Genomic DNA, 62313 nt, shown 5'->3' on the forward strand with positions numbered 1-62313 from the left:
TTGCTTTAATAACTTCGATAATTTCTTTCTCTCTTTTTCTCTTTAGGTAGTCGAGTTTTATTTTAAACCCTGTAGAAAAACTTATTAGGTGCATTCTATTTTCAATTCATTTATAATTATAAGGTAAGTTTTCGGTTTGGGGGACCTAAGTTACTCCACTTCATCCTTTAAATTATAAAACAGACTCCGCACGTTAATGAGCATGTAACCTCCACCATGAGCACATAAATTCCGAGAAATAGTCGATTCATGAATGCCTAATTATTGGGTACATCGAGATATCGATGTGATATCACTAGGGATGTTTTCAGATGGCTTAAGGAGTTCATAATAGATGACACCCTTCTGATCCTACCGGATGCACAACATAACCTTTGAAGAATGAATATTTTTTTTCGCAGTCACCTGGCTGGCTCCAACATTTTCGATGCTTATATGTATATATATATAATTTGCGCGTACACCGAGCTCCTCCGCCTATTTGTGGTGTGCGTCTTGATGTTGTTCCACAAATGGAGGGACCTACAGTTTCAAGCCGACTCCGAACGGCACATATTTTTATGAGGAGCTTTTTCATGGCAGAAATACACCCGGAGGTTTGCCATTGCTTACCCAGCCGCGACCGCTATTAGAAAAATGTTTTTGTTAATTTTGGTGTTTTACCGAGATTCGAATCAACGTCCTCTCTGTGAATTCCGAATGGTAATCACGCACCAACCCATTCGGCTGAAATGTTACCCCTTTGCCCTGAGACCCAAATTAGCCGGATGCGATTGTACGTTCTTAACAAGTTTAGACGTGCTTGGGCTATATCATATTGACTTCGGAAATATTATCGATAAAGTCTGCTACTCAACATTAATCTCACCACTAATAAGTCTCGGGTTTCGCTCTATCTTCTTTAATTGATAAAGTCGGATCTTTTATGTCGTAAAAGTATAGTTGTTGTCGATAATGTATTTTCCTATCCTTTTATTGCCTCTTCAGGTGTCCCTCAGGGCAGCATTTATAGACCATTTTGTGTTTTTGTAATTTTTATTAATGACTTATGCAGTAAGTTAAATAAAAAGCTAATAAATTTAAATATCGTTTTTCATTTTTTTTTATTGTAAAAAAAATCCTGAAAATTCTCGACATTTTCGAGCTCTAGACCACCGGAACCCCTTAATCACTACCTCATATTTTATAAAGAACTGGCGTCTAAATACTCTTAACGAAATTACTGATTTGGGAGTAATCTTTGACTCCACTTTTCAGTTTCTTGGTCATTTGAATTTTGTCATCGACAAATTATTTTCTACACTTGCCTTCATTAGGCGTTTTGCTTTCGATCTTACGAATCCACACACTTGGACGTCACTATTTGCTTCAATCGTATGCCCTGATTTGGATTATGCCGGCTTTATTTGGAGCCCATATCATCAATGCCACATCAATGACTTGATGATGAAAAGAAATTTCCGCATTTCGCACTCAGATCTTTGAACATTACTGATCCGATTCCTTCATATCAGGTCAGTCCATAAGTTCGTGCGTTTTTTAAAGGTGGTTTTAAAATTAATAAAAAAAGATGTTTGAACTATTTATTTATCAATAATATATTTTCCTTCATTATATACAATGTCTTCCCAACGTTTAGGCAAATTTTTAATTCCCTGCTCAAAAAATTGTTTGTCCTTGGAGCCTTTTTATAGCTTCTTTTGAGGAGTTACCCATATGGGATTGAAGTCCACGGAAAAAGTGATAATCACAAGGTGCAATATGCGGAAAGTACGGTGGATGAGGCATTAACTCCCATTCGAGCTCGTTCAGCTTGCCTAATGTTTGCCTTTGCGGTATGAGGTCTTGCGTTGTCGTGGTGAAACAAAATTTTGCGTCTATTCACTAAAGACGGTCGATTTTTGTTAAGTGCCTCATTCATGTTTAATAGCTGATGGGAATAATAATAAGCAGTTATCGTCTGGTTTGGTTCCAGAAGTTCATAATGAACAATACCGGTCTTCTCCCACATCAATGACTTGAACGCCTTCAAAAGAAATTTCCGCATTTCGCACTCAGATCTTTGAACATTACTGATCCGATTCCATCATATCAGGTCAGTCCATAGTTCGTGCGTTTTTTAAAGGTGGTTTTAAAATTAATAAATTAAAAAAAAAGACAGAAGAATCTTCTTGGGGTGAAGGTCATTTCTAACGGGTCGGTTCTGGTGTTTCATCTTTACCAATGGCCAACTAATGGCGTTTGCGAAAAGGATTATTATAAAGGGCCTATTTTTCATCACCAGTAACGATACGGTTCAAAAAAGTTTCATTTTCAAGCCGTTGCAGCAGTTGAGAACACACATTCACTCTCTGCTGAAGATTGGCGACGGAAAGTCAATGCGGAACCCATTTCCCAGCTTTGAAACCTTTCTCAGCTGAACCAGGTGCCTGTGAATTGTTCTATGCGATGAATTTAACTTCTGAGCTATCATATCGACTGCCAAATTTGGCTCAACTTCCACAAGTTCGAGCAAGGCGTCGGAGTTAAAGACTTCATGACGACCAGCGCGCGGGGCATCCTCCACGTCGCAGTTACCACTTCGGAATTTTGAAAACTACTTTTGCGCAGTCCTTACACCCAGGGTATCCTCTCCGTGAACAGTGTTTATTTCTACAGCAGCAGTTGTTGCATTTTTACCACTTTTATAAAAAAAATACAAAATATGCCTCTTATACGCGTTCGAAGATTCCATTTTATTTTTTAACAACACGTACTGCTATCCGCGATTAAAATCACTTGTTGAATGCATAATATATCAAAGAAAATATAAATAGTTCCGTTATATTCCGCGAGTAATTTTTTGTATGCAAAAATCTTACAAAAGTGAAATTATGGGTAAAATACGCACGAACATATGGACTGACCGATATAATGCAAGCTGCGCATCACTAAATTGAAAGTAGAAAAAGTATACTCTCACTCTGCTTTGTTTTCGATATTATAAATGGGACGCGCCGTTACTGTTAAAGCGCATTCACATGCCTTAAAAAAATCTTCGGAGTAGTGATTTATTCTTTCTAGAGCGGGTTACAACTGTTTATGCCTCAAAAGCACTTTCGATTAGAACATTGAATGAGTTTAACCATATTTCAAGTTGTTTGGCTTTTGATTTCTCCTTATCTTATATTAATATAAATTTAAATTATCACCCAACGAATTTTTTAAGTAGTAACGAAACATGTAAATATATACAATTCTTAAAAACAGTGTTAATTCTATGTAGTCTGTAAGAAACCTTGTATTTCTAGATTTACTAAATGATACTGAGATATTTTGAAATGCTAAGGGGAGGGCGCTTTCCTAGTTGGACACATGAAATAATATATCGTTTTTTATTCTACATGAGAGGGGACGAAAATAAGTAAGCAAAATTTTTGACGTGCACGGATCGGGAAAATTCACAGTGTTACGACGCACAAAACGACTTCACAATAACTATATTATTGTAACTATTTAAGTTGCGTTTGCTGTCAAAAATAATGCCTAAGCCTCTAGTTCTCTCTAGTCATTAACAGTTTGCAAGATATTACCTGATATAAATACCATACGGCGTATTGCGATTATTTTTAGTTCTCGCGTAAGTCTTTTTGAAGCATTTCTTTATCCTCAAAGCAAGATGCGATTTTGTGCACCATAAATGAAGAACAATTAATATCTCGTTGAAGTTTATTAACGTCGGACTGATCTTTAATTATTGCAAACAATATCGTCCGTCAAGTCGCCTTGAGAAAAACAGTTACTTATGTCAATAATGAGAAGAGAAAATAACAGTGGACCTAAAACGCTCTCTTGACGGACCCCTAACGAAGTGAAAGAGAGCTCAAAAGATGTACTAACTTTTCTGACCACATAAGGTCTATTATGTCCAATCCAAAGAATACGAATGAAATCCTAAACTGGAAAGTTTACTAATAAGAATTTCATGTGACACAGTGTCAAACACTTTACGAAAATCTGTATAAATGCAATCCACCTGGTAACCAGCAGGGAAGACAGCAATACAGTATTCAGTGAATAGAGATAGATTCGAAAATGTGTACCTATTGGAAACAAATCCAGGTTGGTTAAGATTGATAAATGATTTTTGAATGAAAGAAAACACGCGAATAGTTTGGAGACAGTCGCTAGTTTTGAGAGGGGTCTATAATTTTGTACATCATTTTTTTACCATTCTTGCAAATTGAGGTAATGAAACTTGTTTTCCAATCATCTATAAGCTTGAGTAAGCTAGAAGCTTGTTGAAAATACGTTTAGGGAGCCGAATAAGACTGGACAGTTTTTCAATAACTCAGCAGAGAAACCATCCACATCGGTCTGTACGGAAAGATTAAGGGATAATATTCTCTTAGCAATATCTACAGAATATATCATTAAAACACTTTCAATTTTTTTGTATGCGAATTCTGTTTGGTTTATTTTTAATAAAATATTGAAATCTTTAATTATTTCTTTAGAACCAAAGACTTGCCTGCGACGAGGATTTGCTATGCCACGCTTTCGCTCAATTGCCTGGATTCGTATAGTTTATTTTCGTGCAATATACATATGTGCCTATGTGTATATGTATGTATATATGTATATATGTAGGTATATGCAGTAACATCCATACGTACAACCGCAACGTCGTGACCACACTCATTTCTAGTGGCGAAGAAAACAATTTATTTTTACTGTCATGTTTTTTCTGGAAATACTTGCATTCAAAAGTTTATATTTACTCATTATAATTAAGTGTTTTCAAGTTGCACTTGAAAGTTCATATCTCTGATGACTGTATACAAGTCATACAAACCACACACACACACATACTAACATAGTAGCAAGCGCCTAGAAATGTGCCTGCAACCGGGTGCGGTTATACCTATGGAATATATGTATGTGTTTACATGCATGTATGGGTGTCTGTATTCACATATTTGCTAGCCATTCCATCAATTTCAAATCAAATAGGAGACAAAATGAAAATAAAATAATATTGTAAAAAACTATGTTTTTAATAGAAGAAAAATAACTTGAAACTACTTTTCTTGTTTTCTTGGTTAGTTTTGGTTGTCTTTGTCGTCGCTTATGCGGACTATTGTATATTTACTATTTATCTACTGTACATATATACATATATGGTTGTTGTAGTTGTTGTTATGGGTTTTATATGGCAGTAAGCATGGCAACTGACTTTTGGCAGCGCCTCAAAGTAACTGGGTGGCAAGCCTATTGTTGGAAGTGCTACTGGGTGTTCCCGTTTTATTACGACTGTGGAGCGCTGCGTTCGCGTGCAAACTAGAAGTGTGTGTGTGTGTGACTATTACATATATACACACAGGGAGTTGTGTGCAAGTCATCCTCACACACACACACAACTTCACCGAAGCAACTGCCCATTTTTCAATGCGACACTTGCGTTTCTTACTACTCGAACGAGGATTTTAGCGCGCTTTTATAACACCGCATACATACATATACATATGTACATATGCGCATGTGTGTCGATACAAATGTACATATGTACTATCTGTTTAAACATTTATATACCAATCCATTAATACTGAAACACATTCATATCGATTACTCACCGATTTGGTGGTGACTATTATTTAATATTGATAATTATTACACACACACATACATATATACATACGTGAATACGGGATGTGAATGCATACATGCAGATGCTATTTGTAAGCATTGATGTGCGTATATATACACATACATACATACACACATACATAGGAGGGTATAAATAAGGATATTACATCAAAAGCCTAAAATTCATTAATTATTCTCACTGTAATTTTCCCAATCATTCGAGAGCGAACGCACTCAGGTTTAAATTTAAACGCCTGTCAAAAATCTTACCTACTAGAAGGCTTCTCTCTTTACGTTTTTTGTACGGGAAAGAGTGTGCTATGTCCCACGAACAATTTCTGAACTGAAAGAGAAGATTCGATGCACGAATGTTGCAATTGAAAAAAGAACACATTCCATTCCACGCATAACGCATAACGCATAATATCTGCAGTCCTATACAAAAAAGCTCTGTAGCAAACATTTTTGTTTTTCAAATTATAAAATAAGCCACCATAATGGAACACCCAATACTTACTTTACTTCACCATTGTTGATTTATCGACGGGAGTAAGCCTTTGAATTAGTAGGTAGTACTATAATCATCACTCTTGTCTAAAGTGGGCAGGGTCAAAGGGAATAAGAAGGGAAGTAAACGTTTTACGTATTAGCTTTATTAATTAAGAGGCTATCTTCGTCAAGAGATTGCACATCACTTCAACATTTCATTGAGAAATTAAAAAAGCAAGATTGGACATCAACCGTTACGATACCAATTTAAAAAAAAAAAGCAAAAAAGATGATCCACAGAATTATCGCGCTATAACCCTGCTAAGCTCAGTTCAAAAGCTTTTCACTAAGATTTTGTTGTCGCAATTCTGTCCTTAATTACAAGAACAAGAGGAGCAATCGCGAAAAAACTTAGTTATTTATATTTCTATATTTATTTATTAATTAATTTATAAAAATATTATACTACATTCAAGTTTTAATAAAATATATTTACAAACGTCTTTAGTTGTTTGCTATTCTGCATTCTTTTTGTTTTACAAAATCGCACGCTTTATATGCAACTTCAGCAAGTATTTGATTGCGCATACGCAGTGTAGGCTGCGCTATGTCCTCAAAAGCGTCACGAATTCCATCTTTGAGGGCTTTTGGCGTAGACCTTCTCTTTCACGTGACCCCAAAGAAAAAAGTCACAAGGTGTTAAATCACAAGATCTCGGTGGCCAATTGTGATCACCTCTTCGGGAGACATAAGTTGTTTTATTATTATTTCCATAAAAAGAGTGGTAATTTCGAAGGTCTCTTCTTGGAATATTCAACTTTCTTTTTGCAGAAAGGCAGCACAGTCAAAATCTTCCTTTACAATGCCATATACAAAAGTTAAGGAGATAATAGATCTTTTACTTTCTAGAGATTTGAGATTTAAAAGAAATAAACGAGCAACTTCAGTACATCGTAAAGATGGCAAAGCATACTTAAGAAAATTCTTCTAAATTCTCTTAATCCTGTTGAGTGAGAATTGTTGATAAGGCCACCAAATAGTGGCATACTCAAGTTAAAGTTATTCGAGTTAACAATGTCGATAATTATAAAAAAAATTGTTCAAAGCTTATTGGACATGTTTTTGGCAGTAGGATGTTGAAATCTTAGTTCGATGCACAGTTCACCACATATGGCACAGTGCTCGAAAATTTTTCGACGATATCTAATACAGCCTTCACGAATTCCAGTCATTATTTACGCGGATGAGGAGGTTTAAAATGCCTAACGCACCATTAAAGCTGCTGGCGGTGGGATGTCATAGGATGGCGCCGCCAAAGGATGGCGTGCCTCAGCATAGCAGGAGCCATGAGAACTACCCCAACTGAAGATTCACAAAAATGGTACCCAGATGGTTCCAAAACGCTTCAAGGAGTACGAGCAAGAATAGTGGGGCCTAGAGGAAACGAGAAGCCATACTTTTATGTCAAACAACGGACAGAAGGGCTTTTTATTGGACCATTTTTCGGCTATAACAAAAATAATATAAAACAGGAAACCAAAAAATGGATCCAAACAAAAATCAGGTAAGACTGGAACGGCACAAGCGGCCTTAATCCTTCCAAAAAGTTTTTCAATTTCAATACCAACAGAGCAAAATCTGCTCTAACTCTAGATAAAAAGTGTCTCAGATTACTCTTTGGAGTACTTACAAGTCACTTTGCCTGTAATAAACACTTTGGCACAATAGGGTTATCTAGTACAAGATTATGCAGGTTCTGCTGTGAGAAGAGTCTATGGAACATTGTGAGGCATTAGGCCACAGGAGACACTGAATTCTACTAGAGGAGAAAGATCTCGGTATACTAGGTTAGGTTAGGTAGTGATGGTTGCCCAGAGAGTGCGCCCACTTGGACGAAAGAAGTTTGGTTCATCCTTTGTAGAGGGGGAAAAGAGGTGGAGGATGGGGAGGGTTAAGTGTTTATGGACTATGAACGGTGACTGGTCTGCGGTTGTGTTAACCTCTTTATGCTGCTGATAAAGTTCATCAGATTTTTGTTATCAATACCTGCTATATCAGCAGGCGCAGCAAAGAAGTGAGAACCAAGATGCTTGAATCTTAGTCTGGTAAGAGCTGGGCAGCTGAGGAGGAGGTGCTGAGATGAATTCACTTCATCCTCCATAGAGTTGACGCAAAAAGGGCTCGAAGTGATTCCGAGTCTCACGGCATGTGTCCCGAGAGGAAGCCCACGAAATTAGAGAGATGAGATTTTGTCATCCTCAGAATATCCCTCGAACGCCTCCTATCCAAACGTGGCCAGAAGGACTTCGCAACCCTACACGTTCGATTACTTACCCAGCGCTCGCTGAGTTGGTGCAAGGCCATCTTTCCAGGAGTAGAGCGCAGGTTACCAAGGGGATCCCGATCCTCTCCTTTCGCGGGCACACCGCCTCACAGGTCCCTTGTCTGGCCAGCTCGTCGGCTTCGCAGTTTCCAGCAATGTCACTGTGGCCAGGTACCCAAATTATCTTTATCTCGAAGAGTTCTGATGCAATCGAGAGAGAGACCAGGCATTCCCTGACCAGTTTTGAATGCACCATAATAGAGCCTAGAGCCCTAATTGCCGCTTGGCTATCGGAGTAAATATTTATCTTCTTAACAGTTATTACGCAAGTTAGTAGCCAGTCAGCTGCTTCTTTAATTGCGGCCACCTCTGCTTGGAACACACTGCAGTGATCCGGTAGCCTGAATTTGAGTTTGATGGGAAGCTCTTTGCAGAATACTCCCCCTCTAACCCTACCATCCAACTTCGAGCCATCCGTGAACAGGTTAACCAGGCCCTGTCCCCAAGTGTTGCCCCCGGTCCACTCCTCCCTTGATGGAATATGGGTGGAGAAAGTTCCGCTTGAACTAAGCGAAGGCACGCACTGATCCGTCGACGAGGGGATGAACTCAAAGTGTCTGAGGATGCTTGAGTGCCCATATGTGAGATTGAGCTTATAGCCCAAGCCCCTCAGTCTAATTGCGGTATGTGCAGCGGCAATTCTGCCTGCGGAGTATTTCGAAGCGCCCCACTGATTCCAATGAGTGCAGACCTTTGAACTCTCTCTAACTTTTTAACTGATGTCGTTCTCTCTAGTGAATTCCACCAGACAACGACTCCATATAACAAGATTGGCTTTATTATGGTATTATAGAGCCAAAATGCAACACTAGGCATAGGCCTCGGTATACTAAATAATTATAATTAAGTAATTAGAGGCGCACAATAGATCAATCTGATCGCAATGCATAAAGGCCTTAGCCTGACCCGTACAACCATTATCATTACCATTCCGCGAATCTATGTACTGATGATTTCCTACGTTTCCTCGCTGCTTGGTTTCTTGCCAAGAAGTTTAGGTTAGGTTAGATAGAGCTGGCTGATCTGTAAAAGATCTCACTTAGACCTCTAGGGTCCTTCGTGTTACCAGAGCTATGTATTTGGAACCGAAGATGATATTTTACCTATATATTTCTTAATGCACGTCTGCGCAAGTTTAATAAGCCGCTCCAGCTTTTGTCATCAAGAAGAAACTTTGCCGAAGGAACCATACCTCTAAAACGAATTCTGATGTCCCCCAATTTGGGTCGAACTTTTGGGTAGGGGCAAATTTTGAAAAATCCCACTTTGACCCATTTAGAGTGCTCCAATCGAGTCCAAATGTTTGACCGACCCCCACTAACTTTGGACGGCCGATCCACCCATGCCAGTGGCACACCCCCTGGAACTCCCCTGGGGGGTTCCCCATACAATCATTTCAAAATATCACCATTTTTGGCCTTTACATGAGAAAGGAAACTAAAAAGTTCGACCCAAATTGGGGGACATCAGAATTCGTTTTAGAGTTATAGTTCCTTCGGCAAAGTTTCTTATTTTGATCCCTAGAATATGATTTTCACAGAGCAATGGGCGATTTTTTTGCCTACCCAAAAATCGGCCTAGTACATAGGTATACTAATAAATATGTTTGCTAACTCATTTAGTGAATGGCCCTTTACAGCGACATCGATATACGCTGTCAAAAAAGTATCGTGACTTGATCTTTTAACCCTTTGGCGATGAGTGTCGGCATAGAGCTGCCCTAGCCGTTTTACCGTTCCGGACGCGTGCCAGCATATAGCCGCCGAAATTAGTTCGTAGCTGCAAGGCTCGCGACGTCTGTCGTTCTGAGCCATAAGATAAGCAGAGGAATGGTAAAAGAGTCACGTTTTCATTCAAAGACATCTTATCGTTCTTATAATGTAAACTTACGAAGTGAGACGACGGTAGAGTCAGAACGAATTTCAGTTCTTCGATTCAGTCTATCAGGGTCACCGCCAGAGGAACCAGCAGGCTTTTTAGATATGATAGATAGATGGCTAAGCGATCTAGAGATGATACGTTAGATAGTGACAGTTCTGACGAATATTACTTTTAATCTGATAAGACGGAAGATGACGGCATTACTGCGTCAAGTGGAAATGAAATCCGTGTTATAAGGAATCCACTCAGGCATTTCAACATTAGCAATGATAGCAGTTTGTTTATAATTATTTTTTGATTTTATGAAATTTTTTTTTGTGTTAAATAAAGCCTTAGTTTTTATAACATTCAACGTATTTATTTTCTTTACTGCGCACTCCAATACCTCCCGTCCTCAGCTACGCTCGCCCGTCAAGCGGCTTCGTTCCCAAAAGGTTAATAAGTCTGTTCAAAGGGATCGTTCAAATCAAAATAAAAAAGTCAAATGGTAAATAAGAAGCTGGGCACTAGAGAGAGTATTTCAGAAAGAAAATAAGTTTTTAGATTTTGTAGCACTGTTAGGGTCACCTTCTTTCTTGCAAACATATTTCCGCTCAAGAATTCAATAAATATCATCGAATATCACCGTTACTTTATTTATATAATATAAAATATTGATAGAATTGCTTCCATAAAATGTTACAGGTGTTCTTAGACAATGGGTATAATAATTTAATTTTCAAGGTGATGGAATGCGATTTATATTGAAGAACCAATGCCCTCAAGCTCATTTAGAACAAATTTACTTATCATTTAAAACAAGTGACTTATAAAAATGACAAATACGATTTGTTGATTATTAACTTAATAGATTTTGCAAGATCTGTTAGTGTTTGACGGTTACGCTGACTTTGGGTAGATTTCTCTGTATTTGGGAGTCTTCTTATCATAGGATTAGTGTGCGTCAATAGTCTATTTATGTGAGCGATGACTCGTCAATAGTAACGATAAAAGGTCGCGATGAATATCTGCGTTAGGTAAGTACCAAGGTGCGTCAGATATGGTCCTAAGTATTTTAGACTAGACTCGTTGTTGTATACTTAGATTACTTTTTGCAGCTGTGCCCCAAACCTCAATTTAATATTTCCAGATCGATGTAATTGTCTTTCGATAAATAAGTAACTTATTTTGCAAAGATAATTTGAACTTAGGTACTCGTACAAGCAGACAGTATAATTTTTTAAAACGATTTGTAACCACATTTCGTTTTTGCTTTATATGCCCCTGCCAATTTATTTTGAGCATTTTTATTAATATTTTTTGCTTTGGTGTGAATTTGCACGCCGTAATTGTCAACGCTAATGGATTGGGTGGTTATCCTTCGGCTTGTGTAGTTTACTTGTATTGATTTATCTGCGTTAATCTTGCTGCTTCATTTTTTTGTATCAGTTAAATGTCATATTTAACTCATTTTGTAAATTTTCTTTTGCGAGTTTTTCATCTTTATGAGATACCATTAGGACTGTGCCATCTGCAAATGTTGCAATCAGGCTATTTTTTGTTTTCGATACCGGTAGATCAGCAGTGTATAAGAGATAAAGCGTTTTTCAGTAAGAGTGCTTCAACTCTTTTTTTGAATAAAACACAAACGGTTTGACTTTTTTAACTAAATTTTTTTTTAATATCGACTTTGAACATATACATTTAAGTATGAAATTCGATTTCTTTTGCATGACCATCGCGTGCACGTTTTACGAAGTCCAATCGTTGAACCCAATTTTCGACCACTCTTTTGCATAAATCGGCCGAAATTCCAGCAATTTCGCGTTCACTGTAGACCAATGACTTCACATAACCCCAAAGAAAATAGTCTAGAGGCGTCAAATCACACGAGCGCGGCGGCCATTCGACCGGTCCATTTCTGGAAATAATGCGCTCATCGAACTTACTCTTCAACAAATCAATTGTAGCGTGTGCTGTGTGACTTGTGGCCCCGTACTGTTGAAACCACATGTCGTCTAAGTCCATACCATTCAATTGCGGCCAAAAATAATCGTTTATCATGTCGCGGTATCGATTTCCATTCACAGTAACGTGGCGATCGTTCTCGTCTACGAAAAAATTTGGGCCAACTACGCCGCCGGCATGTAAACCGCACCAAACAGTGATTTTTTCGGGCTTCATCATAAATGGACCGTAAAATGGCCGTAATGCTCTTAAAGTAGCAGCAACAGAACGATTATTTTCATAAAAAATTTGCACGATTTGCAATCGTTGCTCAAGTGTGTAGCGTTCCCTGATGAAATATATACTAATAAAGTTTACAAATGACAAGCGAAAAATAAAAAATATTGCGTCGTTGGCCCTCCCTATCGGAAAAAAGTTGAAGCGCACCTATTGAAAAATAACTTTGGTTCTAAGATACTGCATTGGGGGCACGGTTGTGCATTTTGTACACTCATTTTTTACTGGGTAGTTAAAATAGGGGTTTCATTATCACTAAGTCTTCAGTTAACTTTCCGCTCATTGCATTAATAATAATAAAAGTGCACTATGCACTGCGTTCATAGGTTGGATGCCTGAACATGCGTCATTGTATTTCACATAGAATTTCCTGTCTTGGGTATAACTCTTAAGGCGTCCCGGTGGTCTAGAGCTTGAAAATTTAGGGTATTTTCACGTATTTTTTTACAATAAAAAAATGAAAAACGATATTAAAACTTTTAGACTTTTTATTTAATCTATTTTACATACAAAAATGAAAAAAAAATGTTTTTCTTAATTTTTATAATTTTGACCCTCCCGAAAAATTGGACCTGGACGGTGTAGTCCATTTTGGCTCTTCTATTTATCTGACACACAAAAACGAAAAAAGTTATTAATCAGTATGACTGTAGCTATGTCCCGTACTAGAATACAAAAAAAAAATGTTTACAAAATGGCGCGACTTTGCATTTCACATTCTAAAAATCTGCTTTTTTTCAGTTTTTTAATCAAAAACATACGAAATAATTGAAATAATAATATGATTCTAGTACGGGCGATAGCCATTGACGTTGTGCACGATTTCAGACGATTCGGTTGAATAGTTTTTTTTTCGACGAAGTCGTTTCGGGATAAATGAGTTTAAAGTTTGAGGTACAAGAGCGCGCGGACCGCTCTCTATCTAGTTAATGGGCTGTAGAAGCTATAATATTGGGAATTTCCGTAAGAAGTTTTCACAGTATATTCTCAAGATACTATACATCGAAAAAAAAACAAAAAATCGATTTTTTGAAATTTCTAGACCACCGTGTTTTTAATTTATGGAGCAACCCACAGTGTAATTTTTTGCACACTTTTTTTATTCAAGACATCAATAATTTTGTGAACTACTATGAATCTGCTGGATTGTTGAATGATTTCATCTAAATCCAAATTGATGTTGGGGTATCAGATTCATCAAATTGTATTTTTTTGAAAATGTTTGATACCGTCGGTAGTAAACGGGTTGGCCGAGCCAGTTGTAAAAAAAAGCAATAGCATCGACGCCTTGCGCTAGTCATGTGTGCACAGATTTACGGTTCTTTTCTATCACAAAATAAATATATTTGAAATGGAGTAGGATATGGGGTGTCGTAATTTTTATGTCCGGATTGTACGTGCTTGCATTTGCGTTAGAGTTAGTCATGAGATGTTCGTGTGTAGTCTTTGAGTGTCCAAGACGAAGTCGATCGAATTTTATGACCTGTATGGAATATCACTGCATTCTCTTTATTTGTTTCCAGCTAATTTTTTTTGCTTTCAAAAACTCAAATTACCATCTCGGGGCATGCTTTTCAAATCGATTGTTATTTATAGTTGCTATGGCGACGGCTCTGGGCGATAGTCATTAGTGCCGATAGTTGATAGAAGAGACATAAAAGAGAATTTGCGGTTTGAAGTTAGTTGTGAAAAATGCGTTTGAAAAATATTTGGATTATTAGTTCGTACAAGAATTTTATTTTAATTCTACTTTGAAGGAGAGACAATAAATGTAAATGAATAAAAAATATTATGTATTTTCTTGACCCATTCCCATCACCTGTTTAACAGAGTGTATGTAGAGTGAGTAGTATTATAAAATTCTTTATTGATCACTTGTTAACAATGTATAAATATTTGCTAGATAGCGAGATTTAGATGACTACAGGTGTGTTTTGGTGCAGGTGCTTGTTACACAGCAAATTCTATGCTTTAACCCTTTCGCTACTTTCGGTTTTGTATCACAAAAAAATATTTACAAAAATAATTACAAAATATTTATGAGTATATTACATTCGGTTTAAACAAAAATAAGGCAATACACTCTCAACGGTGTTTCGATTTGCGAACTAGTAAGAACTGTAAGAGAAAAAAATAATCAGAAATTTTCATTCAATCAAAATAATATTTTTTGATGGCTCAACATATTAGGGGTACTCACAGCAAATATGTTTTGCAACAAACGACTATTTTTTACTTAAGCTAGAATTCCATATCAAAACTGGAATGCTTGGTATGGCGTTCTAACTTAATTTCTCTTTTGCACCGGCATAATCGCTGGCGAATTAGTTTTGTTTAATCCACCGGGAAAAAATACTTTGGATTAATTAAATTATTGACTGTAAAAATAACTTATTAACGTTTAATTTCAAGCTTGCCACCACGACACTTCGTTACTTGGCGCTTAGGCACTGACCTTGGGTATGCAGGCCTCATTTTCGAGTTTTTAAGCAATCTCAGTAAGGACATTTATTCATTTACTTTTATGACAACAGCAGAAAAGTTTACCAATACGCCGATACGCGAGTACGCCGACTGTTTGTTTGATGACAGGAGGTACTTCGTTTTGTCCACGTTCACCACCAGACCCATTCGCTTTGCCTCTTTATCCAGTTTGGAGAAGGCAGAACTAACAGCGCGGTTGTTAAGGCCGATGATGTCAATATCATCGGCATACGTCAACAATTGTACGCTCTTATAAAAAATTGTACCTGAGCGATTAAGTCTTGCGGCACGATCCTCTTCAACATCAGGTTAAAGAAGTCACACGACAGCGAGTCTTTATTATACTTTATTATCCGAATGCTTTCTTTACTATATTTCATACTCTGCCTACCCCACGTCTATACCTTCTAAATAAATCTTAACATCTGTAAAATTCCTGTTTTAACCTTTTCCCGTTTTCTCATCTGGGCCCCTCGCTATCTTAACATTTCATTATCAAAGTGGCATCAAGCAAAGCAGATCGCTGTATTCCTTCATGCGAACGGCGCGGTAAAATGAAAATCGTGTTATCAAACTAAGAAAAGACTGCTGATGCTAAAACAGTGATGACAAGAATTTCGGTAAGACAGAAATGTTTTAACAGTGAAATTGGCAGTCTCCACCTGACATTGTGTTCAAACAGTGCTTTTACATACATATATAATATTTCAGAAATATGTTACTTAGAATTTATTTATGTATTAACAATCTAGAAAATACTGCTTTTCTTAAAGATCAAACCACATTTTAGGAACTACATATATTTTAGTTCACATAAAACTGCATTGAAGTTGTATTTAGTAGAATGGAATTCAATAGTGGAAGAGTTTGTAAGCTCATTTTTAATGAGCTCTATATTGAACGACTAAAAACAACTCAAGTTTGACGGGCCATCCTACAGGTAAGCCCATTTGTTAATTACGTCTGGAGGCCGTCGTAAACAGTAAGCTCAATCGTCAGTTATAAGTATACAGGTATACCTGTATTTGCTGCTGTTCGTCTTAGTGCATTAATTTCTACGATAATTCGTTTTGCAAAAGAATTTGTGGGACTAGATTGTTCGGCATTAGAAACACACCAATTTCGTTTTCAAGGTCGTCGTATTCTTTAGTGAACCGGCTGCAATAAAAGGCCAAGTGCTCGGCAGTCTCCCCTTCATCCAAGCATTTTGGATAATAAAGAATACCAGCCAAGTCTAGGGGATGCCCATTTCTTGAAAGCATCCGTGTCCGGTTAAAAGCTGCCTTAGGAAAAAATCAACGTCTCCCTGTTTTCGACAGACCCGCTGGTTAATCGTGTGATCAACCTATGTGACCACCATTTTGATTGCCATTCTGCTGTCGTGGTAGAACTTTATGCTCGTTTGAATTCCTCTGTCGGCTTGCCTTGCGAGCAGTACAACCTTTCTGTTCATTTGCCCGAATGTTTAAGGGCATTTTGCACGCTATGACGCAGATTGCATCGTTTGACACCGTTCTGTAAGCATATGCGGTGTGATTTTTTCAATGCATAGCGTCATTTTTGGCAGCCAAATGCTTGCTAGCAACTCATCAGATTTTACTGCCGCTACCCTAGGCTTTAGAATAAAGTTTAAAGTAAAGTTCCCCACGCGAAAAGAATGGTATTTGAAAAAGAGAATACAACTGCACGTTACACTGATGGATTCAAGATGGATTGCGGAGTCGGCGCCGCAAAGACCTCGAAACTTCCAAGCATTTTCATTTGGAGGATTGGAATCTTTCAAGTATAAGTTCTTGGGATAAGGGAAGCTTGCGGGATAATTAAAAACTATCCACAACAACTATCGGAAGTACATATGTATTTTGTCAAGCAGCCATCTTAGCTTTAAAGTCACTTATAAACAATTCAAAAGTCGTCAAGCAATGCAAAGAAGAACTTAATGCTTTAGCGCGCACGGCAGCCATCACTCTCGTCTGAGTACATGGCCATAGGAACATAGAAGGAATTAAGAAAGCTGATGAACTAGCAAGACAGGAGCCATCCTATAACGAATCTGAAGCGATAGAAATAGACTGTCCCAAGAAGTGCGCAAAGGGAGATCTTGACGGATGGACCAACACGGATACCTGCAAAAAAGGTAAACAAACGTGGATCAAAACAAACGTGGAAACAAAAAGAAGTCGCACGGGGCCTTGGGGTTTGGTCAAATAATCCAGCATAATTTGGGCTCGGTGCGATGGCGCTTTATCATTATGCAAAATCCATTTCATGCCCACATTTGTATGTATGGTATGGTATTATGGTTCTCTTCCGTTACTGGTTTACGGGTGGTGTATAATGGAAGTATCAGGTCAGTCCATAAGTTCGTGCGTATTTTACCCATAATTTCACTTTTGTACGATTTTTGCATACAAAAAATTATTCGCGGAATATAATAGAACTATTTATATTTTCTTTGATATATTGTGCATTCAACAAGTGATTTTCATCGCGGATAGAAGCACGTGTTGTTAAAAAATAAAATGGAATCTTCGACGCGTACAAGAGGCATATTTTGAACGTTTTTTTATAAAAGTGGTAAAAATGCAGCAACTGCTACTGCAGTGTAAGGACTGCGCAAAATTAGTTTTCAAAATTCCGAAGTGGTAACTGCGACGTGGAGGATGCCCCGCGCGCTGGTCGTCATGAAGTCTTTAACTCCGACGCCTTGCTCGAACTCGTGGAAGCTGAGCCAAATTTGATAGTCGATATGATAGCTCAGAGGTTAAAGTCATCGCATGGAACAGTTCACAGTCACCTGGTTCAGTTGGGAAAGGTTTCAAAGCTGGGAAAATGGGTTCCGCATAGATTTTCCATAGCCAACCTTCAACAGAGAGTGAATATGTGTTCTCAGCTGCTGCAACGGCTTGAAAATGAAAGTTTTTTTTAACCGTATCGTTACTGGTGATGAAAAATGGGTCCTTTACAATAATCCTTTTCGCAAACGCCAATACTTAGATAAAGATGAAACACCAGAACCGACCCCTAGAGATGACCTTCACCCCAAGAAGATTCTTCTGTCTGTTTGGTGGGATAAGGCCGGTATTGTTTATTATGAACTTCTGGAACCAAACCAGACGATAACTGCTGATTATTGTTCCCATCAGCTATCAAACCTGAATGAGCCACTTAACAAAAATCGACCGTCTTTAGTGAATAGATGCAAAGTTTTGTTTCACCACGACAACGCAAGACCTCATACCGCAAGGCAAACATTAGGCAAGCTGAACGAGCTCGGATGGGAGCTAATGCCGCATCCCCCATACTCTCCGGATATTGCACCTTGTGATTATCACCTTTCCCATATGAGTAATAAAAACTACTCCTCAAAAGAAGCTATAAAAAGGTATATCGACGCGTATCTTGGCTCCAAGGACAAACAATTTTTTGAGCAGGGAATTAAAAATTTGCCTAAAAGTTGGGAAGACATTGTAAATAATGAACAAAAATATATTATTGATTAATAAATACTTTAAACATCTTTTTTATTAATATTAAAATCACCTTTAAAAACGCACGAACTTATGGACTGACCTGATAATTTAATATTTTTGTATATTTTTGGTATTCCTTTTTTAGGTGAAAGATCCAAAACGTGGAATTTAGAATCATCTAAAGAAGTTTTGTAGAACATTTTATAAGGTTAATTTTTCAAGAAACGCACCCATTTAAATTTCAGCAAAGAGACAGATTAGCTCGCGGTTCCTCTTTTTGTTATTGATTCTTCTAGTGACTTCGTCGAAATAAAATCCGGCTGCGACGTTCCTTTTACCGAAAATGGCTTTTTCGTTCCACACTTTTCAATTTATAACAATGCTCAGGGATGTATTTATATGTAAGTTGCTTTTTTTTATTTTCATTTCTATCAAACCGAAATCTCGATCATTCGGTAGAAAGGAATGTCCCGATACCAAAAATGTGTGGTCTACCGTTTCAATATTACTATTACTTGACTGAGCAATTTTCATTCATGTTAATGCTATTTTAATGTACGATTTTGGCGTGAACACGCATGACTGTAAGCTACTACGCGTTTTTGAGTAGTTATCCTCCATATGCGCTAAAATGCTTGATGTGATCTTTCTGTGCACCTCTTGATGCCGTAGTTTCATCCCATGCATACATCTTGACATTGTCATTATGGAAATTAGGGAATCCCGAGTTACAAACATGCATATTTCGCTTATAATAGGCTAACGAAACAGACAGTTTAGGGTACGGAAGTGCCTTTTGTAAATCAAATGAGAATCCATAGTATTCGCTGGAATTTTTTCTCGCTTTTTTCTGGCCCTCTGCAAGACAGTTCCTAGCTCTTTCGGTATTTTGTAAATGTACATCATGACTTTCCTTAAGATGTAATTTCTTTTCCCCATTATTGCATACTTGGATTTTTCCATTCAGTAAATATAAATTATATGTAATCCCTGTAATTTTTGACTTAGACCTCTTTCATAATTATGGGTACATATGTACTCGACGTTAGTGTAAGGGTTAAATACAAAAACGAAAACAGGCCACATACATATAAGTATATACATATTTTCCTGCTGTTCAACGAGCAAGCAATAATAACCAATTATTCGACAAGATAAGCATAACACCCAAATAAGTAGCGAATTGGTAAGACAGATGTAGTTTTGTGACTAACTCACTTCGATTTATTGTGGCGATACTAATGAGATAAACACCTGCTAAACTTGGAAATTCTTCGATTTCGATTAGATTATTGTAAACGATTAGGAATAGTATTGCTCTAGTGATGAATTGAATGGTAAGTTCATGTATTTTGCTCAGTTACAGTTGGAAACTCACAAAGTGAATGTGCAGTTTGAAAAAAATGACGGTAACCAGTTATACTCGCATAGTGGTGGTACTGCTTTCCATTGGCATCATTGCAGGTATACGAATGCAAGGCCGCAACTGCAGTGACTTATTTGTGAATTTATTTGTGTAAAAAGTAAATGTACGATTTGTACGATCACTTTCAAGGAAGGTCCGAATAAATAGGATATATTTCTTCTTAACATCCATTGTCAATTCGGAAACAGGATGCGAAAAAGCGAATTTTTATAAAAGTTTTTTGTATTTTTGCCAATATTTATTTCATACGAATACTTCTATTTAGGTGTTTTGAAGTGATCTTTTCATATTAAAAAACAAACAAAAAAAATCAAAAAAATAAAAATCGGTTGTAGCGTAATTTTTTGTTATAAGTTTTCGATATTTTTTTGAATAAAATGAAAAAATACATGCCAGTATCGCTTAGAGGACGAAATCGACAAGCTAATCAAAAACGCTCCAACTTGGAAGGAATTGATGATGATGGTTAAAAAACAAAAAGGCGCAATCAAACAAATAAACAGAAATCTTCGCTAAAACTGAAACACGCGAAACTCCAAACAACACGAATTGGCTACCCTAACACTTAACCACATACGAGGGTCGCCTTTTATATTTTGCGCCCAATAATGAAAAGACAGTAAAATAGTAATAAAAAGGCTACATTCTTTTTCAAACTTTCCCTAATATGTACCTACAAAAAAAAAATAATAATAATAATATGGAAGTCAATAAACTTCAGCATTCGCTTGAACCAATTTCGAAAGCACTTTTGCTCCACAGAAGTGGATACCTCCAAAACGAGCTGCTTAAAGACTTCAACAGCTTCTTCAGGCGTTGAAAAACGTTGATCTCGCATTTTGTCCTGTGTGCCAAATCAGTGTAAACTATAATTTCATCCTACAAGGATCGATGGCCTTGTTGAAACTCGGTGTACCAGCATTTCACAATGACTAAGTGTAGTGCTTCAACGTCAAAAATCGAAATAAGTTGATCAATGCACTCCTATCTCGATAAACCACATAGAAAATCGAAGAGTCTCCAAATTTTCATGAGTTAATTCTGAGATAAATTTTTCTACTCACTGAAAAAAGAGCAAAGAAGGTTCGTAAGAGAAAATATTATATGTAAGTTTACGCGAGAAAATATCAAACTTTTCGATAGAAATATCGAACTTAGTGTTGCAAAGGCGCAAAATATAGAAGGAAACCCTCGTAGTTGATACTTAACCACAGTGAATACTTAATCGTTCCGTAATTAATATTGGATATGGGAATAAGGTTCCGTCCTTTCTTAGCCAAAGTTACGAATTATTTAAAAAATTAAATAATACATAATATTATGTGAAGCATGTGCCATTGGAAGTTACATATGTAGGTACAGTAGCATACGGAAAAAAGTAGCTGACGAAAAATTCGAGTTATTTTGTCTTCATCCATTCATTGAGCCAGCTTGCGGTGCTCTCGTAAGAGGTGACCCGCTCTTCTATAAAGTCAGACTACATTAATCGGAAGAGATGGCAATCCAAATGTGCAATATCAGGGGAATACGGCGGGTGGGGCAAGATTCCCCAATTCAGTTCCTCTAAATATTTCAGGACCGATTTAGCCACATGTGGCCGGGCGGTGTCAAGCAGCAAAATCAACAAAATCTGTTTGTCATGTCTACCGTCCCATTTCGGCCGCTTTTCTTTGAGAGCTCGATTCAAACGCATTGGCTGCAGTCGGTAACGATCGCTAGTGATGGTTTCAGATTCATTTCTTATCACTCACGTGGAAATTGCCACTTTGAAAGCGTCGAAACCACTCTTTACAAGTTGTATTTGATGGAGTGTGATTACCGTAAATATTGATCGACATATCGAATATATGACACGTTTCAATAAAGAAGCATTACTTACCGCAAATGCTGTTTTTTCGAGACGAACGTAGACGTTTTGGACGTCCGATAAAAAAGGATCTTTACGCTTCAAACAAATGTCGACTACTGCGGTCGAGGCTTCACATATACACCTTCAAATCACCAGTATATTACTTGAGCGAACACAAAAATAGTATCAGCAGCAACACCTCTTTTACGAGGGCGGAAACTTATTCCTATACTCAATACTTCTTCGAACAATTATGTACTTATAAACTAACACAAATGCGGAAATATTTCAGCTCATAAAATGCCGCTCAAAAGACGCGCAAAAATAAAACATAAAAAAAATTTAAATTATTTCAAGTTTCACTATTTTTGGCTTGCCAGTAGTTTTTCTGTCTTGGAATTTTTTAGCCAACCTTAGAATTGTCGACTTTTCTTCTTCTTATTAGTATCGTAGCCCTTGGTGAATCATTGCTTCATTCACAACCTTGCGTCATCTGTCTCCATCTAACGCCAGCTCTTACCACAGCCACACGTTTAGCTTTTTAAGGTCAACTTTCACATCTTCGAGCCATGCTTTTCTGGGGCGTCTTCTTCTTCGGGCTCCAATAGGGTGTAATTCAACTACGTTTCGAGTTGTTCTCTCCTTGGGCATTCCAAACACATGTCCGAGCCATCTTATCTTTTGAGATTTTATAAATCTTATCACAGTTTCGTTTTGTCGACTTATTCGTACGATCCACCAAAAAAATTACAAATTTTGCCACATGTCGCCTAAAAGATCGACCATTTTTTTAATAAATATCTATAATTTTAACACCTTGCTCTATCATGTGAAATTGTACAAAAGTCAAAGATGACGTCCAGGAATTATTCACTACTGACATCAAGGCGTCACTTTTGAAATATCCTTTGTTTAATAAGATCAAAGAGGAGCATCTAAACTATGTTTTTATCTACGCCATCAGTTCAAAAGTAGACTATAAAGTAAACTTAAAAAAAAAATTAGTATTTAACTTAATATTTTCAGCAGAAATCAGTGCTATACCCGAGGCAATCAAACAGGCTACGAATAAAAACTAAAATTTTGTCATCTGCGCAGATTCTTGAGATGTCATGTATGTATATACACATTGGCGCGTACACCCTCTTTGGGTGTATGGCCGAGCTCCTCCTCCTATTTGTGGTGTGCGTCTTGATGTTGTTCCACAAATGAAGGGACATACAGTGTCAAGCCGACTCCGAACGACATATATTTTTTAAGAGGAGCTTTTCCAGGGCAGAACTACACTCGGAGGTTTGCCAATGCCTGCCGATGGTCGATCGCTATTAGAAAAAACTTTTTCTTAATTTTGATCTTTCACCGAGATTCAAACCGACGTTCTCTCTCAAAATTCCGAATGGTAGTCACGCACCAACTCATTCGGCCACGTTGGCCGCCATAGCAAATGGTAAAATCACTACCCATCACTAATCAGAATTGTACTGATAAATCACTAATCATTAATCTATCTTCTCCGGATCACAGAACCACATCACCGAAAGCAGCACTGTCGACACAATAAACCGTACAGTTTAATATTAAACAAAACTCTCCAAAGCCTCTTCTAATTGTTATAAACAGATTAGTAATAATAAAATATCTGGCGCAAACATACATAGACAGATTTCTCAACAACCACTTGTCTCGTTTCGACTATAATGAAGCTCAGACTCTTAATAGTCGAACATACAAAAGTAATACACCAACACTTATAGTAATTAATTGTCAGAAACATTTTATGTATTTGTTCTCAGCATAAGCCACTTAATTGTCCCAAATTTCGATCTTCCACTCGAACTCAATTATTTCTAAACTCCAACTCTCTGCTATTCACTCCCTCTCTCAATCCATACGACACAGAAAGTATGATAAAGTTATTAAAATCCACTTACTAAAACCAACAACACTTATTAAAACAACAACAAACCGCACAAAACCAACTCATACTCAACATAATTTAAACTCTGACGCAACAACATCTACTTGCATGTATGTGTGCATGCACTTAGTATTTATAAGCTGCGCAGGTCCAGCCAAAGCTAAAACAAAAACTATTAGTACAGAATTTCAATTTTTTCGCTAACCACAAAACGCCACAAAATGGAACGATAAAAGGGCAAGAGAGCTGTGTGGCAATTATGTAAGAGGAAAATTTGATATTGGACCACCCGCCATTTCGTCTCTAAACGTCAATTTTTGTGGTAGTGTGTTGATATTTCCCTAATTTAGTCTCAAAATTACCTAGGATAGGATAAATGGCTGCTCTTGCGAGCGAGTCCACTTAGAGAAATAATTAAAATTAGTGCGGGAATTTCGGAAAAATAACCCAGCAAATGGAAAAAGGGGCTTTGGATTAGAAGATGACGACCAAAAGTGGCTAATTACGTTTGTTTACCCGCTTCAAGCTACCAATGAAATCTACCAGGTGTGTGATACTTAAACCGGCAATATCCTCATTTGCAGTAAAAAAGTGAGAGTCCAGATGTCTGAATATATGCCAAACAAGAGCAGGCAAGAAAAGACTTCTGCAGAAAGGACTTGAAGCATTCCTAAGTCTCCCCGCATGGGCTCCTAACGGACAGTGTCCGGCTTTGTAAACTTTAAAAGTTCTCTCGAACACCCGCGAACTACCCGTGGCCAGAAGAATCTCGCAAGCTTGCACACTTACGCACTAACCATCTTTGCAGGAATATATCACAGGTTATCAAGGGAACCCAATCCTCTCGGTTTGGGTGAAACCGTCCCGAAGGTCCCCTGTATCATCAGCCCTGCAGTTTCCCTCTATGCCGCTGTGACCGGGAACTCAAATGAGCCTTATATCGAAGTGTTCGAATGCAACCGAGAGAGAAGTCAGGCATTCCCGACTAATTCCGTACGCACAAATTGGCCCCAATTGCCACTTGGCTGTCGGAGTAGACATTTACGTATTTTACACTAATTACAGAAGTAAGCAACTTTTTTTTGTCGGGACAGACTAGCAAGTACAGCACTCAGACACAATTAAATCCATTGTAATGCACTCGGATGACCTTTTTAATTTTCTTTACATCTACTCGACCTCCGAAGAAATCTGAGTAGATCTTGCGGTGCCAAAGAGCCAGTAAACAACTAATCCGCTGCTGCCTTAATTGCGGCTACCTTCACTTGGAAAAATCTACAGTGGTCTGGAAGCTTAAATATGAGCTTCATGGGAAGCTCCTCGCAGAATACTCTGCCCCACCAACTCTTCTGCCCAACTTCGAGCCATCCGTAAACATATTTGTTATGCCCCGTCTCCAAATGTTGCTTACCGCCCACTCCTCCCTTGATGGAATATGAGTGGAAAAAATACCGGTCGGACACAACGAGCTTCCCAAACTATTTGGAAAAAATATTCCCTCAGAGAAAACAAAGCTAATACTTCTATCAAAGAAGCACATCCCGTTAGAACTTAGCATGCAAACTTGCTCAAATACGTTAGACACAAAAAAGACCAAGGCGTAAGACTGGACCCAAGACTAACCTTCTGAACCCAAATAAAACACGCAGCAGAAAAGGCCGCTTAGATCCATCCCTACTTAGTAGACTGATGACAAACATAGAAAATAATTATGGCTATCCCGTTTTCCATTCTCTTATACGGAGCTGAACTGTGGGCAAATGTGCTAAAGACAAATCACCGGTGCAAGCTCCTAGCACCCACACCACGAACGGCAGCTCTAAGAGTTATGCCTGCCTATCGCACAGTATCAGGGCCAGCTGTTGAAGTGATAAGTGGTTCAATACCGATAGATTTATTAGCCTTTGAGAGGAAAACTTGTAGGTATTAAAGAACGCGAGAGTGGAAGGAAGAGCGCGGATTAAAGGATGAAACGATAAGGTTATGACAAGCAAGACCGTTAGTGAAACGAAACACGAGGCAGATGAACGGCTAGGCTAATAAAAGACGTCACTGCATGGTACAGCAGGAAATTCGGCGAAGTCAATTTTTATATTGTACAACCTAAATGCTTTCGGGGCACAGGTATTTCCAGAAATACCTATTCGAAATAGGGAAATGCGAACACTCCAAATGCATTTACGGTGACGCAGCCGATGATGTCGCTGGACACACCTTTTTCCAATGCATGCGCCGAACGCTGGAGAATGCAGTCGGTCACATAATCACTGAAAATGAAATCGACGAAATGCTAAGGAGCTAGCGAGGAAGCGTGGGAAATCGTTATTGGTTTCGCCTTGGATGTGTGCCTGCGGCCATAGACCTTGTAATGAAAAAGATGGAACACCTCTATGAAGTGATGGGAAAGCGGTTCAAGGATGGACGACGGTTTCAAATGAGGAGGGGTTTTTTAGTGTCAGGACATACCATTGCTGCGACGGTAGCTTTGATGATGCATTGGGCATTTTAAACCTCCCCATACGAAAAAAACATACAAAAACAAAAATGTAACGTTTCGGTGCAAAACGGTAGGTTGTGTAATATTCCTCTTTCGTTGTTTCTATGCCGCATTTTTATCATTTTTTGGCTACTGCACGACGTAATTTATTTAAATACGTTTACTAGAGTAAGATTAAGATACTTAAATACATTCACATATGCATTAGGGCGGGTACATTTTTTTTTTCGATATCGCTCGTAGGAAATTAGATTTGGCCATTAAATTCTAAGAAAAAAGCCCACTAGAGCACAGCTCTAAAGTCAATTTCGAGTGCCGCTAATTTTAAAATAAGTCACCTCTAATTATTTCGAAGTTAATTTGATATAAAGATATTGACGAATGTATTATTAATGTATATTTTTTTAAATAATATAAGTTTGAACTTGAGAATTTTTTTCATATCTATGTAGTTTTATTTTAAAGAACCCCATAATGACGCTACTAAGCAAATTATATGTAATTTTTTAGTATTGTAATTCAAAGAGTTTATGTTTGCCTCTATTTTTCTACTTGCGAACATAGGCCTTCACAAAATATTTATATCTTTTTCTATTAACTGCTGTTCTCTTTTCGACATTCCACGTTTGGTTAACTGCTGCAAAATCACAAACGTTAGAACACCTCTAGGTATTTTGTGGACGACCCGTCGTCTGTGTCGGTGAGGGTTCTATTCCAACACTGTTCTGCTTATGCTTTCCTTATCCTTTCTGAGGGAGTGCTCGATCCATCGCCATTTACGACCTCTTATCACCTGCTCGGTGATCTGCCACAAGTCCGCATTTCTCATAGTGCTAGGCCAGGCCAAATAACTTTACATATAATCCTAAGGCATTTGCTTGTAAAGCTTTGCAATTTCTGCGTAACGCTTCTCGACATCAGCCATATACGAATGATGATTTTTCACATGCATTAAATATTCTTATTGAAATTTTTTGTGAAATTTTTAAACCCTAAAAGTTTTCTAATTGGCTGTAATCATCCAAAAGTTGACCTAGCTTTACCCAGATGACTTTCCGCGTCTTCTTCAGCTCCTCCCTTGGTTGATACTATGATCCTAACACAGCAGAAACTTTTAAGATACTGCACCGCTTCTCCATCGGTTACAATATTATGTTGATTTTTATTATTGAGTAGCTTTGCTGCCGTTTGTTTGCTGTTTATTTTCAGGTCAACGTTTCGTGCCGAAGACCAATTTTGGTCTGCATGTCGGAGTGTCTGTGTGAAAGCAGGCGAATACCGTTCGCGTAGTCCAGGTCATGTAGTTGGCGGGTTAGCGTATTTTTAATTTTTTTTATTATTTTAACTTTTAACAGGAGTTCTAATTTTTTACTTTCTATCTTCATTAACATATTTTGCTATCAATTTTCGTATTCATTAAAAATAGTTTCTTATATATTAAAATTTGGTAGGCTTCAAATATAATTTTTTCTTAGAATTTTATAGAGCATCCGAATATGCTCGGGACAACAACGAGAAAATTCGTTCCATACAAATTGACCCATCCTAATATACATATGTACAGTCACACAGCCATGCATACATATATACAGATAAATGCATGTAGACACACCTGCCTCACTAGCAACAACAATATTAGTGAAGTTATCTATAAATTAATTCAACTCGGAAATGTGAATTGTTTTATAGCTCTCTAAATATTGTAGATACGAGTATTCACGAAAAGCAACAATGAATCTCGCATTCATGTAGCAGGTATGCCAATCCCGAAACCCGATGATCAGAGAAATTTTTCAAATATCGAAAATCCCGAAATTAGTTGATACGACTTGTGTAGTATTTAAAATTTGTTTTTCAAAGTTTAAGTTTAGGAAAGATTTGAAAAAAAGATTCATCGAACGAAAGTTCATTTGATACAAATTAAAACAAACAAAAAATGATTTTTGCCGTCCAAGTTTTTTTTTCCTTGTTCACTCCTCTCGGGAGCATATACTCCGGGAGCCAGGGGTCGATTTTGGACTGCGTTTTTATACCGCTAAATTCTTGACTATACTTGTGATTTAGCTTTCATGAATAACGAAAGTGTACGTCAGCTGGCGCACCAGCGATGGGTGTGATTGTGGGAAGGTACGAAACTTGTCGAAAAAAAATTTCTACCAACTCATTTTATACCGGCTGAAATTTTTTTCAGGTATTGTTGACATTTAGTAGAATAAAAAAAATAGCCAGCTGCGCCGTAAAGGGGCGGAAATGACCCCTGGCTCCCGGACTAATAGGGCCTCGACAAGACTCTTCCATCATACACGGTTCTGTGCTGTTGTTTTTGCACCGTCCCATGAGATGTCGGCATATCTGCTAGTTCGTACAGCATCGACCTTCTCCAAGTAATCTTTGGCCAACCGTGACATCTGCTCCCTTGCGGGTTCCAGTCCAGTGCCATTGTCGTGATGCCATCTGGTGGTTTTGTCAATGTGTGACCTATCCATCGCCACTTTCTGCGTTTGATTTGCCATAGGATGGGTTCCTCGTTCGTTAATCTCCACAATGCGTCAATACTGATAGTGTTTGACCAGAATATTCTGCAGACGCTAGGTTAGTCTAGGTTATTTTGGATGGCCGAAGTCACGTAGAGTACTTTTTGGTCCATAGCGATACCAGATCAGAGTCTTATTTTAGCGGAAATATGAATCACTCAAGATGCGTGTACTGTTCGCGAATTTTAGGAGTCGCTCAAGCGCCAATTCAGGGATAACTTCTAGTTTTTTAAAACTGAGAGTACCCTGTTAGCATTGTCTAGTTTTTGAGAGAGCCAGACAGCAGCATAGGGGATAATCCAGGGTTTCTTTTGTACCCGGCTCATTACTTTTCCTGTAAGCAGCGTTAGACTCGAACGCAACGAGTTAGATTTGCCGTGCTAAGAACCAGTATAAATTTGCAGCATTGCTAATTCGAAAGGCTACAGAAATGATTATCAGGTCCTCCAAAAAGTGTATTCATGAATGCCTAATTGTAGAGAACACTTTGCGCCACAGCAGAAATATTCTCAATAGAACGTGCAGTTTTTGCTCTGCGAGTTCTTTTTCTATCCTTAACAGAACCAGTTTCTTGAAATTTGTTCACCAACCTTTGAATTGTCAACTCATTCGGACGATTATTTCCAATAAAAAAATCACGAATTGCGATGTCGTTGAATGCGTTGTTCAATGGTGTAAAACTGTCTACTTGACAATTGTCACAGATGACATAAAAAGGTACCGTCTAGGAATTATTCACTACTGAAATCTGGACATCACTTTTGAAACACCTTTTTTTAACAGCAGGTATCGAAGTGGATAAAGGTTAGGTTAGGTTGACCTGGCTGGCTGAAAGCCATCTCATAGACCTATTGATCCTTAGTGTTACCAGATGGAGCTAGACCCTTACGTTTCTTTGTAGTAGACATCTTGTAATGCGTCTGCTCTTTTGCAAATCAAAGTAAATTTTGGAGCTCTATCCCCGAGAGGTACTCTAACTTCTGACATTGTAAAGCTCCTAAGCATTTTAATCTGGTTCTACCTGCAGCTAATGCAGGGCAGGAGCATACAAGGTGTTCTAGCGTTTCCCTCTTTTCTAGTTCATTGCAAAATCTTCAGTTATCTTTGTTTGTAATTCCCATCTTGTATGCGTGTGCCGCGAACAAATTGTGGCCTGTCAGCATACCTACAATAGTTCTGATTTCTTTTCTAGACAGAGCTAGTACGAATCGGACGTATTTATCTGCACTCTGTGTTCATACACATGATTTTCGCGGATTTGCAAGTGGGTAGATTATTTCACCTCCTATCTATCCGTATTTTCATGTCCGCAGCGATGCCTTTGTATACCGTATTTTAAGATTTCAGTATGCATTGTTCTTGTTCAAATGGTATGTAAACAGCGCTTTTGGAAATCACATCTACAATTTCGTTTCCAGCAATGCCCTTATGTCCGGGTAACCAATAGATATGCAACCGTCTATCTGCGGGTAATCTCTCTATGGCTTTCCTGCTTCTTAGAACATTTTTAGATGCAATTTCATATGATTGCTGCATATTGCATATTATGGCTTTTATCGCAGCTTGGCTGTCAACGTATATATTTATTTTGGAGTTGCTTGATGTCTTTGCGAATGCTATTTCCGCAGCCTTACCTACAGCAAAGGCTTCTGCTTGAATGATACTGCAGTGGTCAGGGAGCTTAAATGGTTGCCTGATGCCTAGCTCTGCGCAGTAGATCCCTGCCCCTACTACTGGATAAAAAGTGTCCTTATTTTTATTTAAGGACGCATAGTAATTTTAAAACTTCAAATGTTTTTCTAGCAAAGAGCGATATGAAAAACTCGACGGGTTAGAAAACTAGCTTTTAATAAATTGGCTATTCTTACAAAAATATTTTAAAAGCAAATATAGGGGTTTTCAGTAAGAGCGCTTCAACTTTTGAACTTTTTTGAATAAAACACAAACGGTTTGACTTTTTTAACTAATTTTTTTTTTATTATCGAGTTTGAACATATACATTTAAGTATGAAATTCGATTTCTTTTGCATGACCACCGCGTGCACGTTTTACGAAATCCAACGTTTTACGAAGCCCCGCCCGCCAGCAGGAACTTGAAAAAGACCAACTGGCATATATATAAACGGGAACTTAAGGAAAGACTTCCAAACTCCCAAAATATTACTATTGAAGACAGAGAATCATTGAACGAACACGTACAAATCCTTACGGAGGTCTGTAGAACTGCGCTAAACAAGGCTTGCCCCTTAATTAAGTATAAGGGGAAGAAAAAGCCGCCCTGGTGGTCAGAAGACCTGTCTACACTAAGAAACGACAGCAGAAGACAGTTTAATAGAGCGAAAGCGACACGAGAGAGTAAAGACTGGGACTGCTACTACACTAAGCTAAAAATTTACAAAAAAGAAGTTAGGAAAACGAAAAGGTCTGGTTGGAGAACGTTCTGTGGAGAAATCGAAGGAACCACAGAGGCCTCCAGACTGCGTAAAATCCTTTCAAAAAAACACTATACCACCGGATACCTCCAAAAACCGGACAGGAGTTGGACTACTTCGAGTGACGAAACTCTGAAGTTGCTAGTGGACACCCACTTTCCCAGCAACAAATCATCTAACGTGTTATTCAGCAATGGTACAGAAAGACCAAACTCTGACATTGAAGAAATAATCACTGAAACTAGGATAACCTGGGCAGTGAACACGTTCAAACCATTTAAATCACCGGGCCCAGATGGATTATTCCCGGCCCAAATACAACATTCACTAAACTACGTCATGGAATGGTTGACGGTCATATTTAAGGCCGCTCTGAAACTGAAAAGTGTCCCATCAACATGGAAAGAGGTAAAAGTGGTCTTTATCCCTAAAGCGGGAAAAAGTTCACACACGACACCTAAGGATTTCAGGCCAATAAGCCTACCCTCCTTTCTGCTAAAAACATTAGAAAGAATTTTAGAAGAGCATATTAGGGCTAACATCAGCCCTTATAAGCTCAGCATCTCACAACATGCGTACTGTAAGGGGAAATCAACCGAAACAGCACTTAACTCACTTGTTACAGAAATCGAGAAGTCAATGTATAATAAAGAATTCACACTGGTAGCCTTCCTAGATATCGAGGGCGCATTCAACAACATCCTACCGGATACCATAATAAAGGCACTGACGGACTTCGGGATCTCTGGCGCTCTGGTTGAGTTCATCAAAAACATGCTCTTGAGCAGATTGGTGATCGCAACCCTAGGGGTCTCAGAGATCAAGAAACAAGTTAGCAGAGGAACACCTCAAGGCGGTGTGCTGTCCCCTCTCCTATGGGTGCTGGCACTAAACTCATTGCTAAAGAGCCTAGAGGAGAGAGGACAACACGTTGTAGCCTATGCGGACGATGTTGCATTGGTAGTAAGGGGGAAATTCCCCAATACACTCATAGAAGTTATGCAGGATTTACTAAACATGGTTGAAAACTGGTCAAAAGCAAATGGGCTAAGCGTCAACCCCAATAAAACTGAACTCATCCTATTTACCTGGAAACACAAAATTCCAAATATAACTCCTCCGACTCTAGGTGGAACGGCACTGTCATTTAGTGATGAGGCCCGCTACCTAGGTCTAATACTAGACCGAAAGCTAACATGGAAGGCAAATGTCGAAGATAGAGTAAAAAGGGCGACAATAGCACTATACTCTTGTAAACAGCTAATAGGACTAAGTTGGGGTCTCTCCCCATCTATCGTATACTGGCTTTACACGGCAATTGTCAGACCAATCCTAACATACGGCATATTAGTATGGTGGCCAGCTTTAGATAATTTGTACGTCAAAAGAACCATGGCGCACGTACAAAGAATGGCCAGTCTTTGCATCTGCGGGGCCCTCAGGACCACACCCACAGATGCACTAAATATTATTCTTAACATTTTACCAATAGAGCAGTACGGTAAGCAAACAGCTGCCAAAGCAATTCTCAGACTAATCAGAGAAATCGGCCTACTCAGAACGTACCAAAGAGGGCACTCCTCAATTTTAGAACAATTCCCCTGCATTCCCAGCACAACGGATTTCTGTAGGACCAAGGACATCAATTTCGATAAATCCTTTGTCACAGTATTTCCTTCCAAAGAGGAATGGGATAACGGGCTCATTGTCAAGATAAATGACTTAAACATCTACACAGATGGCTCAAAACTAGACAACCAAGTAGGCGGAGGGGTCTACTCCGACAAACTCGGAGTATGCCAATCATTTCGCTTGCCTGATCATTGCAGTGTATTTCAGGCGGAAGTCACTGCCATAAAAGAGGGACTTAAAGAGATAAAAACGAGAGTATTATCCGCAAATGAAGTCTTCATTTACTCGGACAGTCAAGCAGCAATAAAAGCGCTGGAATCAAAAACACACTCGTCAAAAACAGTTCTAGAATGTTTTAAACTACTAGATGACGTATCTAAGTGCTACAAGGTGCACCTTATCTGGGTACCAGGCCACAGAAACATTGCAGGAAATTGTAAGGCGGATGAACTTGCAAGAACCGGTACAACGCTCGGTCTCGAACCGGATAAGGCGCTGATACCCATGCCCATAGCCACTTGTAAATTACTTATAGACAGGGAAACCATCAAAAAGGTAAATACAATCTGGCAAAACCTCACAACATGCGAACTAAGCAGACAGACATGGCCGAACAGGAACAGCGGTCGATCGAAGATCTTGCTACGATTCAACAGAGAATCTATAAGAAAAATGATAGGTGTTTTAACTGGTCATTGCTTAATAGGCAGCCACTCTAGAAGGTTAGGACTCCCTTACTTCGATTTCTGTTGAAGCTGTCTTAATACAGAAGAAGAGGAAACAGTCAGACACCTTTTATGTGAGTGTGAAAGCCTAGCTATGAGAAGGCTGCGCACTCTCGATACAGCATTTCTAACCGATATAGCGGACATAGCCAATCTAAAACTAACGAAGCTCTGCTCGTTTATTAAAGCAACCGGATGGTTTGAAAAGGAACACGTAGAGTAAGCTCCAGTGGTATCACAATGGACCTGCCGAAGGTCTAAGTGTGTCTTGCGACAACCACCCTACCTACCTACCTACCTACGAAGTCCAATAGTTGAACCCAATTTTCGACCACTCTTTTGCATAAATCGGCCGAAATTCCAGCAATTTCGCGGTCAATATTGGCTCTGAGCTCACAAATCGTCGCCGGCTTGTTACTGTAGACCAATGACTTCACATAACCAAAAAACGGGACGGGTTGTTAAATGTACCGTAAAATTACCGTAATGCTCTTAAAGTAGCAGCAACAGAACGATTATTTTCATAAAAAATTTGCACGATTTGCAGTCGTTGCTCAAGTGTGTAGCGTTCCATGATGAAATGTATACTAATGAAGTTTACAATTGACAAGCGAAAAATAAAAAATATTGCGTCGTTCGCCCTCCCTATCGGAAAAAACTTGAAGCGCACCTATTGAACAACCCTATACTTATACATTTCCGAATATTGACATTAGAGTTAGTGCTTAGGTTCTCGAATCTACGTACATGAAACGCCAAAATGATGGAAAAAATTATTTTCCAACAGCGGTCGCCCTTCGGCAGGTAATGGCAAGTCTCCGACCGTTTTTCTGCTATGAAAAAGCTCCTCATAAAAAATTATTTGCCGCTCGGAGTCGGCTTAAAACTGAAGGAACAACATCAAGACGCCCATCACAAATACGAGGAGGAGCTCGGCGAAACACCCAAAAAGAGTATCAGCGCCAATTATTTATATTTTATTGCGTTTATTAGTGTTTTCAGTCAAAAGGGAAATTTAAGAAACTTAAAAATCAATTTTTTTGAATGTGTGAATATGATTTTTGCTTATTTAATTTCTATTGAATTTGAAATTTTGTGCCAAAGTAAATTCCGGGAATCCCGAAATTTCGAGAGCAACGATTGCGAGCTATTTTAACATCGCTAGTATGTACGAATATGTACTCACACACACATATATGCCTACACGTGCTTGATACATCACACATAGCTTTTGACCTATTGATTTTTACATTTGTGTTACGGGTATTATTAAACCATTAATATGGCGCAATGCCATTCCATTAGAAATATATTTAGGTCTTGAGTCGAGAACTAATTGTACCAAAATACTTCATTTAATAAACTTAAAGTTCGAGTACTTGACTGAATTGGGTGTTTTTGTGAATATCCTAAAAAATGTCTACGTTATATTAAAGTTTCTGTGGTTCAGTTATTGTTTATTGGTGGATTGCAGAGACTTCTCAGTGGTTATTAAACTTTTGGAGGAGCCTCGATATTGCACTTATCGTGGATAATAATAACCCATTAATAACCCAGCGAAAAGTGATAAAATTTTCTGCTGAAATTTACTGACGTCCTCTATGCGAAATTCCAATAAATCCGTTAGTTGTTTCACAGGAAGCGTTGAAGAGTTTCCTTTCTATTGACCTGTTGACATCTACATCTACAGATCCTTCTATATATACAAGGTCCGGCACTCGAAGTGTAACCAATTAAAAAGGCCATACATTTAGTTTGGAAAAATCCTTTTTTGCTGCTTTGGTGTGAGATCACGTGCCTTTTGGATCTTTTAAGGCTTGACTCTGATATCATTTTTCAGTATGCGGCGGATGCTACGGTCAGATATTTTCAGTTCTTTCGCCACCTGATTGGCACTTCATCGGGGACTTCGCTCAAATCGTTCCTTCTCTTTTTGAGTTATTTCACGTGACGTTGCAGTCTTTTGATGACCACGTCCATGACGTTTCGCGATGCTACCAGTATCATTGTGATGAGCAATGGTGCGATAAACAAAAACTTTATTTTTTTTAAGGTACTCGAGCTCACGAACAATCGCTGGTTGTGATTTCCCAGCCAAATATAATGCAATCACAATATTACGTTTGAAATCCATTACTGATTTTCTTTTTTCGCGTTTACTCTCGTCAAAATGGCTTCCGCGCGCCTATACACAATACTCTGGACTATCATTTAGCCAACTAACAGATATCTGATGCCCGTGCATCAGTTGCGCGAGTGTTGATTACATTTCGTCTGTCGGATGATGTTGATTACACTTCGATTGCCGGACCCTGTAGTATACGCAGATGCAGCACAAAAAATATTCCAGAAATTGTATACCGTCTAGAACAAGGTAGCAAGAGCAAATCAAATTCGTAGTCAGAGAGAGAAAAATTTATTTGTTCTGTTCTTAAGTTGGGCCACTTGCACTATTCATAAGAACTACACTAAATGAAATGTTCTACTAAGAGCCATTAGGTTTAGCAAGAAATTAGGTTTACATAGACCAGAGAATACGAGTTAATGATTGAATACATATTGCTTAGGGAAGCAAAGTAAATTTTTGGTAGCCACCGTATTTGTTACCTTTGGTTTTCGGTATTATGTTAAATGAAAAAAGGTTTGCTGGTGGAGCCTCGGACAACATGAAATATTGACTCCTACATATTTCGATGAAAATTTGCTTTATCAAATTTGAGTATGAGTAGCCCTAGTACTATCCAAAAAATTTTTTTGACATAACGATGAAACTTTGGAGAGTGGATAAGAGAAATAGTTAAATGCGTGTTCCAAAATTATAAGTCGGTTGATTTTCGAGTGCACTTTGAACAATTTTGCTACAATTCTGGGTTATTTTGTATTCCATAAAAATAATTATAATAAATAACAGTATAATATAAATTATAATTTAATTAAAAAATTACTACTGAAAAAACATTGACAGAAATCGATGAGTGGCAGATCCATTTACAGAGAAAATATTGGTTTAACACTGTCTTATAGTTGATCTTTAGCGCCTGGGCGATGCTACGACTACTAACATGCGGGTCAACTTCGATTATTTCTGTGATTTTATCGACATTTTCGACCTTATCGACATTTTCTTTCACGTCAAAACTGTCTGAACTCATAATTAGCTATTACAGTAACAGTACAGTAACAACACCATTCACAATTTCAGCGGCCTGGCTTGCATTTTCGCTTTTATCAATGAAAAACTTTAAAATTGTTAACACCCTTTAACTCAAAACTGAATGGAACAAACAAAAAACAGCAAAAGAATTTTTTTAATATAGTAGGTGACGTTTCTACCTTTACAACGAACATAAACTTTAAATTGTTTGATAGATACTTTACGAGACACGGATCACTACAGCCATCTACCGAGAAAATAATGGATTTCTTTCTCAATACATAGAACGAGCTTGTACTTGTATATCACTCTGCAACCAATTGGGCCTCGCTAAGCGATTCCCCCACTTTTTCAAAAATAAATAAATACGAGTAAGAATAAAAAGGTGTTTTCTTCTGATTGTGTTTAACTCTGATTGCCTTAAATTTTTACTGGCATGCAATTTCAAAAGAAAATTACGGCGTTGTAAATGCCCTGGTATGGAATGCCATGGGCAATATGTCCCACAAAAACATTGCAGCCACAGTTTTGTTGAAAAAAATGAAAGCAGTGATTACACAGTACTTCTCTAATGCAGTATTATTCTTCTTCTGGCCTACATGATGAATAAATTAAAAAGATAATCAACTTACTCGAATGGCCGCCATGTTCTTCAGATAACCGTTGTACAATGTGGCGCAAAAATTAATCATCCGTTTTTAATTTCGAACAACTTTTTTGCTAAATAAAAAAAGATGATTTGGAGTGATGGAAAACTTTATCTCGACTTTTACGAGCTCCATTGGCTGTATGCTGCAACTGTCTAGTTCTTCTTCCTCTTCATTGGCGCGATAACTGCTTAAGCGATTTTGGCCGAGTTTAACAAAGTGCGCCAGTCACTCTTTCTCGTGCTAATCGAAGCCAGTTGGATACACTAAGTGAAACCAAGTTCTCTCCACCTGATCTTTCCAACGCAGAGGAGGCCTTCCTCTTATTCTACTACCACCAGCTGGTACCTCATCGAATACTTTCAGAGCCGGAGCGTTTATATCCACTGGGATGACATGACCCAGACAACGAAGCCGCAGGATCTTTACGAGTATTAGCTGCGGTATGTCTATGCCGCCTGAGATACTCTCGTCTCCAACGTGCTGAGGTCCTAAATTCTTCCGCATATTCTTTCTCTCAAACACTCGAAGTGACGTTTCGTCGGTTATTGCCATCGTGCACACTTCTGCGCCATACGTTGGAACGGGTATGATGAAAGCCTTGTAGAGTGTTGGTATCGTTCCTCGAGAGAGTTCTTTACTACTCAATTGCCTACTTAGTCCAAAATAGCGCTTGTTTAATTCACAAGCGTCAAATATGACTAACGTACGACGATAGGGTGATTGAAATTGAAATTTGAATAGGCCGAGCCAAGGAGCACCAAGAGATTTGGTGGCTCCTAAAACACTCAGGCTAAAAAGTCCATTGTTTTTAGAGCTCTGGAAAGAGGATAGATAGTCAAGGAGGAAAGGAGAAAAGTATCAGAGAAAGATATAGGAAAGAATAGAGACAGAGACAAAAGGTCCTGTGAGAATTTTCCAGATTCTTTCGCAAATCTATAAATTTCTTCCACTTTGAGAGAACAAATATTACTCATTCTCTTGACGCCGGAACCTAAATTTTCGTAGCCTTGCTCTTGCAAAGGCGTGATACTCACAGAGAAAATGCTCAGTGCTATCCGCCTCCCCTAAGCAAGACAGGCAAATCGGGTCCTCAATGATCTCTGTGGGTTGTGTCCCGTACTAATACCGACCATCAACCGAACGTGTTTTCTATCAAGTTTCGAAAGTTTTCTGTTTGAGCTTGTCACAAAATACTTTGCAGTCCTGCAGCGTTCTAGACCGGACCATCGCCCTTTATGCAAATTGCGTACATAATCACTCATCCAATTCATGTTTCGTGTAGAATTGATTCTGATGGGCTCTTGCCCATGTGGGGGAACCGCTGATCCACGGTTGGCCAATTCATTGGCAATTTCATTTCCTTGAACACCGAAGTGCCCTGTACCCCATATAAGTACAACCCTCTTCTGTCTTGCGTCAGAATTAAGCTTCTTCTTACATTCTTGAACAATCCTTGAGGTTTGCTTCGCGTTCTCCAGGACCCTCAGTGCAACCTGACTGTCACTGAAAACTCCAATCTGTTTCCCGCTCCATCTCCTATCGATTATCCATTCGGCTACTTTTAGGATGACAAAAATGTTCGTTTGGAAAACAGTGGCCATTTTCCCCATAGCATAGGGATACTTATTACCATCGTTCAAGTACCATCCGCCTCCAGACCCTATTTCATTCTTTGACCCTTCGGTAAAGAAAATATCCATCAAACCTCAATGAATGCATTCTGTATTGCTTTATTGCTCACGCAATGGAAATCTGACAACAAATTTCCTTCCAAATGAAACTATGGGTATCAGGTCGCCTTTGAGGTGATTAATTTTGCTCCACCTTGTATAACCGACCAAGGCTTGTCACTCCAGCAGCATACCCAAAATATTTGTGGTTTAATGCGAAATTCTGAGAAATTCTTGTGCGCCGAATTTGTGAATATATGCGGAAAACCGTCAACATCTGAGTAATAACGTGAAGGAGAAACTAAAGGCCGCCATCAGCGAGGAATGGGACAGTTGAACTCTAACTTAACAATAAACTTTGTTTTAGTTACGAATAAGTGAATTTTTGAATTAATTAAAGCTAAAAGAGTGAAAATAAATTATTAAACTGAAAATAATAAATTTTAGTTTACACTTAGGCCAAGTGTAATGCACAAACGTTTTTAGCGGCCTTCTAATTTCGGGCACGTGCTTAACTAATTTTCTTTTCCACACTCCAAAGCTTTCTCAATATGTTATTAAAATTTTTTGAATACTCGTAGTACTCGAGTTGTCAATACACAAGTTTCTTAGGGGAAATTTTCATCGAATTACCTACCGGCTCTCGGACCCATAATTTTTCTACAGGATGTATATATATATGTATGTAAATGTAAAGGTTTTTTAAAGCGACAAAATTATTGATGTTTACTATCTTCTCTGTCTTTTGAAACAGTAACTGACGCCGCCATCTGGCCATGCTCGTCGAGTTCTGATTGCACGGCTCTAAAATCAGCATGCAACACAGAGACGGCAAATTGTGAATGTGACAGTTTTGATTATGTACTTGCCAGCAACTTGACAGAATGTCTGAAGACGTCACTGATTGGTGACCAATGCGAGGACACAGTTCAATGCAATCTTATGCCATCGGGAGCCAGTTGTAAGTCCGGGGTCTGCGATTGCGCCGATGGATACACATATGTTGGTGGACGATGTAGACTATTGAATGGTTTGAATAGCTCCTGTGAAACGGTGAGTAAAGCAAAGAGCAGGATAGAGAAGAGAAACGAACTTTTGATCGTTTTGTTCCATTCGCAGGATATCGATTGCTTATTTAGTTACGATCGTGAATCGGTTATCTGCAGCGACAATGTTTGCAAATGCGCTGACGGCTATTATCACAGAACTGGAAATATATGTCGTCGTAAATCAATGAGTAATTATAGCATATTCGTATATGAAATAATCCATAAGCCTAATCACTGTTTGCATTGTTTGTAGAAATTGGCGATGCCTGTGTCGTGCATACGGACTGTGAAGATTTAGGAACGAATGTGCAATGTAATAATTTGATCTGCACAGAGGCATCACAAAGCGACTCAGGATCATCCAAAACGGTTTTAAATGCCCGTACATATACACCCACATCTACCGGTGCAAACACAAACGCAGGCACGACGAGCACAAACACCCATACGAAAACGGATGTTGGCAATGAGAAATCACCGTCATCAGATGGTACATCTCAACTCTCAAAATCCACGTCAACCAATAGCACGAGCAAAGACACATTAGCACTGGTGAATGGACGTAGTGATTTAACGGACGATACAGAAAACGAAGCGGAACACGAAGAGGGAGGTGAAAGCGAACAAAAGCGGAAATCACGTGAAATCGCAGTACAAACTAGCATCGATGCTTTTGAATTGAAGCCATTGGCGACACCGTTAGTGAAAAATGTTGGCACTGGCACCACATCGAGCACCAGCAGTCGACGTTTCTCACGCTATAGGCGCCGTCAACCCGCATTCCGCTACGATTATGAGGATAAGAGTTTCTCGACTCTATCGAATACGGATGATGATACGGAGGATAAGCAATGTACGTAAATAAATACTGTTCATGATATGTAAGCGATGAGAAATTTAAAAAGTTCATATGTAAATAACATTTCTTATCACACAAGTGCTTAAATATGTATATTTTCGCCCAAACAGACGGTAGCTCTTGCACAGAGAATGGAAAAGTGTGTGCCGGACTTCCGCATTCGATTTGCTCACGTAATATTTGTTTCTGCCGTACTGGCTACTATCCGAGCAATGGAAAATGTTTTGCGGGTAAGTTTGCATTTTTAGTAGTCAAAAATGTATATATCATATATTTTTTTCACTATTTTACAGAGCTGGGCGAGATAGCGGAGAGTGCCAACGAATGTGAACACACATTCGATACGTCAACCAAGAAATGTATTTGCCAAACTAATTACTTCTACGAAAGCAATCTACGCTCTTGCCGAAAACGTAAGTCTTGTATAGGGTGACATGATGAGAATGATAGGAAAGATTTAGATACAGCAACAACGGTTTGTGATATCAAATTGATTGTGCGCAGCGTTATTCCATCAAAATAGTCTCGAATGTTGGCCTCGAGATCAATCAAAGTGATTGCGTTGTCAGCGTCCGGTGTGTTTTATCCTGGGTACCTGTCGGTGACGGTCTGACTCTACGGTGCTCAAAACCACAACGGATAAAATCAATGCGTTGATCAGCGCCCCAAAACGCTAAAACCATTTACGGTTCCAATTGGTAGTGTGGAATGGAGACACAAGCCAACATGGTGGGGTTTGAGGCCTATTTATACTTCTGCCGTATTATGTGGGTTCAGCACCCGGCTGCAATGCAACTCCACATTGGGCAAAAAAAAGATCTACCCGTATTGGGGTATTAAGCCACAACCACCTCGATATTGCCCGAGTGTTCGTCCTCACGAACCCCGAGGGTTCCTGTTCCACGTGACACGTCTCCGGTCAGACTTCGTAGCCAAGACAACTACTCAGTTGAGCTTCTATGCAGCTCTGGACTGGTTGCCATACCCCAAACCCCACAACAGTATGGTCTGTTAGCGTATACGAGAAACTTTATCTAGTTCACAGAAAATAACCGTCGCATGATCGCAACGGCCAATTGATCAGCGTTCGTTGTCAGATGACCCAATCGCCAAAACTCTTCGTGACAACTTCAAGTGTTGCGTCGCTTATATCGTATGCAGCGACACCCCAGCACGAGTATCTAGATGTTGTCGCGCTCTGGCCACAGAAATTCAGTTAACTTTGCTTTATGCCGAGGACTACTGACGGTAACGTTGACGGTCTGCTGCCTCCTTTCGAAAGAGCACAATTCATTTTAAAACGGCGCTTTAGTGCTACTTGGGGAGTATCAAACTGCTACTTCAACCATTTCACCTACCTACTATTTCAAAAGAAGTAAGATCTGACGATCTAGTCCCGCCTTAATTCTTGGTCGAAAACTTATGAATTGCTGATTGCGCCTCGTCTGAGAAGATGATTTTGCATCGCATTTATGTATTTGCGCACTTGAAACTACCCTCAAGTTCGATATTTCTTTGCAATAATTTCCATATCTGACTGAATACTTTGACAGTAGATGTCATTGGTAACTTTGATAGCCGCTGAAATATTACAATTGAAAAAACTATTATTACTATCAGGTTACCCTTTAATTTATAAGCAAATGGTTTGAGGGCTTAATATGATATGCTTAGCGAGATCGTAGGTTTTGTTATTAAGTGCTTTTTGTTGAAAGTTTAGTGTTGATTATAGGGGCAGTATTTTACGACATTCTCTATATTAGGCCAAAGCCTTTTGCAGTTGCAATAATATTTAACAGTGCAAAAATTAAGCTCCCTTTTCTACTAAACTAAAAACTTTCTTCAGCTAATTGTTTTTTGGATCTGCGTTAATCAGTTTTTGTAGATGAGAAAAAATGTATTCAAAAACCATTTTTCCACTCACCTGAGCAGACTTTTGAGCAGCAGGTAAACTGCTGCTGTGGTATCTATCACAAAGGATCGGCAACGGTCTAAGTGAGTTGGATTAAAGACCGACTGTGGCTTCTAGCTATCTTCCTAAGATACTTTCATTGGCATTCGTTGTACAAGCTTCCAGTTTAGGCTAGACATTTAAAACAAGTAAATTTTCAAACTCTGGTTAGTAATAGAGGAAGCCTAGTCATAACAAGCCGATCTCACAGCTAAATGCGGGAACTTACGGGATTCTAAAACAGTACCGAAATCATTTATGTACCAAGAAAATTGTTAATGGCCAAAATCTGTATATATTTAATCATAAATATCTTTTTCTTCCTGCCCGAAACACCGCAAGTCTTGTTCTAGTGGTAAGAAGAAATCAGGTGCGAAACTGTTATAAAATTTTATTCTCTTAAATACTAAGGTTTTTTTGAAATTAAAAATATTCTAAAAATGTAGGTAATCAAATTTTATACTCTTAGAGGCTTAGATTTTTTTCTCTAATTAGGATCAAGTTTTTTCTCGCCGTGCCATATGCAAAATAACCTAGTATTCACCAGCTATTCACAGCACAGATTTTTCGTTCATTTTTTGTGGTTGAAGTTAATCTTCTGACCGCCTAAAATCCCTCACAAAACAGTCGACAACCTCCAAGGTAGCCATGAAATGCCATAAACTACGTATCCGCGAAGAAATTGTAAGAGTAGCGAATAAAAGATGGCGTAATGAAGCCACTTGCAAAATCACCTGACAGCTGTGGTCGACTCTCAATGCTAAACGCACGGAACTTCTACTAAGAAGAGATAAGCACAATCTTAACACACTGATTTCAGTTATTACGGGGCACTGTCTAATCGGTAGGAACGCCCAGAGAATGGGTGTGCAAACACATGGCTTCTGCAGAAGTTGTCTAGACGAAGAAAAGAAAGGTACGGTCCTGCACATTCTGTGTTACTGTCCTGCTCTATTCAGACGTAGACTCGTCATTTTGGGTGGGCAATCCTTTAATGAATTGGAAGATCTCGGCTCTGTCGAAATTAAGGATCTTACAAAATGTTTGAAAAGTACATATTGGTTTTAGGAGGGATAAGGACTATTTCCTCATGCCTCATCACAATGAGTCGTGAGCCTGAGTATGTCCCACAGTGGGCAGCCGCTTCAACCTAACCTAACCTTAGAATTCCATTTCCGGTAAATAATTACGGTAGGGTTCTTCTTTTGAAACCGCAATATTTTAACTCTCACTCAATCTCCTTTAATACATCTGACTCGTCAAAGAAAGTCAAACAAAATAAAATTATACCGAGATGTACATATAACACATGGACCGAAAAGTCCCGGGCCTAACAAAAAAAAACTCGTTGGAAAACACTTTTTTTATTCAAAATTTATTTTATTCATCAACGTAATTCCCATCAAGAACAACACAATCATTAATTTCCATACCACTTTTGCGGAACGATTTATCTTTTGCCTCAAAATACTCGTAGGCCTCAGTTTCAGCGATAACCTCTTCATTCGAACGAAATTTCTTACCGGTGAGCATTTTTGTTAGGTCTGCGAACAGCCAGTATTTGCTGGAAGCCAAATCTGGCGAATGCGGTGGATGTGGGAGCAATTCGAAGTTCAATTCATATAGTTTTGCTATTGTTTTGATTGACTTGTGACACAGTGCGTTGTCTTGAACATCAGCAAACGCGACACCTACTTGGAACAGGGCTTTCCCATAGTAAAATGCTCATGCAATATAAAGCATAGACGTTCTTTTGATATCTTTGCGATGCCAGTTAACTCACTGAACTTCACTTTTCGACCATTCAAAACGATTTTGTGGATTCTTCTGATGTTTTCTGGTATTACCGCCTCATTTGGACCGCCACTGGAGTGTGCATCATCTGTGTTCCTACGACCACGTTTGAGCTCAGCAAAGCGTCGTTTTTTTGTTGTTTCTGATGAAGCGATGGAGCAGAGTCCCCATAACAATTTTCAAGTCATTGCTTCGCTTGAACCGCATTCTTTTCGTTCAAGAAGCAGTGTAAAATTAAAACACGAAATTCTTTTTGATCCCTCTTTTATGGAATATAACAAAAGTAGCGTCACTCTTAGCACAATAACTGACGAACTAATGAAAAGAATATCATCAAACTCTAACAGCTTTCTTTCTAAGGTTAGTACTAACTGAAAAAGAGGTGTATGCTATAAAACTGCTGCCATCTATGTGTTAGTAACGGGACTTTTCAGCACATGTGCTACATACAACTCACATACCTTTTATTCACCTGACTTGTTTTTTTTCTTTAGTTATAGGCCAAAATCAAGGTGAATCTATTAAAGGTGGTATCGGTAAACCAGCTGATTTGATTGTTTTCATTCATGAAATTACGAAAGCCCTTCCATTCGCACTATCGTCGTTTAACTCCAACTTTATTTCCACTGTGCAACATAGTTCGTCCTTTTCTTTTTCTTTTCTACTTTCTTTTAACGTCATATTTCTATGTGCAAAACGTTGTAGTTGATCTAGTGCCACCACCTTTAATGAAGAGGTCTTGGGCAGAAATCAAAAAAGTAAAAAGACAAGCATGTCATTCGAACTAAAGGGACCAATTCGTTTTGGCTCTCATTTTCTTTGGATATATTGACTCAGGAATTCACGTCAGGATTTTCCGTTCTCTAAATGTGGCTATTTTGTTGGTTAGCCTACATAACTGCCCAGATGAAAATATGCCTTGTGAAGAATAATGAATCTTCGTCCTATTCACACATTTCATTCGAGCTATTCTGAGGTCGAAACTGAGTGGCGGATGGTGATGTCACCAATCGCTGGTTGATTTGATCCCTTTAAGCGAATTATTCGAAATAACTATGCAAGATTCCAAAATTCTCATCCAGCTGATGCGCAAAGTGTAGACATGTTTAGGATGATTAGAGAAAGTTCTAGCCTAAGACTATTGAATTAAAAATACTCCCATTTAGGAAATTTGAAGGTATGCAATTCTAGGCTAATACTTAAGGAAATATGAAGCCCTAAAAATATAAGGCCTTAAAATTTTTAATTCACTATTTTATATTTTTTCCAATTTGTAATAGCAATTCTATATACCTTATCGTGTACCTCGGATAGCCAATGCAGTCCCTTCGGCTCTGCCTATTGTCCTCCGCAAATTCCCAGACGCTGCACCTGCGAGGAATATGCCGAGTACGATGAACTAAACCAGATGTGCGTGTACAAACGCGGATTGGGCGAGTATTGTGAAACGAATGACGTCTGCAGTACGGTCACGAATGCGGTCTGTACGAATAATTTATGTGCATGCAAGGAAAACTACTTAGCGAATAATAATACCTGTGTACCCGGTAAGCGCATTTTACACATACAGCTCAAATGAAATATCCGAGAGTCCAATGAAGTTAAACTGTTTTATCTCTTCTACTTCTAGGCATCGGTGCGACGTGCACAGCAGATGTCGAATGCGGAGTAGACAATTCGGCTTGTGATCTCACCTCACCGACAAGTGAGGAAACCGGCAGAACTTGCCAGTGCAAGAAGGGATATGTACATTTTAAGGATGAGTGCCTAAAGGAAGGTAAGTTAAAGCGAAAGAAATGCAATGTTTCTATACTCATTACAAAAATCGATGCCTTTAACGCATGCAGCGGAGGAACTAGAAGACGAGTGCATTGAAACGGAGCAATGCACACCACTGTTGGCCACCTGCATCGATAAGAAGTGTTCGTGCACATCCGAACAACACTTTAAGCTCGGAGTTTGTCAGGAAAAGAAAGGTAAGCTTTACGGTTTTTATCCTTGAGGATGTCAAGAGTTTTCCAACTTTTTATTTCGATTACAGCTCTTGACGATTCTTGTACTCGGTCTACTCAATGCTTTGTTGAAAAGGAGCCGGAAAATGTTGAATGTCGTAATTCGGTTTGTCAATGCAAGTTTGGCTATCAAGCGGATGAAGAACAGAAGACTTGTATACGTGTCGTATCCAGTACCAAAAGTAAGTAATAGTATTATATGAAAATACTTTTTTTCGCCATCAAATACGGAACGAATATTTCGAGAAATAGGTATGCAAACAATTCAATTCTCTTTGTTTTATATTACTGACATAATGCTATGTTCCCACGATACGTAAAGTCGCGCTCTAAGTGTAGGGTCCGGCACTCGAAGTGTAACCAATTAAAAACGTCATAAATTTAGTTTGGAAAATTACTTTTATTCAATTCAAAGCAAAAAATATGTTAAAATAATACAAAATTAAAAATCAATTTACTTTTGTTCGATATGACTACCTTTTGCCTTGTCTATTGCTTTGAGACGGTCCAGAAACGAATTGTAAGCAGTCCGAATGTGGCTTTTTTCAGAGATTGGTGAACCTTCTAGTTCGGACCTTGCTCTCCAAAATGGCCCAAAGAGAATAATCTATCCGATTCGCGCCTGCTGAATTTGAGAGTCCGATGAAATTTGAAGTTCAGAACGTTGTTTTTTAGCCATTCTTGTTTCGCTCGAGCTTTGTGAAACGGTGCCGAGTCCTGTTGAAACGTCCATGGTGTGCCACCGAAATTTTTGCCTAGCCACGGCTTCACAGCAAATGCGTCACGGCTTCGCGTTTACTCTCGGCAAAATGCTTCTGCGCGCTTGTAAACAATACTCTGGATTGTCATTTAGCCAACTAACAGACAGCTGATGCCCGTGCATGAGCTGCGCGAGCGGTCTGAAGTTGGTTACACTTCGATTGCTGGATCCTGTAGAGTTAATGAAGGGTGCCGTAAAAATCTGTTGACGCTTAATATCAATAAATGCTTTCATGTAGCCTATAGTAGGCGTACCAACACTTTGCATATTTGTTAAAGTATTGCAAGCTCTGCCTTGGAGTCTGTGAACCAAATGAAGAACCTTGGTGTTGTATTTGATTCCAAGCTAACATATATTAGCCATGTCGATTATATTCTTTCGCGCTCATATTGGATGTTAGCTTTTATCCGCCGAAACTGTCAAGCATTTACAAACCCCTACATACTTAAATCCCTGTATTGTGCATTGGTTAGGTCATTTTGAGGCCTTACGCAAAAATTCAATCTAACCGCTTTGAGCGAGTTCAAACATTTATTCTAAAATTTGCTCTCCGCTCACAAAAGTTTTTATTACCACTACCTTCTTACTATTCTCGTTGCCAACTAATTAGCCTTCCTCCACTTGAGGGCAGAAGATCTTTTTTAGCGGACGCTTTTGTCGTTAACATCACAACTGGCTCTATTGACTGCCCTTCTCTTCTAGAACAATTCTAGAATTCTTGGCCATTCAGAATTCTTTAAACTTGCTTTTTCTAGAAGTAGTTATAGTGTCAACGCTCGCATTTCAAGAACTTGCGCTGAACTAAACTTAGTCTTCAATGCTTTAGATTCTGATTTCCCGCAATTAAGACTTAATTCAGTTAAATATTTACGTATGTTTTTCTCTGCGCCGCATCACTAGTATTTCATCTTACTTACTTACTTAGGTGGCCATAACAACCCGTTATCGAGTTACGGCCGACCTCACTAGCTCTCCAGGCGCCTCTGCTCCGCGCGCGCCTTCTAAAATTCTGTACACCAAACGAGCATAGGGTTTCCTCCACTTGGTCTTTCCACCGGAGCAATGGGCTCTGCGTCGGCTCCCTTGGACTTGGCCCTCGAACACCTTCATTGCTGGAGCTTCTTCATCCATACGCACGACATGCCCTAGCCAACGATGCGTTGAACTACGTCAATGTCGGCGTAGAGCTCATACAGCTCGTGGTTCATTCTTGAACGGTAGTTTCCATGTGTTCCCCGCCAGACCCACTCGTGATGATTCCTTCTCGATAGCAGGAAACGCAGCCGTGACATCTCGCTTACAGCGGCCGATAATGTCAATGTCATCGGCGTACGCAAGGAGCTGGACACATTTGTAAAAAATAGTGCCATTACGATGCACACCTGCTTTTTGGAGCACGCCCTCCATCACGAAGTTGAAGAGGTTGCATGACAGTGGATCGCCTTGTCTGAAACCTCGAACGGTACTGAATGGCTCGGAGAGGTTATTTCCTACCTTGACGGAGCTGGTTGTGTTGCTCAACGTAATTCTGCAAAGCCGTATGAGCTTCGCTGGTATACCGAACTCAGACATGGTGGCGTACAGGCAATCCCTTATCGGGCTATCGAACGCAGCTTTATAGTCGACAAAGAGATGATGGGTGTCCACTTGTTTTTCATGGGTCTTTTCCAGGATTTGGGGTAATGTGAAAATCTGGTCGATGATGGACTTACTACGTCTGAAACCGCACTGATAAGGCCCGATTAGTGTGTTGGCAAACGGCTTAAGTCTTCCACATAGGACGCTAGACAGGACCTTGTAAGCGATGGTTAGAAGACTGATGCCCCGGTAGTTGGCGCAGATCGTCTTCAGTGCAGGACAAAGAACACTGAGATTCCAATCGTCGGGCATGCTTTCTGCTAACCATATTTTGCAGATGAGCTGATGCATGCTCCCTATCAGCACGTCGCTTCCAGTCTTGAACAATTCAGCGGGGAAGCCGTCAGCGCCAGCCGCTTTGTTATTCTTGAGCCGCTGAATGGCAACTCTGACTTCGGCATGACTAGGTGGTGGAACGTCCAAATTATCGTCGATTGGCGGTATCGGGTCATCTTCTACTGGGGCGGAATTGTGTGCGTCATCGCCAGCAAGTAAATTGCAGAAGTGTTTCATATTAGCTCATTTTATATTTGTCCTAATTTTAAGATTGATCTACATTTAGATTAATGTTAGTCTGTGAGCGTTTTGTACTTCAAGGCTATAAGGTTCTTGTAATCATAGACTTAATTGTACGCCAAGCCATCGTAACATTTAATGAAAAAATTAACATTGAAACTTCTTAAGGAATTACAGTTATATAAAAATAAATAAGAATTTATATAGAAATACATTTGAAGCTACATATATTTGTTTTTTTTTTCTTTTTGTTTCAGATTCTTCCGGAAGGCCAAGTGCTCTTAAAATAATAACATTCCTATTAATAGGATCAGCTTTCTTAATAACAAGTGCCGCAATTAAACAGGCTTATTACGATTAAATGTCACCTACGTTATTTATATGTTAACTAAGGCATCCCGGTGGTCTAGAGCGCGAAAATTTGGAGGATTTTCAGGAATTTTTTTTTACAATAAAAAAATGAAAAACGATATTTAAATTTTTTAGGCTTTTCATTTAACTTCTTTTACATACAAAAATTAAAAAAATTAAGTTTTAATAATTTAAAAAATGGCGCTGAAGTTGACTCTCCCGAAACATTGGACGTAGATGGTGTGTCCACTTTGGCTCTTCTATTTATCTGAAACACAAAAACCAAAACAAATATTAATCAGTATGACTGTAGCTATGCCCCGTACTAAATATAATAAAACAAAAAAAACTTACAAAATGGCGCAGTTTTAAATTTGACACTCTTTCTCCCTTTCTCTTTTTTCAGCTTTTTAATAAAAAAATACAAAATAATTGAAATAATAATTTGATTTTAGTACGGGCGATAGCCAATGATATTGGGAATAACTTATTAAAATTTCAGACGATTCGGTTGAATAGTTGTTTTTTTTCTGACAACACCAGGCCGAAAAAAGTCGTTTCGAGATAAATGAGTTAAAGTTTCTACCTAGTTAATGGGCTGTAGAAGCTATTGTATAATATTGGGAATTTCCGCATGAAAATTTCACAGTATATTCTTAAGATGCTATACTTTATACTTATACTTATACTTATATATCGGAAAATCGATTTTTGGAAATTTCTAGACTACCGGGTCACCTTAAGAGCGTAAATTATTTAGCAAGCAGAACAAAAAATTTAAATCAATACACGAACGCATCAACGCATACAGCGCAGTGATGTGCATGTAATTATATAAGATTGAAAATGTACTAAAATTCTGATTTTTATCGCTTAGTATACGTTTTATGCTAAAACCGAACGCCGGCCACCACCACGTTGTTAAATTTCCTTTAAATTAAGCTTAACTAATAGAAAAATGTGCATAAAGTATTACCAGATGAAATATGCATGAAGTTTAAATTAATAAATTATGTATATTGTAAAATATTAATTATTAAAGCAAATTCAAAGAGCAATACTTAAAGCAGCGCGAAATTATTAATTCACTTTTGCGATTACTCAAATTTTATTAACTAACTAAATAACGAGTAGCCTAAGAAACTTTTAAGTCAATCATGTAAACTAGAAACAAAATTTTTTATCTTAAGACTCTTAAGATTATGAGCGCCTGTGCACACACGTACATATGTACATCCTATAAACTTTAGTGCATATTTGAGTGCATGACAATGAGATAATTAACAAATTTGTTTTAGTCTAAGATTATAATAGTCAATAAATCTTTTGAACTTATTGCCAAAAACTAACTAACTGGATTTTTATGCTAATTCTTCAAAGAGTACAAAGGGAGTGGCTAATCAGTGTTTTTAAGGAATTAGGGGCAGTCAGAGGCCCAAAAAAATGATGATTTTCAATAGTCAATGGCTTTATTTTACAAAAATAAAAACATGGCATTAATTCAACATGTTTCGACTTGACTTTAGCAAAATTTCAAAAAAATTAATAATTGTAAAAGTTATCGCTGTTTGTGTGGTGCCCGTTTCTCCAGAAGTCCCTTGCGGTGATCATCACAAGTCCTTGGAGATTCATGTAAAACCAATCGGACAAGAGAAATTAGTTTCATTAATAGATAATCGTGTGCCTGGTCGAACCTTTTTTTTTTCAAAATTAACAATATGGCGGCCGAAGGAAATATTTTTCAGATTTTCAAGAAACAAAGCGACAATTAATTGTTAAAAAAAATCGAAATTTTTGAAAAAAACCTTCGATCACGCACGAGTGTTTTATGTTTTTCAAAAGCAGTATAAATTTTATTGAAATCTATCAATCAGTTTTTAAGTTACAGCGAGCAGGAGTTAAAAAAACCTTTTTCTTCTTCTTAATTGGCGCGATGACCGCTTACCCGATTTTGGCCGAGTTTAACAAAGTGCGCCAGTCGTTTCTTCCTCTTGCTAACCGGCGCCAATTTGACACACCAAGTGAAGCCAAGTCCTTCTCCACCTAATCTTTCCAACGCAGAGGAGGCCTTCCTCTTCCTCTGCTACCAACAGCTGGTACTGCATCGAATACTTTCAGAGCCGGAGCATTTGTATCCATTCGGACGACATGACCCAGCCAACGTCGCCGCTGGATCTTTATTCGCTGCACTATGTCTGTGTCGTCGTAAAGCTCATACAGCTCATTGTTAAGCCGCCTGCAATACTCGTCGTCGAGAACGTGCAAAGGTCCAAAAATCTTACGCAGAATCTTTCTCTCAAACACTCCAAGCGTCGCTTCATCGGATGTTGTCATCGTCCAAGCTTCTGCGTCATACGTTAGGACGGGCATGATGAGAGCCTTGTAGAGTGTTAGTTTCGTTCATCGAGAGAGGACTTTACTACTCAATTGCCTACTTAGTCCAAAATAGCACTTGTTGGCAAGAGAGATTCTACGTTGGATCTCAAGGCCGACATTGTTATCGGTGTTGGTTCTGGTTCCTAAATAAACGAAGTCTTTTACAATCTCGAAATTATAACTGTCTACAGTGACGTGGGTGGCGATACGCGAGTGCGCCGACTGTTTGTTTAATGACAGGAGGTACTTCGTTTTTAAGTTTAAGAAAAACGCATTTAAAATTTTTCGAACGCTCCGGAACACCCGGAACCCGCGCTCTTTGCTAACTGTTTAATAACTCGAAAAGTATTTGTCGGATTCACTTAAAATTGTCACACAATATTTCTAAGATATTATACTTTGAGAAAATGCAAAAACAAAAAGAATCCAATTTTTTGAAAATTCTGACTACTTAATTGAAGCATTCAATTGTTATTAATTTTATCGAAATGTGCAACTAAAACTAGATAAATCTCATTAATTCAAGTCTGAAGCCATACGATATTTTTTCATGATCCATATTTCTGTATAAATCAAATGCGTTAAAGTGAGGATGTGATGGTTTCACAAATGGTTCACAAATGGTCGTTGTACGGGTCAGGCTAAGGTTTTTATGCACTGCGACCAGATTGATCTATTGTGCGCCTCTAATTACTTAATTATAATTATTTAGTATACCGAGGAATCGAACCAGCTCCATAGGAGGGAGCAATTGTAGGTATTCCTCCTCTAGTAGTTACGAACCCAGGATTCTGTGCCTCCTGTGGCCTAATGCCGCACAGTATCATCTTGTACTACATAACCCTATTGTGTTAAAGTGTTTATCACAAGCAAAGTGACCTATAAGTGCTCCACAGAGTAATCTGAGGCCCTTTTTATATAGGGTTGAAGCAGATTTTGCTTTGTTGGCATTGAAGTTCAAAAACTTTTTGAAGTGGAGTCTACCTTCTCGTTCCCTTCGTGTACTTCATGTCCTGGTACCCAAATCAGTGAGACCTGATTATGACTGGCCAGTTTATTGAGTGCATTGATACACTCTATTGGGACTTCTGAATTGAATGTGAGGCGTTGAGAACCGATTGGCTCTCCGAAAGTATTTTAATTTTTACTTTCTCGAACCCTCTTTTGGATACCATTACCACCGTTTGCATTATGGTGAAAAGCTTCCCATGAAAAATTGTTGCATCTGTACTCAGTATTAAAGATTTGTTTGCTCTAGGCCCCCTGGAGCGTTTTGGATCCATCTGTATACTATTTTTGCGAGTCATCATGTAGCCATGTTGGGCTGGTGTTCCACTTTTCCCTATACGGTTTTACAAATAGTCAGGCAAACACGAACGAGTTGCTTTTTAGAAAAAAATTTGAGAAGTAACGATAATAATAACCAATTTAAAGGTAGTCTGCCTAAACCGCATACGAATTTTTGCGCGTATTGTGAGAGCGACTAACGCCCTTTCTATAAGTGTTGCTTTAAGACTGATAAATCTAACACCGACTCGGTATATTTAATATACTCCAAATATTGGAAAAGAGCCACGAGAAATGATGACACCCGATCTCTTTTTGGGCAGCACAAAGAGGAGCTGTAAATATGCCTCTGCACCTGAATTTGGAGAGCGCTGGATCTTTCATCAAGATTCCGCTCCAGCCCATAAGGCAAAAATCACCCAGCAGTGGCTAAACAACAAAACAAAAAGCCGCAGAAGATCTGAATCCATTGGACTACAGTTTGTGGTCAGACTTGAAGAACATGGCCCATTGAAGACCTCACAGAAATTTGGAGAGTCTCAAACAATCTTTGGTTCGAGCGGCGATGCCAATATCCATGGAAACGGTGCCTGCTCCAATAGCTGGATCGCTTAATCGTTTGAAAAAAAGCAAATGGTCTCCATTTCAAATGAAAATAAAATTTTTTTTAATATTAAATTAATATTAAATAAAACTAGCTTCATCAGGAAAAGTAATATAATGCCATATCTACAAGTATAACGGACTTAATTTGTAACAGAACTTATGGCAGGACAAAGTATAATGTCTTGAATCTTTTTATGGACCGTTTCAATTCGGACATCTTGCCTTTTTTAATGCTCCATTAGGCAAAGTCTGTGATTTTCTAGGTTTGCGATTCTGCAGGGCTCCTAAAGTAAGCGATATGATTTTTTTTTCATAAGTAATAGTGGATTGCCGAATGGGTTGGTGCGTGACTACCACTCGAAATTCAGAGAGTACGTAGGTTCGAATCTCGCTGAAACACTAAAACGAAGAAAAAGTTGTTTCTAATAGCGGTCACTTCTCGTCGGGCAATGGGAAGCCTCCGAGTGTATTTCTGCCACGAAAAGGTCCTCAAAAAAAATATCTGCCGTTCGGAGTCGGCTTAAAATTGTAGTTCCCTCCATTTGTGGAAACACGTTAAGACGCACACCACAAATAAGAGCAGCAACTCAGTAAAGTACCTAATAGAAGTGTACGCGCAAATTATTTATCTATTTTTTTATACTGGATTTCACCTTTCCGCAAATGTAGTTTATTTGGTTTCAGATGTGCGAAATGTGTCAAAATCATTATGGATTAATGCTGACAGATAGATATGTCCAGTCTATTAGAGAAAAAAAAACCCCAGAGTTATATCATCAAGTAAAATGTGGCGCAAAATTAATGACTCTATCGATGACGGCGGCCGCCGTAGCCGAATGGGTTGGTGCGTGATTACCATTCGGAATTCACCGAGAGGTCGTTAGTCGGTGAAGGCAAAATTAATAAAAACATTTTTCTAATAGCGGTCGCCCCTCGGCAGGCAATGGCAAACCTCCGAGTGTATTTCTGCCATGAAAAAGCTCCTCATAAAAATATCTGCCGTTCGGAGTCGGCTTGAAACTGTAGGTCCCTCCATTTGTGGAACAACATCAAGACGCACACCACAAATAGGAGGAGGAGCTCGGCCAAACACCTAACAGAAGTGTACGCGCCAATTATTTATTTTTTTTTTTTTTTATCGAAATATTTATAATTTTCCCAAATGGCGTCGTCCGTCAATTGTGTTTGACACTTGTGAATTAGACAAACTGCAGTATACAAAGAGACAAGCATTGGAGTGTGCAAAGTCAAAATAAAGATTTTCATTACTCAAATTATTTTTTATTTAATAAAAAAAGTGGTTCAAAAACAAAATTGGATGATAAATTTTTCGCCACCTTGTAGGCTGATGAAAGCCGCTACCAAAAAAAAAATTGAATAACTTTTTTTCTTTTTAAGTTATCTGTTCCATTTTTGTTTTAGTTTGCATATTGATCTTTAAAATTTATTAAAATGGATAACTGGGACACGCAAACAAGAATTTGGATAGTCCGCCGCTATCACGCACTGGAGTCCGTAGTTTTGGTACAGAGAGAGTACAGGCGGATGTTTGGCGGCGATCCCCCGAGCAGATGGACCATAATGAGACTGGTGAATAATTTTGCTGAGCAAGGAACAGTCGCAAGAAGGCCTTATCATCGAAACCCACCAGTTCGGACGGAGGAAACGATCGCTGCTGTAGCTGCAGCTATACAAAGCAATCCAAGGGTTTCAACAAGAAGCTTATCTGCTCAACTTGGTGTCAGCCGACAGTCTTTGCAAACAATAATGCACAAAGATTTAGACTTATTTCCCTACAAAATTCAAATGGTTAACAAACTGAATGCAGCAGACTTGCCGATTCGCTTGGAATTTTGCCAGAAGATCCTGCAAATGGTGGAAGAAGACCAAAACATGTTAAACTGCCTTTTCATGTCTGGCCTCATCATTTCGATTTAAACGGCAATGTGAACAAACAAAATTGTCGAATATGGAGTACTTCTAACCCACAGATACTCCACGAGACGGAATTGCATCCTCTTCGCGTGACAGTGTGGTGTGCGGTTTCTTCACGCTGTATTGTCCGGCCTTATTTTTTTGAAGAAAATGGTCACACCGTTACGGTTACTGGATACCGTTATTTGAAAATGCTGAAAGAATTTTTCTATCCAGAACTACGCCGAAAGAGAATTCCTTTCAACTCTGTGTGGTTTCAACAAGATGGGGCAACGTCTCACATAGCCCAGACTGTTATGTCAGAGTTGCGACGAAAATTTCCCAATAAACTGATTTCAAGAAACTCCGAATTTCGTTGGCCCCCCAGGTCGCCTGACCTTACTGCACCTGACTTTTTCTTGTGGGGTTTATGTAAACAAGAAGTTTATAAAACAAAGCCAACAAATTTGGATGAACTAAAACAATCCATTCGGGCAACAATTGCGGCAATTCCTGTCGGAACTCTCAAAGCAGCAATGAGCAACTTTTTACTAAGATGCCGCACTTGTGTCAACGAGCATGGGGGGCATTTAAATTCAATTATTTTTAAAACTAGTTAAGCTACATTTAATAAAATTTAATGACCTTCAACTTGAAAAAAAATAAATGAATTCCATACACTAAAAAAAAAGTTATTTGAGTTTCTTAATGTAGCAAAATTCATCAGCCACCTTGTATATGAGCCGCTGCCAATATGTATGTGACAAACTCGAAAGCTTAGTTGCGCACCTTGTGTGTTCTGTATGTGAAGAAATCCCCCGATGTGGGATTAGCCACCTTTTCAAGTGCCCACCTGAATCAACTCTTCTAACACACGTGCTACTGCTGATCTGACCCCGTCCAAATAACTCGTGTGAACACCTAGTGGTAAACCAATCAAGGCTGCTAAAAGAGCAACAAGAATAGCACAACGTCATGCATTATCTATGAATATTCGTCACGCATCTTTACATAGTGAAATATGTATGTATAGGTATTCTTACTTGAGTGCGCCAAGCTATTAATCAGGGTATGGTATTCATGTAAACTATGTATCTTTCTATATTTTTCATACGGTCATGCATATTATATACATAGAATCTATGCGGAGTATATGCGGCTATCTGGCCACAATCACGCAATGGCTGTGACATACAGTCAGCGCCCAAATACCACAAAATTACTATGTATTATATTTCTATATGCCCTTATATATTTTCACTACGCCATTATCCGCTTTCCATAATTTTGAATGCTTTGTTTTTTGTTTTCGGCTGCTTGACGCCACACTAATGACGTCACAATGTGGTGTCCTGCGGCGTTGTGCCGTCATTGATAATTTACTTATTTAATTACACCAGCTGTGTCATGCCACTCAGTGATTTTGTTTTCCTTCGTCGATATCTATGGATCTACCATCAAAGACGCTTGGAAGAGGGTATTAAAGAAATTCAATCACGCAATTCGACCAATACCCATAAAGAAATCGCGCTCAAATCGAAGCGAACATTGAATGCTCGTGAGTGTTGGCAATTTACTTATCGCGCTGAGGAATTTTCGCTTGTACTACAGTGTTTCAGTGCTTAAGTTTAATTGGTCCAAAGGCATGAGATGGTATAATTAACGAAGCGCCTGGGTTTGTACAGTGCACATAACAGCAAACAAAAAAAATAATAATAATAATAACAAAGAAAAAAATTCAGATTTGGCAATGATTATCGCAAAGTCAAAATCATTTTAAATGTCTAGACATTAAGGCTGCGAAAATTTCTGAAAATTATTATTTTTCCGCTTTATTGTTTTATGCATTTTCTAGTACAGTTTTATCATTTTGCTTGTTTAGAATTTCAAAAAAAAAAAACATAATTTATTATTTCAAAAATTTACAAGCTACGAGTACAAGCCTTGAAGGAGCACGAAATAATCAAAAACTGCTGGTGACCCTAACTTTTTTGTCATTGTCAAATGTGTTACGGAAATTTTAAAATTCAATTCAGTCACGCTTATTAAAAAACTTCAATTCGCCGTGTATTAATTAGAGTTTCAATAATAAAAGCAACAGCCGTAAGATGTCATGCTTGTGCCAATATTTTGGTACATCGAAAAATCGCAAGCTAATTGGTCTTAATTCGGAGGGCAGTGAGGTTACAGTGCTTACGCCGAATACGCTTCCATTGACTAAAAACGTGACGAAGGACGAGCCAAAACAGGAGTATAGTGCCAAAGGAGTCCACATTAAAAGAATTTCTTAAATTATTCATGTTTCTTCACATTCTAGCACTGCCAGTAAACTGAATGAAGAAGTATCGGCCACAGAATTGGCTGCTGCTAAGGCGGAAATTTGGATACTAAAAAAGCATCTGAATGAAGCGCAAATATCCATTGAGAATTTAGAAAATCTTGTGCGTACGATTATACTCAAGCAGAATGAGCTGTTGGGTGAGATGTACGATCTAAAGCATCAGAATTATGAGTTGCAAGATGAATGCCGTATGCAACGTGACTATCAGATGATGGAAAGGAATGCAACGATGCGCGAGATGCACGAAATCAAAACGCTCCTGGGCGATCGCACAAGGGTGCTGGTATGCATAGAAATCTACGTTGAAAACTACCCCGATCATAAACTGTTTTTTCATTTCCGTCGCAGGAGGATACCGTCTCACGAAATTCAGAGTTGACTTCCGCCCTGCAGGATGCTAACGAGAAAATCTATATGATGGGCATGAAGTTTTTGAAATTGAAAGCATCGCGTTCGAAACGCTCCAATGTGGCGAACACTACGTCGGGTAGTAATACGGAGCGTTCACATTCGGGATGATGGATAGAATAACTTATAATAGCAGTTAAACTTGTATAAGCAGCTGCTTCGAAATCAAATTGTCCGTTTATGCACAAATGTTTATTTTACTAAGGCTTTTTTTTCAGTTAGCCTTAAGCTAACGCACGAATGCTGGCGTAAGAAATATTATTAACTAATTTCTGACCCTGATAAGGAGCTGCTATATTTCGGGGTACGCTAATTGGCAATTTAAGAAGTATTTAAATAAAGGGTGGATGGCTTTGGTAAGAAGGAAAACATTTAACTCATACATTTCCAAATGTGTGGCAAGAGCAAATATTTCAATTGCACAGAACTATAGGAAAAAAAGTTTCTGGCGGATTTGGGCAAACTGGGCTTGGTGTAAGTTTCGAGATTGTGGCAAGTACTAAGGATCTTTTCATACAAATCAAAGTAGTTTTTCTACTGATAGCGATCCGAGTTTATTTATTTTTATTTATTGTTTTTATTAGTTAAATAACCTTTATGAAGAAAATATTTTTTTTTCTTATAGCGGTCGCCCCTCGGCAGACAATGGCAAGCCTCCGAGTGTATTTCTACCATGAAAAAGGCTCCTCTTAAAAAATATCTGCCATTCGGAGTCGGCTTGAAACTTTATTTGTGGAAGAACAGTAAGACGCACACCACAAATAGGAGGAGGAACTCGGCCAAACATACAAAAATAGTGTACGCGCCAAAAATATATGTATATACAAGGTGAAGTTCAAAATAAACAAGAATGACGTCATAAAAATGTTTTTGATGGCGCCATCTTTTTAATGAGTTAGTGCGTTGGAAGTTACATCCCTAGCTGATTTCCAGTGAAAGCTTGGTGACATTCGGTTCAGCGGAAGCGAAGTTATTACGTGTAAAGTGTCAGTATGTTTCTGTCATCGGTACAAAAATGAGTTTCGAACAGAGAGCTAATATCAAATTTTGTTTTAAAATCGGTAAAACGTTTACCGAAACATTTGAATTGATGAAAAAAGTTTATGGCGACGACTGTCTTATCTCGTGCCAGAGCTCATGAGTGGTTGCCACGTTTCAAGGTTGGTTGTGATGACATAAATGACAATGAACATACGGGCCCAAAATGAAAAATCACCGAAAACTTCATCGAAATTGTTGGAAAATTTATCAAAAATGAAGCGAAACCATCATTGAATTTTATGGAATCAGAGTTGGAAATCTCCAAAACATCGATTTATCGCATTTTAACTGTACATTTGGGCTTACAAAAGGTCTGTGCACATTTCATTCCGCACAATTTAACTGAGGACCAAAAATTACTCAGAACTCAATCTTCGAAAGAACTCATTAAAGAGGCGAGAAAAGACGATAACTTCTTATACAACATTGTAACTGGTGATGGAACGTGGTGTTTCTAACATGAACTTGAAACTAAGCGACAAAGGGCCGAATTGTGGGCCCCAGACGAGCCACCACTCAAAAAATCGCGTTTGGAGTAGTCAAAAATCAAGTCAATGCTCATGCTTTTTACGATTCCAAGGTAATTGTCCACAAGGAGTTCGTGCCAATCGGCCAAACCTTCAATGAAATTTTCTATCTTGACGTTTTAAAGCATTTGTTACATCGCATTCGTCGAATTTGCGCTGAATACCGCAAAGGAGGAAACCGGCGCTTATTGCATGATAATGCACCAACTCATCGATCCACTCTTACGACAGATTTTTTGACCAGAAAGCGCGTTTTAATCATCAATAACTCACCGTATTCGCCTGATATGGATCTTTGTGACTTTTACCTATTCGGAAAATTGCATTTGGCCATGAAAGGAGAACTTTTTGCCTGCGTAGAGGCCATTCAAAAGACTTGTACCGACATATATTGAGCGCCCAAGATGTTTATCGGTTAAGAGCTTCCAAATAAGCCAGACTTATCGGCATTGTATATCTACTATTTTGCTAAACTTAAATCCATAATTGCCTCGTTAAATTTGTCCAAACATTGGTTGAAGAAGTCACTCTTATTCGATAATTTTTATCTGCAAATTTTTAACCATCACATTCCATACCTCTTTTTAAAGTTTGCAACCCACAATTGCTAACGTAGAAGCCTCCAGGCTTTTTCTGAATTTTGGCATGTAATAACTTGGCTTTCTCTTTTAATATACCTATCATAGTTTTTGGCTTTTTTATTCGCAAACCGGCCCAACGCCTTTTCCATTTTTGGAAATTCAAAAATCTTAAGAGTTTTCCTGTTACCTGGAATGAATTCAGATCTCGTCACAAACTTCTTTATTGACTGTTCATTTTTTTTTAAACGAATTATTGTTGCTCCTCGCACGTAAAAGTTCTTAACTAACGCATTAATGGAGATTCCCATATTTAATTTGTTCAGAATATTAGCTTTTTCTTTTATTGAGACCAGCATAAATTTTCTCTTTGTCATTATGAAACCAAACCATACAAAAGTTAACGTAAAGCTGTCATTTTGTCAAATGAATTAGACGGTACTTCCCCTAAATTCATTCAGCTCATTCAATTCAAAAAATATCATTACCAGAATGACATCGACGGTCCTTCCCCGAACTTTATTCTCAAAAATACAACGTAAAAAGCGGAACAAAGAATGACAAAACAAAAAATGTTGCAAGTATCGAGGTACAAGTTTTCTCACGGGCATCCTCAGTTTATCCTTGGGAAGGTTATGACTTTTTTCAAACCTCTTTCGGTTGTACCGTTCCAATAAGGATTTCGAATGGCGTGGCCCCATATTTTGGTTGCCCCGTATCTGTTCACTCCTATGTTTCTGCTTGATGGTATGTTTTCCCATGACAAGGAAGCGCTCAGGTCTTATTAATGACGAGACCGCAGCATATCTTGGAAATGCGTCCTACTTCGTTCCCAGTTATACCCCTGTATCCTGCGATTTACCCTCATTCCTTTCTGCCCGAAAATAAAATATAAAAGTAGCCGGTATACGCAGGAAAATGATCGATGTTTGGGCAAAAAATATTTTAGTGATGTTTGACTTGATGTTTGCATAACTTTCACATAGATTTGGTGGCATGTACAATTTGAACATTGCTTTGTTCGTGACAGTTCACAAAGATGGATGAAGATAGTATTCATAGTTCTGATACAAAATTCATCAAAGAGCCGAAATGAGCTAATATATGTAATTGGTGCTTACCCCCTTTTTGAGTGTTTGGCCGTGTGCGTCTTGATATTTTCCACAAATGAAATGATCTACAGTTTTATGCCGCTTCTAAATGACAGGTGGTTTTTTATGAGGAACTTTTTTAGGGCAGAAATGCCTCGGAGGTTTGCCA

The 62313-nt window shown here is 38.6% G+C and overlaps 2 protein-coding genes across 2 annotated transcripts; both read left to right on the forward strand.

The window, feature by feature from the left end:
* Positions 1-19931: 19931 nt before the first annotated feature.
* Positions 19932-51297, forward strand: LOC128855440 (prion-like-(Q/N-rich) domain-bearing protein 25). The gene is made up of 11 exons (XM_054090344.1): positions 19932-20022; positions 39800-40098; positions 40165-40282; positions 40348-40947; positions 41064-41183; positions 41247-41366; positions 45979-46245; positions 46329-46475; positions 46546-46674; positions 46740-46892; positions 49882-51297. The coding sequence occupies exons 1-11, from the start codon at positions 19944-19946 to the stop codon at positions 49983-49985; spliced, it is 2136 nt and encodes a 711-aa protein (XP_053946319.1). The 5' UTR covers positions 19932-19943; the 3' UTR covers positions 49986-51297.
* Positions 51298-58096: 6799 nt separating this feature from the next.
* On the forward strand, positions 58097-59270 carry LOC128859688 (uncharacterized). Its single transcript, XM_054096701.1, has 3 exons — positions 58097-58409; positions 58476-58782; positions 58848-59270. The coding sequence occupies exons 1-3, from the start codon at positions 58267-58269 to the stop codon at positions 59016-59018; spliced, it is 621 nt and encodes a 206-aa protein (XP_053952676.1). The 5' UTR covers positions 58097-58266; the 3' UTR covers positions 59019-59270.
* The last annotated feature ends 3043 nt before the right edge of the window (positions 59271-62313 follow it).

Source organism: Anastrepha ludens, chromosome 2 (genome assembly GCF_028408465.1).
Source record: "Anastrepha ludens isolate Willacy chromosome 2, idAnaLude1.1, whole genome shotgun sequence".
Classification (NCBI taxonomy): Eukaryota; Metazoa; Arthropoda; class Insecta; order Diptera; family Tephritidae; genus Anastrepha; species Anastrepha ludens.

Coding starts and splice junctions, on each gene's coding strand:
- LOC128855440 (XM_054090344.1), top strand. CDS start 19,944: ATGTGCAGTTTGAAAAAAATGACGGTAACCAGTTATACTCGCATAGTG. Junction 46,246..46,328: donor TAATAATACCTGTGTACCCG/GTAAGCGCATTT, acceptor TTCTACTTCTAG/GCATCGGTGCGACGTGCACA. Junction 46,893..49,881: donor TGTCGTATCCAGTACCAAAA/GTAAGTAATAGT, acceptor TTTTTGTTTCAG/ATTCTTCCGGAAGGCCAAGT.
- LOC128859688 (XM_054096701.1), top strand. CDS start 58,267: ATGTCATGCTTGTGCCAATATTTTGGTACATCGAAAAATCGCAAGCTA. Junction 58,410..58,475: donor AAGGACGAGCCAAAACAGGA/GTATAGTGCCAA, acceptor TTCACATTCTAG/CACTGCCAGTAAACTGAATG. Junction 58,783..58,847: donor GCGATCGCACAAGGGTGCTG/GTATGCATAGAA, acceptor TTTCCGTCGCAG/GAGGATACCGTCTCACGAAA.